Raw genomic sequence first — 60,948 nt, 5'->3', positions numbered from 1 at the left:
TTTAAACCAATGTTCAATTCTTAAACCCCTTGTGTGACTCTAATTCTTTGTTAGATTCAATCTGAAAATTTGTTTTCACAAATTATTATTTTTTTGCTATAGTTTGTGAAAGTTATTTCTTATTTGTTTTAGGTGGCTTGCGATCCTTGTATTCTATTATTGTAATGATTTTTTTTTTATGTTCGATTTATCATTTTTAAATGTTCTTAAACTATTCTAATGCCATATATTTTATCAATAAATCAATTTCAATTAATAACATACTATTTAGTGATGTTCATCTTTATTACCAATCTGATGAAAGTGACTGTATTAACTTTCTTGATAAATTAAATAAAAAATCATCTTGATAGTAGAAAAAATATTAAATCTAGAATCTAGCATTTAATTTATACCTTTTTCGTATGATAACATTGCATTTGTAAAGATTCAATTATTAAAACATGTGGTTTTATTTGGAATTGAAAAATAAAATAAAGTAACTAATAGAGAGCACGTTATCAGAAGCAGACACAGTAGGATACACGCACCTAGGTAGCCATAGCAAGCATCAGCGTAAACAAGATCGACAACAGTGAAAGCAAGCAACATCATCAATATCATCGAAAAATCGAAGTTTCAGAAATTCACTTGGCTATGACTGCAGCTGTTGTCGTCCCACTCGGCCTTCTCTTCTTCTCCTCTGGTCTCATCGTTAACCTCATTCAGGTCATACCTCATTTTTATTTATTTTTTATTTCTATATAAATCAGAATCCCTATTCTTTCACCAGGAACCGACCCCTTTGTCACTGTTTTTATTTATTTATTTAATTTTTTGCATTTTCGGTTATTCTTGGAGATTTCGATTCGCCCCTTATTGTTGGAACCCTCTTCATTTTGTTCAACTAGAGAGAAAGTGTTCTTCACTGACTATTGGTTGTTTATCGATTAATTGATGATAATTGGTACTGTGGAGTGTTGACAAGTGGTGGTGTGATGCTCTCAGGCAGTATGCTACGTGTTTGTGCGGCCGGTGTCGAAGAATTTGTACCGGCGGATGAATCGGGTGGTGGCGGAACTGCTGTGGTTGGAACTCGTGTGGATTATTGATTGGTGGGCTGGTGTTAAGGTGTAGTCTCTCTTGTCTTGTTCATTTGATTTAAAGTTCACTGGAGCAAAGTGTTTAGTGCTTTACTTGCTTGCCCTGCTAGATGATGTGATTTTGGAGTACTGAATGAGTTTAACTGGCATGCGATGCCGGTGTAAAAGTTTTTATACTGTCAATTAATCAGAGATTATCTTTGGTATGACTTTTGAAGTAGTTATTATAAATGATGGTTTGTGATTGGGCATGTATTGATATTTGAATTTTGGCCTGTTTCTTGAATTGATATTTGAATTTTTAAAGCTTGGTATTTGTAGGCGGGTTTACAAGTAGACCCTAGGATTCGTTTAAATAAAGGTTGTTTAATTGGGGAATGAACCTGGTCATGATGTGCGGGATACTAAAAAGTGAAGTAAATGAGATAGTTGATGCTTGGCTTGTATGATATGGACTTTCTACTGAAATGAAGCTGTTCTAGCTCGTGTTCATTTTTTTAATGGGGGAAATTTAATGGAGCAGACAGAACATAATTATTTGTTGTTTAATGCTTTTGATCATCCTGTCTCGTGTTCAAGTCTTATTTGTACTAACTTCTTTGTAGCATATTACAATTGTGTAAAATTGATGTTTCATCTATCAAGAAAAAATAGTATTTTAAAAGACATCATATATGAATTTGACTTAATTGTTCTTATTGTTGGATTTGGAATAATCAAATATTTCGTTTGGAACTTTCTGTCTTCAGGTCCAAGTATTCACAGATAGTGAAACTTTTCGTTTAATGGGTAAGTCTCCTGTACTGTGCATTTTGGTGCTCTAGGCTATCCTACATCTCACCTCTTCATTCTGTTTCTTCTTGTGTTGTGCATGTGTTTTGGAAAGAAAAAGGGAGTATATATGGTCTCTGCACTTTTCTTACTCTGAATAACTTGAATTCTGATTCATTCTAGAATTTATCAGGTAAAGAACATGCTCTTGTCATATCCAATCACAGAAGTGACATTGATTGGCTTGTTGGATGGGTTTTAGCTCAGGTGATTGTCTTATTTAGTATGACCTCTTTCACATATTCAACTCAATAAAATTAATATTGGAATTTGCATATGTATTACAATCAGTTGCATATTTTACTTGTCATTCTGAAATGTTTAATATTATCTTTACTATGACGAAATAACTCATAGTTGGGGTCTACTTATAGACTTATTTCACCATAAATGTGATATTCTTAGATTTGAAATGCGTTTCTTGACTCATCTGGATTTTGCTTCAACTACTGAATGATTATTGAACGTTATTATTCTTCAGCGTTCAGGTTGCCTTGGCAGCACTCTTGCTGTGATGAAGAAATCCTCTAAGTTTCTACCGGTATGTTATGTGAGAGCTTGTTGAATGGTACTTGTTTTCCAATCCTTATGTTTTAATGCTTTGACTAGGGTGATACAAATGATATGATTTGTAATGGAAGGAATTATGAAGGGGGCATTTATTGTTTGTATAGATTGATAATAATGGGATGGGATGTTCTGTTTGGTGGTTTTCTGAATATCATCATATCATCATTTATGTCAATGTTGATCTATCAGCTAAGTTCAATTGTGCAGGTTATTGGTTGGTCAATGTGGTTTTCTGAATATCTTTTCCTGGAGAGAAGTTGGGCAAAGGATGAAAGCACCCTAAAGGTATGGGATACTCTAATATAATTGATATTTGAACTTGTTTTTGTTTTAATTATAGAAATAAGAAACATATATTGTATAATCAGTAGTATATAGAGTATATATGTATTATTAAGAATGTTTTTGTTTATTCTTGTATCATATCTTTATTATTAAAGGATATCAAATCTTCTCTATATATTGTATTAATTCCTTTCTCTCAATACAAATGAAGCATCATTGTACCAGAAACACACTATATCAGTTCAATGTTAACTGTTTTGCTATTTTGAATCTCATTTGAGTCTTGCAATATTGTATATGCAGTCGGGCCTACAGCAACTGAGGGATTTCCCTCTTCCCTTTTGGTTGGCTCTATTTGTAGAAGGAACTCGCTTTACACAGGCCAAACTATTAGCTGCTCAGGAGTATGCAGTCTCAGTTGGATTGCCTGTTCCTAGAAATGTTTTGATTCCAAGAACTAAGGTTGAATGTTAAATTCCCTGATTTTTTTGTTCGTCTTTTTTCCTTCCCTTTTTTCTTTCCACTGTTTGAAAGTTCTGCATGATTCTTGTCTAGCCAATTATCAGGCTCAACTAATCCATGCTAGCATATTCTTGGTGGGATTTTCTGTTAAATAATTTCTATTCTACTGCTAATAATTAGTTGTTATCACTCTACCTGTCAAGGGTGGCTAATGTGGTTGTCTCAATTTTTATTTTTAAAGTGAAGGACTATACTAACTTAAACAAACAAGCAGAATAGAAGACAGTGTAATCAACCTACACCGTGGGGTTTTTATTGATGTATATATAGGATATTGGATACAAAGAAGAGTCATAGCACTTGCCTAAAACCCTAACCCTAAAGCTGGGAACACACAAAGGAAAAATGTAGAAATAACATTACATTTCAACACTTTTTAATGATTCAGAATGGTGATCCTTTGGATAGTACTTCTGCGAATTATATGCTAGGTTAATACAGACAATTGGCCGTTGATTTATCTGATGTTTTGAGGATTATGAAAATTGTGTTTCATGTGTAACATGAGCTATTTAGATTCCCCTGAATGTATAAGCCTCTTATTTTGTGGAATATTCTTATACAGCTTTTTCATCAAAGTTGATTTAATCCTATATCAATTTTATTGCTGTACTACAATATAAAACTATCTTTCAATAAGAAAACCTGAGCTCCTTTTTTAAATCTAAATAGGGTGTCCTCATTTCAGTCTTTGTTTAACCTTCTATTATTGTCATCATGCTTTCTTGACTCTTAATTTAAATTTGGTCTGTGCAGAAACATGTTTATTTGGGTTTTCTTGAAACGATGAGTCATATAAAAACAAGAAAATTGGAGGTTTTCAAAAGGTAGGGAAATTTGCAATGCTGTTGGATGGGGGTTAGGCTCAGTTGGTGGTGGGTGTTTATTTGTGTGGTTAGGATCCATTTCTTTGACAGAATTGGAATTATGGCTCACAATTTTATTTTTAATTGCACTCTACCAGTGCTGGTATCGGTTTACAATCATAGATTCTATGTTTGGTTTGTAGTCGCCCCCACTCAAAGAGTTTGGATGTAAACTTAGACTTCTAAGATTCATTCCAATTATGTTGCTTGGATGTTTGAGATAGAAATTAAAAAAGTAGAATTCTCAGATTAAAACTTATTTAATATAGTAGTAAACTAAACATTTTAAACATTATACAGTAATTGTTATAAATAACATTAAGAATGTAAAATATTCTGTAATACTAATGATGTATCATAGAGGCAGCTATATTTTGAATTGTGAACTGTTTCCTATTGTGAATCATAAGATTCACGGACTTTGAAAAAAATGTAACATATACTTGAATCACAAAACTTACATTTTACTTGTAGTCTATTTGTAGGAAGGCTTTCATAATAGTTCCAAGTAATATCAGGCTCCCTTTTTGATTTACCCATTATAAAGCAAAAGTCCAGCAGAAAACTCATTCAGCAGTAGTATGTGTAAAGCAAGGAAAGGGAGCAGCACTGCAGCAACACATTCGTCAATTATATATTTTTTAACCTTTACGTGCATAAGAAGAGTTTCAATTGGTCCACAAGTTGGGTTTAAGGCCGAATTCAAGCTCTCAAAATTGACTTTGAAGGTGTGGACTACCTAAGCTTTGTAGAGCTTATTAAGTTTTATCAATAATTAATGTGGTAGTAAACCACCACTCTTTATGCTACAATTCAAGGTAGTCCCCATTGAGGCCACAACTAAGGTGGGCTAGGGATGATTGCAATTAAAGTAATTTTCGAACACTCTTCCTCACACATAGGGCTACCGCCTGGAGTATGGGAAATGCAAGTGGCCCAGCAGTGATCTAAGATAGGTCTTGATACCATTTTAGGATTTGGATTTGAGATCCAATTCAACCCCACAAAACCAACTTCAAAGATGAGATCTGCTCTATCTTTATAAAATATTTGTAAATCACACCCTTGAGGCTGCAATTAAGATTCCCCCAAAGAGGCCATAACAAAGGTAGCTTTCCAACAGTGAGCTGAGGCAGTATTAGGCTAAACTGGTGAGGAGAATAATGAGAGTCCTCAAAGAAAGTGACATTTGCAACATTTAAAAGCAACATATTGGAAGGTAATACAACAATATCCTTCCTGTATCTGAGAATCTCAAGGAATGTTCACTTGTTGAACAGGCTGATAATTTATCAAAATCTGGAGAAAGATAATGAACAACATAGGTAGAAGTAAAAATGTGAAGGAAAATAATGCTCAGAGGATCTGTAGGAAACAGAATGGAATACAATATTTTATAATTAAAAAAATGAAAATTGATATATCAAGTAGCCAGTGTTGAGAACAACATTGCCCCAAAGTTTTAAAGGTATAGCATGTAATAAAAGAGCATGGGCTGTGTCAAAATTGTTACAATTTTTCTTTTCTTCTATCCTATTCATCGTGGAGTGTGTAGACAACTTGAATCATACCACGTGTGGCCATAAAAGAAATAACAAATGCAGAAAAACTATTCTTTTGCATTATCATAACACTATAATACGAATTTTTTTTGTCCAAATTGGGTTTAAATTTTGTTGCTTAAGTTATAAAAAGTAATGAAAAACTATACAAATTCTTCCATTAAAGGTACCCAGTTGTCTCTTAAAAAATATGTGTGCAAGTGACAAAGTACCTGTACTCTTCAATGCAACTGACTTTAAAATCTAGTTGTTGCTGCCCTGTGGTGTATTTTGTTTGAGAAACATGCAATCTTGCAATGTCACACTACCTTGCTATGGAGATAGTTGTGTTTTCCATTTTGGTGTTTTGTCTTTCTGATTTTGTGTTCTCTCATGTATTGGGTTTTTCTGTTTGGGAAGATATCACGTCTCCTCGTAGCTGTACTTTCATTCTTTAAATCTTCAAATTACTTGTAAAAATGTTGAAATGGTATAACCTACCTGTTACAGTAAGTTCACATGATTTTAATGTGATTTCAAAGTAGATATACCCCGTTTCATTCTGATTTTACTTTCATGATTTGGCTTCTTTGTTCTTCTTAATTTACTTGACACATTCAATGTCACGTATATGACCTACTAGTGCTAAGCATTGTATTAGGTTTTATTGTTCTTTTCTGTTTGCTCTGAAATATTTACTCAGCTATGTTGCTTTCAGGGTTTTGTTTCCGCAGTAAGCCATATGCGCTCATTTGTTCCTGCCATTTATGATGTAACAGTGGCAATTCCCAAGAGTTCACCTGCTCCTACAATGCTAAGACTCTTCAGAGGAAAATCATCAGTGGTGAGCCTATCAAAGTAGACATTTAGAAAGAACAAAATAAAAGCAGATACTATCAAACATCAGACTTCCACCAAGTTTCTCTTAATTTCATTGTCTTCACTGTTTTCCTACAAGTAATTAATGTACAGGGTATTTTAACTGCAGAAATTAATAATTTCACTATAAATAAGAATTAGTCAAGAGGCAGAAAGAGGAGAGCATTTCCTTCGATGCGGGTCTTGATTTATGAATGCCTTTCTGATCAATCTGTGTGCTTTGGTAATTTGGAAGCCATGAAGAAGGCACATTAAGATTAGGAATCCAATGCATGTGGATAGAATTGATTTCTTTTCTTCCCCAAATTGTATGCTATTTCCAGAACATATTTTTTGTAGCGTGTATGGAATAAGATTTCAGTTTCTTTCTTTGGTTTTTGGTTTGATGGTGTGTGAAGGCTAACAGTGACTATAGTAAGAAAAGTGAATCAAATGGAAGATCTTTGTGGTTGTCTTACCACCATTGTAGAACACCTGATAATCTTATTTAACAGAACTTTATCCTGGAGATTTGGAGTAGGCTTGTTTGTATTTATCGAAAACCTTGGCATTGCCGGGGAATTTGGAGGCACTATTGTTGGTTGTTAAAGGAATAAGAGTTTTGACTGGGCAATTTGGTACTTACGTTTTTACTTTAAAGAATAGCAGAGCTTTTTAAGGATCCATAGTTATCTATGTAGCCACCTAAGCTACTTGGTGCGTACGTTTTTAGCTTTTACTTTTAAGAATAAAGAAGCTTTTAAGGATTAAGAGTTTTCTGTATAGCTGCCTGACCGAACAATATACACTACTTCCTTATGCTGTTTTTCCTTAGTTTGCTTTTGTTCCTCAAGAGGATTTCTTATCTTTCCTGCATAATCTTATATATATATATATATATATATTCTTTTTTTTATATAGAATGTATAGTTTAATTAAACATTTACTCACTTTACCACCTTAGGTACATGTGCATATTAAGCGACATTTGATGAAGGATTTGCCGGAAGAAAGTGAAGCTGTTGCTCAATGGTGTCGAGATATATTTGTGGCTAAGGTGTGTTGATTGAATTTTTAGCTGTTAATTAGAGCATGTAAGTCACTCTGTAGTAGTAGTCCAAGTTTTTTTTTTTTTATTGATAACTGTGTAAACAATGTTACCATGTATTAGTTCCCATTGTCTATTTGCAAGAATGTTTTGGTATATTTTGTTGCGTCTAATTCTTGTTTTACACTTTTTGCACTTTCTTCTCCCTTATTCCTCTGGGACACCAGGATGCATTGTTGGACAAACATATAGCTGAGGACACATTTAGTAACCAAGAGCTGCAGGATGCCGGTCGTCCTGTAAAGTCTCTTGTGGTGAGATACTTCTTCTCATTATGTCTAATCTTGCACGTTCCTTATTTTTCAGCTTTGTTGTATTGCATAAATTTTACACTTTCTATCCTTTTCATAAGACCCAAATCAGAGTCTAGGTTGGTCTTTTATATAATTCAATCTAGAATGTCTCCTGCTTTAATATGTTTTTCACAAAAATACCCTCTCAACTTCAAGTAATTTTCTAAGTTCAATATATTATAAGTGGAATGCATTAAGATCTTTAAGTTCTTTGCAGTCTCGAACTCATGTATAAAGTACTTGAAAAAACTTTAACACTCACACATATAGCCAATAAAAATTAAAACAATAAATGTTTTAACGATGGACATCTAGCAGAATCAAAACTAAAAAATATTTAAAAAGCAATAAAAGTAGGTTTGATTACCATTAAGGGTAATTTTAGAAAATATACATAAATTATAGACAAATTTAGTACTACTTGTTAAAAGTTTCACATAGTCTAGAGATAAGGCCAATTTATTTAGAGTATATATGTGAGTACAAATCTCACCTTAGTTCTGTGGGATTGAATTAGACTTAAAGTCCACTTTTTAACACTGTTAACTACATTTACATTGTAAAAAATATCATTTTTTTCTGATAAACTATTTTACTGTGGGAACAGGTTGTCATATCTTGGGCTTGTGTGGTTGTAACGGGGGCCATAAAGTTCCTCCAATGGTCTTCACTACTGTCTTCTTGGAAGGGTGTTGCATTTTCTGGAATTGGTTTGGGAGTTGTGACTCTACTCATGCACATCTTGATTCAGTTTTCACAAGCTGAACGTTCAACCCCTTCCAAGGTTGCCCCAGCAAAGTCCAGGAATAGGGAAGAGCTAGAGGCTAGAGATAACAAACAAGACTAGTTCACACAAGTTATCTGAATATTCTATACATAGATAGGGAATTCTTCAGAGGTCATATCTTGAACTTGAAAATTGCACTTCAGTGGTTTATCAAAAAGGTTGCATTAACGTGTCTTTAGGTACTCACTATTTGTTTGTTTTGGAATTCCACCTCCTATGTGTTCATTACTACGCATATACTACTCATTATTTTCAAATTAATTAGGATGAATTTGTATAGACAAATATATAGGAAAGGTGTACTAAATCCTACCTAACATCGCACTATTTTGGACACTTGTACACTTTCTGTTATTGGACTATTTTTTTTGTGGTTTTGTTCAAATTTCTAAATGTCTTTCAACTTTTATCTGCTCTTTCATTTTTTAAATTAAAAATTGTTTTTGAAGCAATACATTGTTATACTTTTTATTAATTATTTATTTTAGTATAATGTAATGATTTTGTTGCTTTAATTATGCACGAGTTATTGTTTGCTCCTTAAGATATTATCAAATCTGTGTATAAAAGTGTACACATCTTTTCACTTTGGAGGTGCTTTGAACTCTTTGTAACTTTTTTTTACTACAATAATTTTAGTCTTTATGAGTGGTCTAGATAGAACTTGTTGGAACTAATCATACATAAGAGAAGTGACAACCTTCCTATATAAAGCTTTATCTCAATGCATCTCAAGACTTAACATGAGCCATACACATTAAACCAAGTATTGGATATAAAATGATATGATCGATTATACATATATCATAGTGTAAAAAATTGAAATAACTATACAACATGTTTCATTTTAGCATTTAAATTTGACTCATTCTTGCTTTAATATCAACTTCAAAATTCATTTGACACTTATATCTATTATTTTTAAAGTTTGACATTAAAATATATAAAATTTTTATATATTACTAAATTCAAATTTCGCGTTAAAATTTAGATATTAAAAATATATTTAACATTAATATTAATTTTAAATTAAAAATTACTATAACATAACTCTTGAAGATATTTAAAGATTCTCAAAATATATGAAAAATATAAGATAAATCTTATACATAGAAATTTATTATTTTACTTTATTCATATATGTTGTATATAAAATAAAATGTAATTAAATATCAATATTTTTAATATTTTAATTTTGATTTCTTAAATCGAAATAATTATTAAATATATTTTAATTTTTATATAAAAAAATTTCTAAAATATTTAAAAAAATAATAATTTAAATAAAAAATATTAAATAAATATTCTCAATAAATATCTAATATTCTCTCTGCATATAAGAGAGAAATTGTAATCACTTGTTAACATTTTTGTACACAATTTTGAATACGAAAAAAATCCTACATTTCTAAATAATAATAATTTTAAATAAAGATGCATGTATACTATTTCTTTTTTTTTCTTCTACATTTTGTTTTTTTATCCTGTTTTTATTAATTAGTTTACTATTTCTCCCTTTCTCGATTTCACTAATTTTTTAATCTAAAATAACTATTTTTAAGAATTTTTTTTACAAAATAAATAAAATTCATTTGCAATAAAAATCTAAATTTTATTTATATTTATTTTTTACAATAATAATAATATTTTTATTACTTCTTATAATCATTCAAAATGCATGTATTCTCACTATTTTCTTTAAAGATATTTAATTATTATCAATTTAAATATAAATACCCTCGTATTTTAGTTATTTCTTTGTCTTTAAAAAATAAGTGGTCTTTTTTTTTATTACAATTTCATGTTAGAATATTTCTGCAGAAAACAAATTTGAAAAAGACAAAAGATTATTATTAATTTTTTAAAAATAAAAAATCATTGCTGTGGGTCCAAAGTTATGTACGAATGAACATGCAGGGTGGAAATGGTTGAAGTTTATCACTATTTGAATCTTATTCACAACTTTTATTACACTGTTTAATTTTGAATAATCTCTATCTTATTTTTTTTATAAATAGTTTAGTGGTTTTGAAAGTTAGGAAAAAATTAGTAAAAAACCTATCATAATTATAATTTATAATTTCATAATCATGTAGCAATTTTTGAAAGAAATCCATTTTTTTATCAGTTCATATTTAAAAATGAAGTAATTTATCATTGATTATAATTATAATACAGGTCAAATAATTATAGAGGTTTTCATTTTTTTTTAGTGAAATCTCAAGTAAGTACTTTTATTTTTATTTGACTCAATTTAGTCCTAATTTTGAAAAATTCGTTGCAATCAGTTTCTGTCCGTTAGTTGTAGAGTAACGGTGTTAATTATGTGACACGTGTTAGCACGTGATATTTTTTATTTTTTTTTGATTTTTTTTAATTTGTAATTTTTTTATAATTTCTTTTAAAAATTAGAATTGTCACATGTCAATATGACATTGTGTCATGTGACAGAGATAATGTGATGTGACAATGACAGTGTCACGTGTCACTATTAAATGTAAAAAGTTTCAATGTAGTTCTTGTATTTGTTATTTTGTCTCAATTTCGTATCAATTTTTTTAAAACTGAATCAATCTCATCCATGTATCAAAATTAATTTTTATATAAATTTTACAGTGTATTTTTATTATAATTGATATTTTTTGACAAAATTAAGTTTATTTAAATGTATATTTTATATTGAACTTTATCTAAATATTGTTTCAAATATTTATATATCAATAATTTATAGACAAATGTTAGAATTGTTATATTTTTTTTTAGAAAAATTTATATTTGAATTTATAAAGTTTTTATTTTTAAAGCAACTCTAACATTTATTTATAAATTATAGATATATAAATATTTAAAACAAAATTTAAATAAATATTAGTGTAAAATATACATTTAAATAAACTTAATTTTGTTAAAAATATCAACTATAATAAAAATACCGTTGTAAAATTTATATAAAAATTAAATTTGATACATGGATGAAATTGATTCCGTTTTAAAAAATTTGAGACCAAATTGAGACAAAATAACAAATACATGGACTATATCGAGATTTTTCACATTTAATAGTGACACGTGACAGCCATATCATGTATGACACAATGTCATATTGACCCGTGACTTCTTTTTAAAATTTAAAAAGAAAAAAACGCATGCTTACACGTGACACATAATTAACATCATTACTGAACAACTAATGACAAAAAACTGATTGTAGCAAATTTTTCAAAATAGGAACTCAATTGAGTTAACTAAGAATGAGAGGATCTCCTTGAAATTTTGCTAAAAAAAATGAGATCCTCTACAATTATTTAACCTATAATATAATAAAAAAACTAGGAAACTAGGTTATTCCCTGTTATTTTTTAAAGATAAACTAAAAGTGAGAAAATAATTTTTCAAACTTTATATTCTTACAATACTATAAAAATGTTACTTTTATCAAACACTCCTTAAATGTAAAATAAAGAATGATCTTATTTAGAGATATTATTTTTGTACCGATTTAAAAATATGCACTAGATTGAATAAGATTATTATTATTGGGGTGTGCTCTGTTTCATATAATAAAACCCCTCATTCCTAAAACCTCTCAAATCAAAACCTATTTCTTGTTCTAACACTGAACCTTTGTTCTTCTTTTTGTTTCTCTCTCCGATAAACCCTTGACGGCGTTAGGACCTGCTTTGACGGCGCCACCATGGTGCTCTCCACCGAGGTAACAACCCTCTCTCAATGTTAACATGAATCTGGCTAACAGTGTAACTCTTTTTCTTCCAATAAAATTTTCTGACTCCGTGACCTCGCAGAGTGCGACGAATTCCGTTAAGGCGGTGGCGTTCAGTTTTTTAACTAGCGACGACTTGCGGCGGAGCAGTCTAGTGAAGATAACAAATCCCATTTTGCTCAATCCTTTGCTTCACCCTGTGCCTAGTGGACTATACGACCCAGCTTTGGGCCCGCTGGATGATAAGTCCCTGTATGTTCATTTTTCATCAATTTTCAATCTATTATTTTGATCACAGATATTAATTGTTATCTGTTCAGACCTTGTTAGTATAAACTTTTTCGGGAATACTCATAGGAGAGGAAAGTAAGAATGTAGAAGAAAGTAAATATTTTTAATTTGTAATATACTTATATAGTTTGTAGAAATTTTCTCATCTTATTTTAAGGAAAAATAAGGAGAATTAGTTAATTTTAATTTATAAGAGAAGATTAATTCATTTTCTTTTTTGGAGAAGTTTATTTAGACAGGGGTCTTACTCAAGTTTGTCTCTTAAAGACAGGGTATTGAGTTTATCACTGTTGTGCTAGAGGTTCATGAAAGGTGTTATTAGGTATTAACTATTTAATTTGGTTTGGATAAACTTATCAGTAGGTACTCACAGAGAACATAATGAAATGAATTAAGATGCAAAAATGGATTAAACTTGTTATTCAAGGTAAAAAACAAATTATGTAGCTTTACATTTTCAAGCACCGAGTTATAAGGAATTTTTTGGAAGTTAGTAATCAAATACTTGTCTTCCATTAATGATCTCTCAGACTGGAATCTAATCCATACAGACATGGCTTTATCTGTTTTTATTGTAGAGTTTGATTGAGCTTTTATGTTTTATTTTTCTCTGGTTCTAGAATTGTTTTTGAATTGGTTGGGGAGATAAGTTGTATGGAGTAGTAGTTGAGCATTTTTTGATGACTGAAGATGTTTGATTCAAGTTGTACCTATGTTTCATGGCTTGAATGAGGGTGGGTGGCTGAGACATGTTTTTTTGTTTGATGCAGTTGTAAGTCATGTGGTCAAGGTTCTAAACTTTGCCCAGGTCATTTTGGTCATATTGAACTTGTTTCCCCTGTCTACAATCCTTTGATGTTCAATATTCTTAGCAGTATTATACAGAGAACTTGTTTCTCTTGCCATCATTTTCAAGCTAGCAGAAAAGAGGTAAATTTATGTCAATATTTTGCAGAAAAGCGGTAGTTTTATGTGTTTGTCCTTATACTTCTGCTTTTTGAAAGATATATTGACTATTGTTTGGTTGGTTTTATGTTGATGGAAGGTGGATATGCGTACTACCCAATTGGAGCTCATAATGAAAGGGGATATTATTAGGGCCAAAAGTTTGGATTCTATTATTTCAGATGACTCAGGTGATGATGTTGAGAGCCATTGTCATAGTGCTGAGCAACTGGGAGAAAATTGGACCTCCCTTCAATTCAGTGAGGCAATGTCTGTTCTAAAGAAATTTCTGAAGCGACAATATAAGAAGTGTCAAAATTGTGGAGTTGTAAATCCTAGAATCAGTAAACCAACCTTTGGATGGTTTCATATGGTAAGATCATCTTTTCTTGTTACTTGGTCTATTTTTAGAAATTAGTTCATTGTAGAATTTAAATCATTCTAATAATAAAAAATAGTTTGTTGTCAGTTAGCTCCAAGTTACTTTCTTTTAGATCTTTATGCCACATTTTCTTTAGATGTAATAATACTTTTGTTATATTATTCTTTCAATATTATATATTACATATTACATATTACACATATATTCTTTTATGTATATCCACACCCACATTTATTGTAAAGCTGGTGGGTTGTCTATATGATTCCACAACTACCATGCTACCTTAGAGTTCAATAGATGACAATTTGTTTTGTTTTTTAGCATTATTATTAATAGAGCTACATACTTGCAATACTGTGCCTGCTCTATAGCTGGGTTTGATTAGCTGTGCTTTACCATACTCAATCATTATGTTTACAACTGCGAGTTTTTCCTCTCTTTTTTTTTTGGAATATGATGTCTTGGTAAAGTTAGAAATTTGAATATCATAAGGTGCATATCTCTACTGTGGATATTGCATTTTCTCATAGGCATGTTTTTTTCCACTTCTTGGTTTTGTTTCTTGCAATGATTTCCTTTTTCAAATATTAAAAGAACAATTTTGTACAGTTTAGATTTTTTTTTTGTATTTAAGATGAATGATGACTTGATAGCTTGAAATTTGAATACCACAAAGTCCATATCTCTCTACTGTAGATATTGCATTTTTTTTATATGAAGTATTTATGTTTATGCTCATGTCATAAGAAAAGGTTCATTCTTGTTGGTATTTCTAGCTGCATTGCCTAATTCTTACTTTCATTTCATTTCCTTTCTATTCTTCCTTTTTTTGTTTGTGGTTGATGACTCAAGAATGTCCTCTCTGCTGATGGGGCTAGAGCAAATACCTTCAGAGCTGTGGAAAGTGAAATAAACAATGATGACATGTCCTTAGGTGTTGGGGAGACTACAGATGAAGAAGATATATCGTTTGCTGGGGCTGCTAAAAGAGATAAAATAAAAAAGGGGAATTTGTCTCACAAGCTAGCTGCACAAAATAAACTTTCCGGGTCGTTGCTACCATCACAGGTTGGTTTCATGTACATATTGGTCTAAGACCGTCTTTTATAACGTATTCTGTTTTGTAGGACAATTGTCTGATTGCTAATGACATGTTTAATGTAATAATAGATGTTGCTTGAAAAAGTGTGTGGATCTTTTCATATAATTCTTTTTGAATTTCAGGTTAAAGGTATTTTAGAGCTTTTGTGGGAAAACGAGACCAAACTCTGCTCTTATATCACTGATATTCAAGATCAGGGGTTTGGAAAGAAAGCTGGTCACTCAATGTTCTTTCTAGAGAATATTTTTGTGCCACCAATAAAATTCCGACCCCCAGCTAGAGCAGGTGATGACGTAAGTATGCTTAAGATATACTGTTAACAAGAATTTATAGATTTCTTTTGTCTCTGATAACTATGTAACATTGGTTTGAGAATAAATTTCATTATGTTATATTTTATTCTGATTATTGTTTCATGAGAAAAAATACAACACATGTAGAGGAGATGAGTTTTATGGGTGTTTCTTTATTTTAGGATGTTTATGTTCTATTTTTTTGTTCTGTTCTTTTTTTCCTCAGCAGTTGGCATATGGTGACATGAATGGCTGGGAAAGTCCAGCTTTTGAAAATAGAGCATTTACATTTTGTTCATTCTGTTCCTTTACATCCTCAATAGTTTACTATAATTGCTATTCTTAAGTGTTTTTCTTCTCTTTCTAAATCATCTTCATACTGGTCTTTGGTGAAAAAACCACTTTGACATCTTACCCAACAGATTAACTAACTTTTAATTCTAATATATCCTAGAATTTGCTTGCGTTGCTTAATGGTATAGTTGAGTGTAATAGATAAGAGGACAAATAGAGTAGTAAAAATGATAATACAGATGGAAATTAGTGGGCATACGGGGAAGGATAAGAGTAGGGATGATAATGATTATGTGCAAGTGAAATTTAGATTAGCATTTGTTTAATTAAGGATGGAAGAAACTCACTTGGGGTGGTTTGTCTTGTCAAAAGAAGGTCTGTAAATGTTCCTATGTGTAAAGTGGATCAAATGCAGAGTAGTATGATTAAAGGGGATGGAACCCTACCAAATTTAGGGAATATCATTTTTAAAGACCTATTGTCCATGGGTTGTTGAAAATTTGGCTTTTTCGAATCGGCCAATTTATCATGGAGCTGAATCCACCTAGTGAGACTTGGTTGCAGAAATTAGGATTGTAGCTTTTGATTTTGATTTATTTTATTTTCTTATGTATCTCTATTTTATGTTATACTTGTTTTAATTGTGTAGTCAATGCTTATGTAGGTGATGGAACATCCTCAAACTGTTTTGCTGACTAAGGTTTTACAAGGCAACATATCCTTAGGAGATGCCCATATAAATAAGTTAGATCCCTCTAAAGTGCTAAGCCGGTGGATGGATCTTCAGCAATCTGTTAACTTGCTATTCGACAGTAAAACTGCTTCTGGTAAGAGTTTCTTATTGTTTCGTTTTCTTTACCTGTTAAAGATTTGAATGGTAATTCGGAACTGCCTGTGTTTGGGTTGGTTGTAATTTGTCAATAAAATCATTGACCAATAGTGTTATTAATAGATAATAAAGCAAATGCAGAAAATGAAAATAAAATTAATCTTATAAGTGTTAATTTGTGATAACAATGGTCAAAGAGAGCTTAATTTTCTCTTGCCTGATTTATTCATTTATATGGATTCTTACATGAATAAAATAATATAATGATCTAAAAATATGTCGAATAGGTAATACAAAGACGAGTTAACCTATTCTAACATATTAATCCCTTCACATATCTTAAGCAAATCTTCTTTGTGTTTTGATGAATAGTTTACAATAAAACAGAGGAAGGAATCATTACAAATATGGAATAATGTTGTTAATGGTTCATACGTAGAATTATGTTTTCTTCTTGCTTGGTCTAGGCCAGAGAGATGTGGCTGCTGGCATTTGTCAATTGCTAGAGAAGAAAGAAGGCATCTTTCGCCAGAAAATGATGGGAAAGAGGGTTAATTTTGCATGCCGTTCTGTCATATCTCCAGATCCTTATTTGGCAGTCAATGAAATTGGGATACCCCCATATTTTGCTTTAAGATTATCCTATCCTGAGGTAAGGGTTGGAACAAGGGGTATCATTCAATGTCTGTTTGTTATATTCTTTGTTTTTTAATACTGTTATACTGTTATTCATTTTAGCTATAAGCGTATAGTATCACATGTTTACTGTATACACCTGTGAAGTGTTTATGTTTAATTTGGAGGGAGACAGGATGGAATAGCTTGGGTGTGATGTGGTTAGCTTGAGTAGGTTATTACTAGCCATTACCTTCATATCTCATTTTGTTTCCTGCCAATGCCTTTATGTTAATACCTTTCAGAGAGTGACTCCTTGGAATGTCATGAAGTTAAGAAATGCTATTCTTAATGGCCCTGAATCCCATCCTGGTGCTACACACTATGCTGATAAACAAGCAACAGTCAAGCTTCCACGAAATGGGAAGGTGCTTTCTATGATATCAAGAAAGTTACCATCATCAAGAGGAGTTATTTTGGATCAAGGGAAGATTTCTGATCAGGAATTTGAAGGGAAAGTTGTGTATCGCCACTTGAGGGATGGTGATGTTGTGCTCGTCAATCGACAGGTAATGCATTTTCTCATCTGATGTTGTATAGAAATAATGCAATTTATATTTATTGTGGAACCCTTAATGAATTTTTTAGGTAAGGAAAAAACTGAAAATCTAGTATCACACCAGAATGCTGGATGTATGCTTTTGATTATTCTCATCCACTATTGGAAACTGTCAAGTTGATGTGATTCTTGAAAATGTGTGATTTTTTTGAGTTAAAATTCTGTTTTATCATAAGTTCGCATTGGTTGTATTACTTGTATATTCTGCAACATGGAAAAATTGTGAAGATAATATTAGGAAATGTGTGATATGAACAACACTCTGACGTTGATTGAACTTTATATTCCATTGCAGCCAACACTCCATAAACCTAGTATAATGGCTCATATAGTTCGTGTTCTGAAGGGGGAAAAAACTGTACGGATGCACTATGCAAACTGCAGGTAATATGTAGCTTATGTTTGAGATTTGTGTGATTGTGCTATAAATTATGTATCAATACATTTGACTATATCTGACAATCATATAGGGTAGCTAATGTCAATAACTTTTTGTTTCTTGTTTTTTCTCCTTTTTGATCTCAGTACTTATAATGCTGATTTTGATGGCGATGAGATTAATGTACATTTTCCACAAGATGAAATTTCTCGGGCTGAAGCTTACAATATTGTAAATGCTAACAATCAATATGTGAAACCTACAAGTGGGGATCCAATCAGAGCTTTAATTCAGGTATTTGCATAAATTTATTCACGGATTGCACCTTTAACTGCATCTCTTGCTCATCCTTTGTCCTTAAGCTTTTTTGTGATGCTGATTGGACATTGATGTTGATGATCAACGATCTACTACAGGAGCAGCCAGTTTTCTTAAACCTAATTTAATATCTTGGTGGTCTTGAAAGAAACAAGTTATTGCTTCTTTTAGTCTGATGCAGAGTACAAAAGTTTGGCTCAAATTTCTAGTGAACTATTATGGATTTCTGCATTGCTTACAGGACTGCAAATTCTTCACCTCCAATTCTTCTTTGCGACAATCAAAGTGCTGTGTCTATTGCAAACAATCTGGTCTTTCATAATCGCACTGAACACATGGAGATTGATATTTTCTTTGTTAGAGAGAAGGTTATGGCCAGTGGGAGGATGTATTGACCAAGCCTCTATCTTCGGCTTGTTTTACTTTTTTCAAAGCAAACTCAATGTGAAGAACTTGTTTTTCTAAAAAATCTTGTCCTCAAGTTTAAGGGGTGGGGGGTACAACTGTCAGACTTTATTAGTAGAAAAAGATAATTTGTACAGCTGTTAGCTATTTCTAAAAATAGCCTTTGTTGTAAGAGATGCCTATAAATACAATTATGTACTCCTATTATTGTGTGAGATGTGATAGTAAAATTCAGTTCATTCTAAAGTTTTGTTCACTTTTCTTAAGTGTCTCAATGTAACAACATTGTTTCAGAGCCTCATCACCTTCTGTTTGCTTATTTAATTATTCTTACATTATTTACAAAACTTTTCTTCTTTTGGTTCCTAATATTTTTTTCCTCCAATTTTGCACTATTTTTCCAGGACCATATTGTGAGTGCTTCTCTTCTTACCAAAAAGGATACTTTCATAACTTATGAAGTGTTCAATCAATTACTCTATAGTTCTGGTGTATCTATGGCTGGGGTGGGCTCATTCTCTGGCAAACACGGGCAGAAAGTTTTCATGACAAATTCTGAGTGTGACATGTTTTTGTTTCCTCCAGCAATATGGAAGCCTGAACCCTTATGGACAGGAAAACAGGTTGCTATCCGTTAATCTTATGCTTAACACTTTCACTCTTTTGATGTTTTAGCAAATTACTTTCTGGATAAACTGGGCAGAAAGTTTTTCACTTTCATTTAATGTTTTTTTCCCCGTGTATTATTTCATTATGATATATTAAACTAAGGAATCAGTATGATTGAATGATATAATGGTTTATAAATTTGGTCTCTTATGTTTTTTCTAGGTTATCAGTGCATTGCTATACTATATCACCAGAGATGCACCACCATTTACAGTTGAGAAGAATGCAAAAATCCCATCAAATTTTTTCAAAACTCAGGTCAGGGAGGGAGAAAGATATACACGTCGTGATAAGTCAAGAAACAAGGATTTGCCTGATGAGGATAAATTATTGATATATAAAAATAATTTGGTGCGAGGTGTGGTTGATAAGGCTCAATTTGGTGACTATGGTATAATACATACAGTGCAAGAATTTTATGGATCGAATGTTGCTGGTAACCTACTCTCAGCATTAAGTCGGTTGTTTACTTCCTTTTTACAGGTTCCCGATAAATTTATTCGTTTTTCTGTTATATTTTTGTCAGTAGTTATTTAGCATGCATCCTTGCATGGTTCTGATTTGTTTTTGTCTTTCAGATGCATGGGTTCACATGTGGAGTAGATGATCTTATGATAATAGAAGAAAAGGATGTTGAAAGAATGGATCAACTCAGCAGTTGTGAGGAAATTGGTGACATTGTTCATCGGGAATTCATTGGAGTATTGGATGAAAATAATATAGGTAATTGAAATAAAATAATTTTATAGAAAAAAGGATTCTAAAATAATATTCTATTTCAAGATATGATAATATTTTTTAGATAGTTTTAATTTGTGAATTGCTGGTTTGTATTTAATATGTTAACCCCCGAATTTAATACTATAGTATGTTGAGTGCCTTGACTTTATGATGTCTGCAACTTAAACTCTCATATAATTCTTTGCTTTCCAACTCCTGATATAGTGAAGTTCCTCAGGCAGAAGTAACTTCTGTCTTCTGAATTATTATTCTTTCCTTTAACATATTCCCTTGAGCTCGTCACGACTCTAGTTTCTTCAGTGCTGTAGAATACATATCTTTGAATTGAAACAGGTAAAATTATGACTGTTGTTATATTTGTACAACTTTCATAAAGCTGCATTTTTGGGTGTATGTACCTTGTCTAAAATTTGGGTGTTATAAGATATACTGTTTCCTTGTAATGCACTCTTCCTTTTTCCATATATATGAAATAGGTTTAATTAAGTTTCAAGTCCCTCGTAATTTTGAATATTTTCAATTAAGTTCCTATTATTTTTTTTTTGTCTATTTAGTACTCAATTTTTATATTTTTTAATTGAATCTCTACTGTTTAATATTTTTGTTAATTGTGTGATGTGATTATTATTTTATTCTGTCATCTTGCTTATTTCTCTCCAATTAAGAAATGTGATGTAGTTAATATAAAACAAGTGACTTTACTGCTTTAATTGAAAATTTGAAAATATGTTGGATAATGAGATGGTCATACTTCCTAATGGCTTACATGTCATCATCTGTACGTGAAGGCAAGTAAGCAAGATTACCAAGCAAGATAACAATCACGTCATTCAATTAACAAAAAAGTTAAATTGTAGATGGTCAATTGAAAATAAAAAGTTTGAGTACTCAATTATACATATTCAAATTTATGTGGAACTTAAAACTTAATCATGTCTATAAAATATACATAAGATGAGCTTAGTACTGACTGATTTTTTATCACATCTAATTCAAGTTGGTATCAAAGTCCCATCGTTTGACCATTAATGTCTTGTGTCTCCTACCACTGTTATGTCTGACAAAGTCAGGTATAGGTGTGCCTCGAGAAGTGCAGCACAAAGCATTTCACCAGGCACGAGTGTCTAACAAGCCGCCGCCTTGATGTCAAAATCACATCGGACCATCACTGTTCCTCTTGTCGACATCTTCAGGGTAAGTTTCGGCCGTTGTCCTCATGGTTAGTTGCACTTAGATAGCTGGTCAAGGCTCTCCCCTCATGACCTATTGTTTTCTCTCTCTCAAATCTGTGTCTTCTACCATTTCTGCACCCTTTTCTGCTGCTTCTACTACCAAGACAAAAGTATTGAGTTATGGTTCCTTCCTTGGTCATGGATACCATGATCATCTGTAAAAGGAAGTCAATATGGTTTCGAATGAAGATAAATGTCCATGGTAGAAACAAGACTTCCTGTTATGTGTTGTTTTATAATAGTTAGTTGAATAAGATGTCTTAGAAATATTCTGATCCTTTAAGACAGGCTCTTCTTTTTGGAAAAAAGGCCCAAAATATTTTGGCTAAAAACTTAGTGTCTCTTTGATACAGATCAAAGACTAACCTATCTCACACAAGCTAGTAATGATATGATCTCACATGTAGCAAAGGGTTTAGTTGCAATAGAAGAATTAAGGAGATTTCTTGTAGTTGATGCATTGGATGATATCAACAAAAAAATTGATAAGTTATACATGGTTTTAATTTTGAAAAGTCTACACTCAGATTTTGATCATGTATGAGACCAAATTTTAGCTGGTGATCAGATTCATTCAATAGATTACTTAGTCGCTAGACTTCTTCAGGTCACCTTGTTACAAGATGAAAATTCAGTTGAAGTTATTAAAACATAAGGAATGGTTGCACTAATAGGAAGAGGAGGTCGTAGTACTAATAATAAACACTTATAAAATATACATAAACTGAGCTTAGTTACTGATTTTTCATCACATCCAAATTCAAGTAAAACATACTGAATTGGACTAGTGTTAATAATACTGTAGACGGATGGGTTGTTGTTTTGCAGATGCCTGAGTTTTTAAAAAGCTGAGTCTTCTACAGAAGAGTATCTTCTAATGCATTTATTGGCAAACTACCATATATCTTCTAGCTGAATCTAATTCATCTTTGGCTTGTTTTGTGTGCCTATATATCTTAGTATATAAAAAATTCAGAGAATTTGACAGGAAGATAGTAAACTGAAAAGTTTGTTATTGAATTTATGAATCTCTAAACTAAGAGATCAGGATTTATTGTAGGTTGAGATCTGTTACAACTGTTAATAGAAGAGCAGCTGGCAGTAATAATTTTTCTGAGCTGACAAGTTGCCTAAAGTAGAAAGCATTTTTACATAATGAACTAAGACGAGCTGTATGCATACTATCACATTATCATTACCGTTTCTTTTTTCTTAAAAAAGGATGTATTTATACTATCAGTCTTAAGGGATCTTTTTGTGTTCCTTCAGGTGTATTCTCTCAAATTGACTTGCAATTTTTTTAATTGAATCATTATTTTCATATTCTTCAGTTACAAATGAAGATAACTTTTAACTGATCTAGAATAAGTTGACAAGAAATTTCTATTGCCATCCTTGAGGTGAGGTTCATTATTTTGGATTAAGTTTGAAGTTTGGAAGAATGTTCACTGTCTAAAATTGGCCTATTTTGTTTTACCTATTGTTTCACGAGCAAAAGTAACTGCTGGAATATGGAGATGGGTGCATGTGTTTGACTATCAATATAATTTGCAAGCATTGGTATTCGGTGACTACTCTGAATGAAGCATGTCTTCCAAATGTGCCCTGAATGACCATCATCGGTTGGGGCTGTTTTTTTTGCTCATGACATAATCAGCTGTGACAATACTCGTTTCATATAATAGGTTTTCAAGCATACATTCTTATGCAATACTAGAAAACTGAAGAAAAAGTGTGCCATTTGATTTTTTCTGTGCGAAATTGTAATGGCTTAGTATATTTTTCATTTCAGATACAATTACAATGCAGTTGAATATTGAGAAAAAGGTACGCAGCAATGGAGAAGCAGCCTTAACATACTTGGATAGGAAAATGATAAGCAGTCTTAACTCAAGAACAAGCTCAGGAATATTAAAGGAGCTACTATCTGAAGGAATATTGAAACCTTCAGGAAAAAATTGTATTTCTCTTATGACTACATCTGGAGCTAAGGGTAGTATGGTAAGTGCACTGTTGTCTAAATTTTTGTCTGCATAACTCTTTTTTGTTAGTTGTGGGTGTATTGTTGTATGATTCAGAGCACTGTAGATACTGCATATGATTTGTTAGAAAAACTATGACTTTTCTGTGAATATTATGAATGGAGCTTGGCACAAGTGTCTTAGATGCTACACACATTTAAAGTCCTAAAATTTTGGCCTTAAGATCGTATTGAAACTATTATTATGGGCTACACATTTTAATTATGTTTGTGCATTAGAAGATCCTATTGGAACCATTATTATGTGCTACATATTTTAATTATGACGAGAGTGCAACCATTATTATGTGTTTTACAGTTTTTGAAATACAAGATCCTATTGAAGAGTAAGTAGATTATTTTCAACATTCCAAATTATAGAAAGAATAGCTTGAAGTTTTATCTTTTTGTTTCTTCTATCTATTATTTCTTTATGTTTTCATTCATTTCCATTGGCAGTTTACAAGATTGTAAATTTAGTGTGGTAAATTGTTTATGCACCATGTTCATGGCTTTAGTGATTTGAATTTGATTTCATATTCTTTTGAACAGGTCAATTTCCAGCAGATATCTTCTCATCTAGGTCAGCAAGAGTTGGAAGGAAAACGTGTCCCACGCATGGTTTCTGGAAAGACCTTGCCCTGCTTTGCTCCCTGGGATTGTTCCCCTAGAGCAGGAGGGTTCATTATTGACCGGTTTCTTACAGGCCTTCATCCGCAGGAGTATTACTTTCATTGCATGGCTGGTCGTGAGGGGTATAAAATTACTTTTGGATTACATGATAGAAAAAAAGTTCATTCTATTGTCTATTTTTCATTTTTTAAATTCAAGACATAGTAGATATAATGGCCTCCTAATTTCAAGATGCATATATGTATGCTTCTTAAGAAATGATGATTAGATCATTTCTCGTCATTGTCATTTGCATTTTTAGAACAATAATTTACGTGAGTAATAATACTATGGCAACCTTGAAAGACTGTTCAGATCCTAGCGGATGATCTCTTTTTTGCTCCACAGGTTAGTTGATACTGCCGTCAAAACGTCTCGTAGTGGGTACCTGCAAAGATGCTTGATGAAGAACCTTGAGTGTCTTAAAGTTTGTTATGATCATACTGTCCGAGATGCTGATGGTTCAATTATTCAGTTTCACTATGGAGAAGATGGTGTTGACGTCCATCAGACTAGCTTTATCAACAAATTTGAAGCATTGTCAAGTGTACGAGTGTTTATTATTTTGAGAAAACCATAAATTACATCTACAACTTGTAGCTTGTTCATATGTTTAACTATTTTTATTTTCAGAATAAAGGATTGGTTTATAGCAATGGTCGCCGTGAGCTAGACAGATCAAGTCCATATGTTAACAAATTACCAGATGCGCTCAAAGGAAAAGCAAAGAATTTCTTTCGTGATTCCTTAAAACAGAGAAGAAATCTTGGTTTGGAAGAAGAACAATTCTTAGAGTTGATGGAGCATAAGTATGTCTCTTGTCTTGCTCAGCCAGGTGAATCAGTTGGTGTATTAGCTTCTCAGTCTGTTGGCGAACCTGCAACACAGATGACGTAAGATTCTTTTACATTGTCATGGACTTTGATCCTTACTATGTGAATATAATCCGTTGTCCCCTTGGGGTGCTCTTTATGGCCAAACTGTTTCAATATTAAAACACATGGAGGAGTATGAATTTGTTAGCAGAACGATACTTGAACCAGAGTTAGCAAACACACAATTAATTTTAATTGTAAGGTTGGAAGTGGGTGAACGAAATTCTTAGTTGAGCACTTGTGGAAGATGAATACTGGAATACCTTCTTACAACTTCACCTGCACTAAACATAGGATAACGGGATAACTATTCGACAAAGCAAGTCATTTGTGAAGTCTTTTCCTTTCTTTAATGGTTTGTGTTTGATATAAACTCTATAAAAGCTTTCAAAGGGTTTCAACGTGGGTGTAATGAGTTTATGGAATGACTTGGCCATGAGGTAAACTAATTATATCTTAATTAACAAGTATAAGTTTGACCTTTATGGTATTAGAGAAGCTGCTGTGCTTTCTGATGATCACATATTGAAATATTTGTAGCAAAATCTTGAGATTTGGACAACTTTTAGTATGTATTCCTGGTGAAAGTAAGCAAAACTAACATGAACAATGACGTTATTCGTGTCTGGTGTTTATATAGGTTTGTTTTTGTTATCTACAAAATTCGCGTTAATGGTAGAGTAAGATTAATTTGTTGACCGGTGTGTGACCGATTACTTGTATTTTTGGCTTTTCTTTTTTCAGTTTGAATACTTTCCACCTTGCTGGTCGAGGTGAAATGAACGTGACACTTGGAATTCCACGTTTGCAAGAAATTGTTATGGCTGCTTCACGTGATATCAAAACGCCGTTTATGACATGCCCCTTGAGAACGGAAAAATCTATGTGAGATACATTGCCTATTGTTTTTGTGTATATTATTTTTGTTCCTGAAAACTTATTGCTTTTTGTACACAGACATGTATAGGTTTTTGACGCGATTGTTATTTGCAGGGAAGATGCTATTTGTCTTGCCGACAAATTGAAGAAAATCACTGTAGCTGACATAATTAAGAGTATGAAGGTTTCTGTTGTGCAAGTAGCCGTTCATGGTGGTCAGGTTTGCAGTATATATAAACTTGTGATGAAGCTATATAAACCTAAACAGTATCCAAAATACACTGATATTACCTATGAAGATTGGGAGGACACTTTAAGAGTTTTCTTTGTGAGAGAGTTGGAGGATGCTATTGAAAGTCACATGGCATTGCTTTCTAAAATTAGTGGCATAAAAAAATTCAAGACAGATCCACAATCAAATTATTCAAACAGCTCAGAAGATGCTCACGACAATGGATCAGAATCAGAGACAAAAGGTAAAAATAATGACGATGATGATGAAGATGGTGTTGTTGAAGACACTGAAGGGTACGAAGATCTTGGATCAGATGCACAAAAAAGAAAAAGGCAAGGTACTGATGAGGTTGATTATGAGGATGGTCTGGAAGAGGAAGTACATGATGGTGAGCTGTCAGAGGAAATTGAAAATGATGAGGATGGCAGTGATGTGGATGTTAATGAGAATGATAATGCCATGACACTTGATGCTAATAATTCTGAAGGACTTGAAAAATCCTCCAAGTCCATTGCTGAAAAAAATAGTTTGAAACGGGAAAAGAAAAAATCTAGAGCAATAATAAAAAAATATGACAGGGCAGTTTTTGTGAAAGCTGAAAAGAAGCATTTCGAGATCCACTTTAAATTTACCGGTGAACCTCATATTTTGTTAGCTCAGGTACTTTTAGCTCATTTCTCTTTACTATGCTATATAAATTTTAGGGTTGATGCCTTTCTATACTGCTATCAAAGTTTAGGTTGTTATTTTCTTAAAACTAAAAATAGTTTATTTTTATACTCTTGGGTAATATAAATGCTAAAAGCAAAGTACCTTCAACGCTGGTCAGGTACCTTGGGCATTATAAATGCCTAGAAAAACAGCACCTTCTTCTACCAACACTATATTCTTGCCATTTTGTAAATTATGGTTTTTCGAAGCTAGTGTCGGTTACTTTTTCATTTCAAAATCTTGGCGATGTTAAAAATGTGCTAGCATGATTTCAAGAAACGGATGAGACGTGGCCATTCCTCCATCTTTTTCTTATCCTATGTATATGTTCTAAGGAAATTGTGAAGTGAACTATGGTCTAGAAGCAAATAGGGCTGCTGTTGCCTGTTGAGTATATATATGTCACTCCCTATTTTGCTTATAAAACTTAACTGTTTTCAACTTAACTCTATGCAGATTGCTCAGAGAACAGCCAAGAAGGTTTGCATTCAAAATTTTGGAAGGGTTGGTGAATGTAAAGCTGTTACATGCAAAGAAAGTGGAGTAATCTACTATGGTGAAAAACGAAGGAGTAGGGATGATATTCCAGCCTCTGTAAAAGAAAAAATACCAGCACTGCAGACATCAGGGATACATTTTAAAACATTCTGGGAGTTGCAAGATGATCTTGATGTTAGGTATATTTATTCGAACAGCGTGCATGCTATGCTAAGTGCTTATGGGGTGGAAGCAGCCAGGGAGACCATCATTAGGGAAGTACAAAATGTTTTCAAATCTTATGGGATATCAGTAAATATCCGGCACTTGACACTCATTGCTGACTTTATGACTCACTCTGGTGGCTATCGTCCTATGAACAGAACGGGGAGCATAGCAGACTGCACATCCCCTTTCATCAAGATGTGCTTTGAGACAGCTTCCAAATTTATTGTTGAGGCAGCTTATCATGGACAGGTGGACAACTTAGAGACACCATCTTCCAGAATTTGTCTTGGTTTGCCAGTGAAGGTGGGAACTGGGTGCCATGATTTGATACAGAAGCTTGAGATATGATGTAGCTGGCATGTTCTTCAGCACCAGACCTTGGCCCCCACATGCCTGCAGGTCATGCCAAATTTTGATACCATATCTGTACTACTAAGACAATTTCTGAGTCCATTTTTGTCTGGTTCGAAATTAAATTGTTTGAGGTAAAATTAGCATAGTTTGAAATGCCATTCATTGTCCCATATGTACACTTAGCTGCTATAATGACTAGTGTTTCTGTGGCCTCGATTTTCCGCTTGGTCTAATATAATTTGATTGTTTTTCTTCAACATGTCTTACCAAGTGAAATAGGTTACAACTTACGACAAATACATGATGCCATGGTTTTAGTATTTACTCCGTTGTTCAATGGTAATATATACATCAGTGAGGGTATAATTGTTCTTTTGGTACTTCCGGTACCTTTTAATATATATTGCTTTGGCTGATAAAAAAATCATTGAGGGGATAATTAATTTGGTAATGTGAACTGATTTTAGAGAATCATTACCTCCTGTGGTAAACATTTACCAAAATAGTGATATTCTTATAGGAAAATTATGTTAACTCACTATACAAAATGTTTGTGTATATATTTTTTTCCTGTAAATAAGAAAGGAAGATATTTCCTCAAGGCACTGGATTTAATAAATATTGATTTCATTAAAATGAGTCAAATCAAATTTAATGAACAAAAAACCGAGGTACCTTCTAATCATAATCCATTGTTCTAAATGATATCAAATAGAGCATCAGTTTTTTTCACTGCTTGGAAATTGTTGGAATGCGGTTTTAGCTGGAGAATGAGAAAGAATAGAACTTTAGAGGAAGGAAGTATTTATACAATTGATAATTGTGTTTGCTGTCTGATCCAAATTTTAGGACAATCATCACGATTTTATTTATATTAGTGGCTCCTCACAAAACAATGGTTAGGAGTTTACTAACACATTTAATTTTATGATTAAAAATAACTCCTTAGAATTTCGTAAATATTAACCTACTTAAGTATTTTAAATGTTTCTACATGGTTATAAAATTATCTCCATAATAAATTTTTCTAGAACATGCTTCCAAAATGTTTCTCTAGAACAAGCTAACATGTTTATAGAAATTAGGCTTTTTGTTAATGGCAAGCAAAATCGATTTTATATTCAAAATACCTGGTTCTTGATTTTTTTTCTTGTGTAAGATATAGTCTTTTTCCAGAGTTTCGTTTAATAAGCTCGTTCGTAATAATTAACATAGGTCATGGCTAGGGCATATCAGATTATGATCTCTCTGTTTCTGATGAAAAAGAAAAAAGAGATTATGATCTCTCTAATGGTTATGATTAGAAACTATCTGATACTTAGAACAGTTTGGCTAGTTCTATGGTATGCATGATATTTAATAATTTATCTCTCCTTGCAATTTTTAAGAACATAAAATAAACGAGTCTTATGATTGTCTCACTATTCATTAAAAACGGTTAAACATCATTACTTATATAATCAACAAAAGTTGAGAACTGTCAAGTCAATTCGTCTAGTGTTGAAACATGATAAGAATTGATTAAAGTTTAAAAATCCCATCATGAACCAAAATATATATATATATATATATATATATATATATATATACGCAGAGACACGTTTATTGAAAAAAGTGTGTAATAAAAAGTGTGCATGTGTATTACAGGTCCCAAAAAAACATTTGGAAGATTGAACACAAAGTGACAAGTTAGCAATTATGGTCTCAAAACAGGTAAACTGTGGTCTGTCCAAAGCCACCGAATGAAAATGACACTATTTTTGGACTGTTGAGAGAGAGCAGTAATGACACTCGAAACTGTTGTCCCTTAATTTATGATTTTCCCTTCTTTCTCATCATCATATCAGAAACTCAGATGGAGAAAATGCATCAAACTCTCTCTCTTTTCTATTTATAATTTATCACTAACTCAGTAGGGTCCTTCCTTCTACATCTCTTCACTCTTGATGCTCATTCTCTATCGATCTAACCTTCTCTACACCCTTTTTCTTCTTCGTCATCTTCTATCTTTCGTTTCTAAACATCACAAAACAATTAATGTTGCTATTTTAAATATGTCAAATCAAAACAACAAACTTATGTGAAACATTCTGATAATAGTTTTTTTCTTTGACAGAAACTGTTCAATATTTAATGTTTTTTTTTTGTCTTTGAAAAGGATTAAAGCAGCTAATTTGTAGAATGGACAATAACCTTAACACAAAGAAAAAATGCATGAGGATTGTTTGTGTTGGTTATCAAATGAGTATTTATCAAAGTTTCATATGAAGTAATGTGAAGAAGAGAGCAGCAGAAAAAGTATTATAAAAATAAAGAGTTGCTTTTAGAGTTGTCATCACAACTCAATAAATCTCTTAGGTGTATAAGGGGTTTGAGTAGTTGTGTGTTATTAGAAGATTTGTAATTTTTGTCAAAATGATTGCATTTTGAAGGGTTTGCAATCTTGGTCTACAAAAAGAATTACATTATAAAGGATTTGCAGTTTTGACTTATACAAAAATTGTAAAAAAGTTTGTAATTTTTGCATGAAAAATTGCACTTGAGTGATAAGTACTTAGATGATAATATTTCTTGTTGAGTTTGTAAACGTAGAACTTAAAATAAAAGTGTAGAACCATATAAAATTTTCTGTATGTTTTTATTTTTTTTTCTGCTCTTTTGAGAATAGATTTACAGGAATGTAATGTGCAACGGTGTGTGATAAAGTAGATATATAATAATAATAGATGAAGTAGGTGTGTATTTTGGTTGATGCATGCATGCGTGGTGGAGTGAATGTCTCTCTCAAGAACAGTGATTTACAGAGAGAGAGAGAAAGAGAAAGGTGATGTCAGAAGTATGTGTCTACAGTGACTCTCAATCATCTATGGCCATTCAAACTTCCCAAGATTAAGTGCCACCAACACTCCTAATCTATGCCTACCACACAATCTAATTAGGATCTGTTCCATTCCATTCTCTCTTTACTTATTCTTTTGCTCAACATAATAAACCTTTTTTTTTATTTAACACCAATCATATATCTAGACAACAAAAGTTATACCTTTTAATTTTGGAGAGTGCATTTTCAGATACTTATGTGTATTAGAAAGAAAGATAGAACATATGTGATTCACAAAAAATATTAATTATAAGCAATAATATTAGATATGGTGTCTACTTTTCTATATTCAATGAATGAATATTGTCTCCATATATAGTAATAATTCATAGCTGAGAGCTAGTGGCACATGGAGAGTGATATTTTGATTACTAAATTTTAACAATTTTTTCTTACCATCTGATATATCATCTTTTAAGTGGTTTTGAAATATAAAAAAAATGAGAAAATGAGAAAATGTATAACCACTTAAAAGATGATATCTCATTTTGTAAGTGAAAGTTGTCAAAATTTAAGTGTCAAAAAATTATTTTCCATAGTCTATAGCAAGATTTGGAAGAGTATAGATGAAAGGAAGAGAAGATTTGGAAGAGTATAGATGAAAGGAAGAGAAGAGAGAATAAAGAGAGGAATGAAGATGAGATCTTTAATTTCAAATTCGGTGATATTTAATTTCAAAAAATTTCAGGTAATAATGAAGGGATTTAGATTATATTCGATTTAACTATGATTTCTATTTTTTTTATTAATTAAAAGTTTGATTTACCTTATTAATAATGTTTGTTTTTTTTTTTAAATTCTTAACTTTTAAAAAAGAATCAATTTTTTTAAAATATATTCTCTCTTTTTAAAAATATCTATTGTTTTTTATTCTTTTGTAGTTAAGACTTTATTTCGTTATATACATTTTTCTCTTTGTTCACTCATAAAATATGAATTTAATATTTCTTATTATTTTAAATTTACAAATTTATTTTCTAATGAAAAGTTAGAGTTTTCACACACTTGTTTTGATATTGATTATAAATTAAGCTTTTGTAAGCTAAAATGTTCATTCAGAGGAGAAGTTGTAGTTCAGGATGAGTTTTACTATTGTTGTATGTATGAGAATGAAATTGAAATATGAGAAAAAAATGCAATGGTACAACATTGCATTATTCTATTCACTACGTACACGAACAGTGTATAAATGAATAACAATTATGATTCAACAGTCAAATGTATTTTTCAGCCTAAAACAAATTTTCATATATTTTAAAAATAATCATAGCTACTTTTCTTTTTAACGAAAAACTAGTAATTTTTTAAATGATTATACTCTGTCTTTCGATTTTTTTGGATGTAAATAATTTATTAATAGATGACGAGGATAATTTTAATGTTTTAGGTTTTAAGTGGCATGCTAAAATCAGATTTCAAATTAACCTGGTAAATTAAATCAAACAGTTAAGACATTTTTCTCCTTTTCTCTTAATCTATATGTAACATCTATTAAATAGTGAAAATTTCAAAATAAAGACATTTTATAACTAAAATACATAGTAAATAATTGTATATATGACATTGTTTTACTGAGGCACCACACACAATATTAATCCATGTCACAGTCATAAGAACACTCAAATCATCTTTATGATAGGACTCCGTGCCACTCTCACCATCTAACAATTATCCTCTACATAAGTATAAATGATTAGTAGAATTCATGATAACTTCAAAATGAAAAAGTCCTTACCTCAATGCACACCCTAATGAATTATAAATCAAATAATATTTGTGCACAAATGGTACAAATTGATATTTTCCACTCTTTTCTTAGTTCAAACAACACTCAAAAACAATTTCTAATTGGTATCAATTTGTCAATTGCTCAATTCCCAACTTCCTCGTTTAATCATACATTGAAATCCACAATTCAACATCGAGGAATCACATGATCACAACACATCAAAATTAAACATATAAAACAATACATTATTTCAACACATGATACTAATTGATCACAAATTTAACAGTACCATACCAATTCAAATCTCAACCACCAACATGCATTATTCAACTCAAGTCAAGAAAACCAAAACTTAAGAACATAGACTAGCTTCCATTCCTTCTTAGACAACTCTAATTGCTATAAGAACCAATACACCTTCAACTCTACAAGATACTCTATCTACACATAAAAACATCACAAAAATGATCAGGCTATACCATTATGAACATTGATTTTCACATTAAAGACTCAGATGACATATGCAAGTAGAGAAAACTCGCATGCAAGGAGAAAATAAATTTGTCCTACATAAGGGTAGTAAAAAAGACTTACTCAAATAAAGAAACTAAACGATTGGATGGAAAGAACTCGCCGAGAAAATCACTCCAACAGTCTCACATCTTCAAAAAAATGAACAAAAAATGATATAGAGAAAAGAGGATGTAGAGAATTTTAGAAAAGTGGTATATAAAAAGATAATGTGTTTTAAAATAATGAAACTCATTTATAACCAAATTACTTATACTAAAATATTTATTATTAAAATAATTGAGTGTTCGTATTTTTAAAACACCATCAATCCTAAAATATCATTTTTCTATATCCTGACATTATAATTTTCTATTACAACTTTATTAGGTGAAGTATACCACATTATTGTCTTTCATATAAAAAACGTTGAAAAAAATTAGAAATATCCAAATCCAAAGAAAAGATCCACTCTAAAAAGTAAAACAAAAATCGAAGTCTTCAATTTAAAAATTAAATATTAAACTATACTTCCACAATGTATTATGCAAGTACATGCACCTTTTTTTTTATGCAAGTACATGCATTTTTTTTATTATGCGTGCACTATATGCTGTTGATTTAACCAATAGGAATATGTGTTATTTTTTTTTTCACTATTGGTTGAAAGATAGCAACTAAAATTATCTGAGATTCACTTATGAGAATGGTCTCTTTCAACATACATTTTTTTCCTCCACAAGTACAAACAAACCATTGATCAAAACTTGTAACTACGTATATTTAAGATACATCATTTTGTGAATCACATTGGAATATTTTTCAATTTACACCATATCTTTTCAAAATCTACCATCACATGCTTCATTTAGATTCAAACCACTAATAATTAAGTACGTATAAGTTCCAACGGGACCACACGAAATTCCAAAGAATATTATCAAGGAATTAAGGACAACTAAATTAAATTAAATCATGGACACTATTATTAATTTATGCTTTGCAATGATCATAGGGATTATACATTTCAGAACATATAAATAAATAAATATATATATATATATATATATATATATATATATATATATATATATATATATATATATATATATATATATATATATATATATATATATATATATATATATATGCATATATTAATAGTTTTGGAGGTTTTGAGGAGAAGACAGGGACATACAATTAAATTGATTATCGATATTCACTCTCTACAATGAAACTTCTATAAATTAAGGGAGAAAATTCTCTTTCAGAAGACAAGGAACATAAGCATAACCTAGAAATGATGTTTGATTAATTAATTGGTTACTAACTATTATTGTAATGTTATTGCAATAATATTATAAAGTCACTCGTGGTGTCTTGGAAATACAAAGGACGAAAGAAAGCATGCATGGGATCTTGGTCAACACAAATTCCCCTTTTCCTATAAAATGTTTCATTGTGTTCCCTTCATCGTACACAAAAATTTAACTTTTATCTATGTTAAAGGTTCCCTAAACTATGCTATAACTCTACATTGTTACATTTTTTTTTTTCATGAGTGACAAACCTATGTATAGTGCTTCCCCCACTCGTGTTATCCAAGTATAAAATTCAACTTACATGTTTTCTCTTCTCAAAAATATTTTTATGTGTTCTCAAATTTCGACAAGAAAAAAAAAGAAGAAGAAAAACCAAACTTGAATTGGAGAACTTAACTTTCTAAGAGTTTTGAGCATCGTGGTGCTATCTTCACCTCTCAAAGAGAGAGACAGAAATAATATGCATTGTTTTAAATAATGTTGGGAAAGGGAAAGAGTGTACTAGGTGAAGGTGACATTTGAGTTATTAATTTAAATATTATTAAATTTTCTTCACTAGAATAAACCAAAAAAAAAAAAAAACTTAACACTTGTGATATATAAAACTTTATATACCACTTGACTTTTTCGTTTTTTTATTTGATGTAAGACTTTTGAATCATATTGTCTTATAGGAATGTTTTGTTCATTAATGTTTAGAAAAAAAAAGTCATTTTTTACACTGAATATAATTAATATGAGATTAATACTGCTCAGTGACAATTTTTGTTACCTTAACCATAATTAGTGTAAAATGAAGAACTTCCACTATAATAAGTAGTCACTAGGGTTTGTAGAAATTGGTAGAAAATGATGAAAAACTCTTTCATATGCATCAATTATTTTGGAGACTCTGCATATCAAACCATGCGTGTGAAATTGAAAGTGCACATCATAATTCAAAATATTGAATGTTCATAAGAGAACAGTGGTATATTTACCAAATCATTAATGGTGATAGCCACTTTTCAACTTTCACTTGCTTCTCTTCCTACGCCATCTATTGTACCTTCACCAATGAGTGAATTTTTTTATTTCACATCATTTTTTTTATAATAAAAAGAGTTCTAAACATTGGCACTATATTTTTATAAGCGTGAAGAAATAAACGTTGTATTATTTTTCTAAACAAATGTGAAAGATCACTTTAATTATATAAGTTTTATATCTACAATTATGATTAAGATTTTCAAGCTTCTATAAATTAATAGGTGTTGATTTTTTTGATTGAGATAATACCACCTTCAAGAGGTTTATACCATAATGATGTTTTCGGTTGAATCGGATACTAAGAATCACCGTCTATAACACTTGAGATTTTTTTTTTCTTTTTTACTGAATAGACCGAAGAGATTTATTACTTTTGAATTATAAATTATCTATATAAGAAATTTAATGTTTGTAAAATTTTTGTTTTTCGATTCATACTTAAATTCTTAACAAAATACATGATTTGAAACAATGTACTACTATAATTAAAGAGAAAGAGTGCTTGAAGACAAAATTTGATAATTTCACACTATTTTTTATAAGCAAAGAATAAATATAATCAAAGAAAAATACTTTTGGAGTATTCTAATCTTTTTAAAAAAAACAACATCTATTCACATAGATGTAAAAGTTTGACATCATAGACCCATTAAAACAATAACCAACATATACTTACAAACACAATTATGTACACATATTATGGCTTTGTGTGTGTTAATAATATTAAACATATTAATCTCTACTTAACATAGTTATTAAACAATAAAGAACATTGAAATAAGGTTTTGTTCCTTGATTTATTGGGTACAAATGTTGTACACATATATTAATCACTTGGAGAATTTGCACGTGGACACACATTGTACTCTTATTAGGTCTGAATGGGAATAGTAATAATGTCATTTCCTATAAGGATAAGATTGTGTTGCAGTGTAACACAAGAGAATCATAGGGTCATAGCATGCATGTGTTGATCTCAAAGAGAATGTAACAGGAAAATTGAGTATAAATTTGTGAGTTGGAACTCTGATAAACATGAGAAGAAAAGAAGAAAAAAAGAATGAGAAAGAAGAAAGTGGTCCTGAATGTTACAGCCATGCACGCTATCGAGTGAATAGAGAGATGAATAAATAAAGCCTAGATTTATGGTCTCACTGACACACATATCTCATGCCATGTCATCACTACTCCACACCAAATTCTGTAGAATATATATGTATGCTACAAGAATGATGTTGTTTATACATTTATCATAGTATAGGAAGAGAAGTGTGTAATTATATTGTGTCATCTATTTGAGAAAAACATAAAACATCGGAAATGTGTATTAAGTAAATTTTAAACATAACTCATTGTCATCACAAAAATCAATATGTTAGATAAGTACATCTCAAATGTGAAATCGATACTTGTAACAGTGTCACAGTGGATTGTCAAATGAAGCAAACAGACTCTGACTGGAGTTCTCACGGTACTTATATGTGATTTGACAATGGTTTAATAGGTCTAATAAATCTCTGTAGGATAAACTTTGATATTATATTAATAGGTGAACTTTAAACTTAACGCAACGTTATAATCAACACATAAAATATGATTTACATCTATTTATATATTGTCATTTGACATTGGTTCAATTGATAGAAATATCCGATATACTCTCACATTGATGATTAAACATCTTGAGAGTAGAATTAGATATTTGTAGATGATCCAACAACCAGCCAATATAAAATAATACGATAGATCTAACAAATCTTAATAAAATAGACTTTCATACCTTGACAGATCTCGATCAATAATTTTAAAAGGTCATAATAATATATTAAATTAAGTGTAATTTTAATGTAAAACTACTAAAGTTCATTTTTCACACATTGTAAGTAGCCTGAGAGGTTTTCTTCCTTTTCCACACTTACTACATCACCTTTAACTTGTATTTGAATAAATATATGGAATAAGTGCACCCACCTTATTCACCAATAATACCGATCTTAATTTTGGAAAAAAATGATAGATTTTGGTGACAGGGTGAGAGGTTGAGGCCACTTCCTGCTCTATTTGTTTTTTAACAACAATAACAAATAAGTTAAAAGAGAACAGTATAATTGTTCCAACCCTTATATAAAATATTAGAAAAAAAAGGAAGAGAAAAAAAGAGAATAGAAAATAGAGATATCTACCTCATGGATACTTCCCCCAACAAAACCAATCGGAAACAAAAACCTTCCGCGTAAAAAAGACTCACAAAGATTTTCTAACAACCACAGTACTAACCAAAAATATATATAAGTAAAACTTTAAACTCAATTTCATAAAAATAAAGGTAAAAGTTGAAGTTTTCTGTACTATTATTTGACTTTATTTTAAATGATAATGAAGCTAAGATAATATGTAAAAGTTATGTTAAAAAATTATTATAAGATCCATAAGAGAAAGGTTAATTAGTAATATTCAATTTTTTCTCTGGATATATATGATGAATTAGATGTAAATTTTTTGTTTCAATCATTGACTAGATGGGCATGTCTTTGCCTTGGTTTGAATCAATATTTGTCCCTCAGTTGTGGTTGAACCAGTGAATCATCTACTTGAAACAATGTTATTATAATAATCTTGTACTACAAGATTTAATGAAAATACAAGAAAAATAAATCCAACATAATTAATTTTGGATCAACTTATTACAATATGAAGCACTCAGTATATTCCACCTGAATCTTTGAATCATGTGGTCTTTAAAACACAACTTTTCATTCGACCAAAATTTATTAAAATTTACAGTCTCACATCTTTTATATAACAAGTGGTATAATTTAGTAAAATTTAATAAGTTTTAATTAATAAAGAACAACATATCATTAGAAAGAATTTGTTAATATACTGTTGTAAGTGACGTCGATTGTTCTATGGTAGAATTCAAGGGGATCGAGAATCGAACCACGACACTTAGACTATTATATATATTCTTAAGTAAAAAGAGTTGTATCTTGAGTAATGTCTATAATTTATTGACTTAATGGTAAGCGCTTGATTTTAGTCAGAGTCGAACAAAATTTGGACTGTTATATTTTTAAGTAAAAAGACTTGTGTCCTAACTTAGACTCAAAATTTGGACTGTTATAAAGTCAAGATCACAAACTCGATATCTGCCTAGTAGGATAATTACTAAAAATAACTTAGACTGTTACATTTTTAAGTAAAAAAGGTTACATTCTAACTGATAACTGCCGTGAGATCCGAAATAATAGCATTCATTAAAAGACATGTATAATAATACACTAATTGTACATAGCTAGGTCATAGATTATGATCCATAGCCAATTTCACAGTGAGACACAGCATGTGTCCCTAGCTATAGCTACAACCGAACATTTGTACTCTTTCCCACGGTGGCAAAGCTGGTAATCTCTGCAACACAGTTATTGAATTCTCAGTATATAGAAATAATGTGATGATAATTAATTAATTAATTAATATAGGTTGGTAGCCTTTTCTGTTTGGCTATTGTTCTCATTCCTCTGTCATGGATTTGAATTTAGAGAAGTTGCACTGTTCTCACACTGGCCTAGGTCACACCTTTCTCAATTCATCAACACAATGCATCTCATTATAACATTTCACTGTTTCTCTTCTCTCACGAATAATAACAACTACTGTTTATCAACCCTCCAAAAATAAATGCTCAAAACCACTATTAAACTAACACACCATGCAAACTACTTATGTACTGTGTATACATAAAAACATTCAAAAACTAAATAAATTCTCTTTGTTTTTTTGGACTTTTTTAGGTTATTGATTATAAAGTTAAAAGAGAAAGTTTGGATGAGTACAATTTATTTTTCTTTGGGTATATTTAATTTAATTCATTCAACAACTATATATATATATATATATATATATATATAAAATAAGAATTAAATATGTTTTAATCCCTTAATTTTAAGTAAAAATTAAAATTAATTTATCTTTAAAATTTTGAATCAATTTAATTTGTATATTTAGAAATACGTAGATTTAGTTCTTTTGACCAAATTCTTTTAAATTTATTTGATGTTTCAAATACATCTCTTAATTAATATTAAAGTAAAAATGTATCAAAGAGTGTAAACAATTCAAATACTATCATAAAACATGTTTAAAATGTCAAATACACCTAACAAAATTTGGTTAAAAAAGATTAAATTTACAAATTTATAAAATTGAAAGATTAAATTGGATTAAAATTTCAAAAATGGACTAATTTTAATTTTCATTTAAAATTAAAGGACTAAAAAAATATTTAACCCTATATCAAATAAACTTCATTCCTTTGAGTGTCAGCAAGTATATATAACGTGTTGTTCTTCCTTCTTTTTTAATAGTTTTCTTTTTTTTAAATCAGCTAGTACATTTAATAGTAATTTTAGTCTTGTAAACATAGTATGTGATTTTAAGATTCGAGTTTTAATTGTGCCAGTTGAATCATTTAGGTGTTATAAACATACATGTGATAAACGAGATTCTTTTTAGATATCATAATATTATGCAGTTTTAATCCTTTCTTTTTCAAAACCATTGTTTTAATATTTTTATTATTTGGAATTTTGACTTTTGTGAAACATGAGAAACACAACCAGAATTTCACATTTATGATAGCTAAAAATTAAATTCGTATAATTAAAACCCAAATACTAATAACATGATACAGTTAGGATAACAATCGTGAACCTGAGAAACACAAATATATATACGAGACTGAAATCACAAATGATTAACTAGTAATTAGTATTATGAGCAGTGTTAATTAAATAAGTGATTCCATAGACATGGGTTTGGTGAAGAACAAAATTCCAGAGTGAGCATTGAATAAAGAAAAATGATGAATTAGTAATGTGCATAATAAGGTGACAGTAGGTTTAGCCGACCAGAGTGCACACACCAATAAAAGTGTTGGGGGCATATTGGGACTGTGCTTGCTTCTTGTCTCTGCAGGTATCCTATAAATTCACAATATATATATTATATTATATTATATTAATTATTGTATTATTATTATTATTATACAAATTTTTATCATATGGTGGCTGTGACAAACAGATTCTATCTTTTATGCCTCTTGTCTATCATGGGATGCGTGCACTACTGTCTCCAAATATTTAATTAATTACTTCTTTAAATCCAAACTTAATTAATGTGTGTCGTGAGAGTCAAATCTTTTATTCTTTCGAATGTTTATGTAACATCTCATGTCATGCAAAACACGGAAAAAGAATATAATACACACAAAAGTTAAGTCTCAGATTTTTTTAAATTTTTTTTATCAGAAAACGCGCAATTAATTCAAAAGGGCTTCCAAAATTTTATTTATTTTTGAATTAATAATATAGCTTTTGGGTACACCAACTCTCGCCTCTTATAATCGGGTATTTGTAATTTTGTAATCTGATTTTAGAAAGATGATATTGTGAAAAAAAAAAGTGCTACAAAAATCATCATATAACAGTAGAAAATGGGGTTGCTAAACGATTTAGGGATCGCAATATTGGTTATTGCAATCCTCTCACTTATCTGTTCAGTGACTGGTTTACAAACAGACATTAATTAACAGGAGCCATATTTTTGTTCCTAATTAATGATTAATTAGTCTGCACTAATATTTGATGTTTTTCTAAACCACATCGGTAAATGATGTGAAATAACTCTTTGCCCTGAGAGAATTATATCATAAATAAAATTTTATGACATCAAAAAGAAATTATTAATTTTATAAAAGTTAATGAAAGATACTTTAATTTGATTCATACAATCAATTTAACCGATTAATTGATAGGTTAATTGTTCAAATTTAATTCTAAATCTTTAGAAAATTGTGATAAGGAATTGTTTGGTTCTTAAATCTACGGATTAATCTATTTTTTTTTCTTGATTTTTTACTTCTTATTTTTTTCAATATCTATTTGACATTTTCGAAGAGTTATATACTTTGTAAACCTTAAACATGTCCAAATAACCCAACAAAAATTCCTTATTCCTTTTGGAATCAAATTTTCTCAAATTAACAAAACGAAACATGGAAATCCAAAACTATAAAAATAAGATAAGTTGTGTTTTTTGTTTTTTCATAATTCATAAGTCTAGAAATTTTTAATTTTGAAACTCACCTGTGGTCACTTCTAATAACAACATTGACAAACATTTTCCATTTGAATAGCTTTCTTAAATTTACAAAAGAATTTGAAAGACTCATCTTGTGGTTCAAGAACTTAAACCATGTTTATATTCCTCTACAATTACAACATTGTATCTGGTCCCCAAAACTCTATAAATGTATTAACAGAAGAGGTCTTTGGGTTTAAATGTCATTTTTCCTTTTACAATAACTCTTTACTTGCTTGTGTTTTACAAATGTATAATAAATATATTTTTTTTTATTTAGATATACTAAAACTATATATTTATAGAAAATTTTCCATATTTATTCTTCCATTCTTCGTTATTTTCTAAAGGTATAATTTTTGTCAATATATACCAATTTCAAAAAATGTAAACAAGAAATGGGAATTATTTATACAACTTTAGCGAAAAATAAGTGTTTTTTTTTTTGAACGGCAACAACAGTACATAGAGTATTATACTTTTTTCTCTGAGGTTAGAGAAACTCAAAATCACAAAACTCAAATGTGATAAATGTAGTCCATCTAATGGTAGTGATAGCTGACGTGGAGTGTTTTTTTTTTTATTGTATGTCAGATAATATAATGGTGATTTCATAAGATTTAATAATGAACTTGTTTTACTCAAAAGGTCTTTCAGAAAAAGAAAAAAAAAACATATGAACATTCAAAAAAGTATTTATATGTTAATCAAATAGATGTTAGGAATTATGATTAAGAATGATTTCTGAAAAAAACATTTCCTTAGCGATTTGTCTCCTATTTAACAGACAAGATAACTTTATCATTGCATTAGTTATAAAAATCATACGTAAAAGTAATTTATAAATATTCGTTGTCTTTAACCCATGGCTTTTAAAGATTGAATTATTACGAGTTCTATGAAATCAACATGACATGACCTAAATTATACAGATAAATTTGACTACACATCTCTAATACAAAATTTTGGTATATATTATTCTTATCAGACTTTTACTTTTATTAAATTATGATATGATCCTGCAGATTAGAACTTATTATAAATTTAGCTAAGGTCACTACAAACCCTTGATCACAGTTTGCACGTGAACCAGTAAACCAATAACTTGAACTTAATTGAATAATTTTCTATAACTATAAACTGACACTAACGGTATTCTCTCTCAAAAGAAGATTAGAATATAAAATAAAATAAAAATAAAAATTAAGAATAAATATGAAGATGTGATTAAGTTGCTGTACTCTGGTAATGATTAAAATCCTAATCATCAATTTATTTTACTGATAAAAATAATTTGCTGTGTTTGGTGACTTTATTTTCTCCTCCACTTGACTTTACTTCTTTTCTTTTCCCCATATCTCATCTCTCTCTCCACCATCCACTTCCTTCAGCCATCTTGTACTTTCTGTATCTGTATATAAAAGCAAACCTACATAGCCTTCTACTGTTCCCACTCTCTCCTCAAACACAAACCTTTTTCCATTCCATGGCAGACCCTTACTCCAACTTCTTTTCACCACCTTTCTTCCACTACCCTTCTCCAAACCCTTCCCCCCACCACCACCACCATCCATATGCTCACAACGCCATCAACCAAACCACCACCACCACCGCCACCGCCACCAACACCACCTTTTTCCACTTCCAACACCACCACCACCACCACCACTTTCAAACCACCACCACTTGTTCTTCTTCTTCTTCACCCCCTTCCCCTCCCTTGAGAGAGGCCCTTCCTCTTCTCAGTCTCAGCCCAAAGAATGATGAGGAACAGGAGGAGGAGGAGTACCAGGATCAGGATCAGGATCAGCTTTGCACTGCCATGGATGTGGAAGACAACTTTAACAGGACCCTCCATAACCCCAAAGAAGAGGACCAAGAAGAGGATGCTGATGACAGTGTCACTGTTGCACTGCACATAGGGTTGCCATGCCCTAGTGCTGCTGAGATAGCTTCTGTGCTCTCTTCAGCTTGTGCCTCAGACAAAGACCAACAACAAGGAGGAGGAGGAGATTGTGATAATAATGGGATTCATGATGATTCTTCTTCAGGGTTCTTGTCCAACAGACTCAACAAGGGACAGTACTGGATCCCTACCCCTTCTCAGATTCTCATTGGTCCTACACAGTTCTCTTGTCCTGTTTGTTGCAAAACCTTCAACAGATACAACAACATGCAGGTCAGTACTAACATAAACAAATCATTTTATCATAACAGACACTCATGTTCAAGAATGAACTCACCATTTTTTTTTCTTCCAATTCGTATGAGAAAAACCAGACACACACAACAACACAACGAATTTGTTAGTTTGGATATATAGTACTAGGAGGAAAACACTGTCCTTTTCTTTCTTTTTTTCCTTTATATTTTTCTTCTCCTTCCATTTTTCATCTCCCTTTTTCCTCGAGGTTCATTTTTTTTTTTTTCAATTGTACTTGTGTCATCATTATGATAAAAATTATTTTCAGCTTTTTTGTTTTCTTGCACGGAGGAACGGGTACTGATGTATGAACTTATTAATATTTTCCTGGTTCAAACTGTGACTGAGATCAGATATGCTATATCCTTTTCGTTGATTAAACTACTCAGCCAATGTTCTTTATGTCTTGGTGCATTGAAGTGTGTGCTTCGTATGTGTTTGTCATGCAGCTGCGAATAGAACTGAAAATTTGCAGTGTTTTCTTCCAGATCTCTCAGATAATGATATCAATTCAACTCTTAAATTTGTTTCTCTTTGCAGTCCTTTTCTGTCTGAATTCAAACACCTTCCATACCTTAAAGTCTCACACACAGACATAGCTATTAACTAGTCTTCCTTCTCTCTCTCTCTCTCTCACCTGAATGAGACTTCCTTTTGCTTTTTTATAATTTGATTTAAGTGTTTGCTACACAGAAGTAGCTACCGAAACTTTTGTTTTCTAAGTCAGCTTAATCCAAAATTCAAACTAGTAAAGTTTAACCAGCTTTTGTTTTTCATTTTTCATTTAATGTTTAGATTCTCACGAAATGTAATTAACAAATGCAGCTTTTGATCATGTTTGCCTAGTTTTCTCTATCCTAGTTATCTTCTTTTTGCGGTATCCATAATTTTTGTTTTGTTTTCTTTGTTTTGTCAGATGCATATGTGGGGGCATGGATCGCAGTACAGAAAAGGGCCTGAATCTCTGAGGGGTACCCAACCAACAGGTATGCTTAGGCTTCCATGCTATTGTTGTTCCCCAGGATGCCGGAACAACATTGATCACCCAAGAGCAAAGCCCCTTAAAGATTTCAGAACTCTTCAAACACACTACAAGAGGAAGCATGGGATTAAGCCCTTCATGTGTAGAAAATGTGGTAAGGCTTTTGCAGTGAGAGGTGATTGGAGAACCCATGAAAAGAACTGTGGGAAGCTTTGGTATTGCATCTGTGGCTCTGATTTCAAGCACAAGAGGTCTCTTAAAGATCACATCAAAGCTTTTGGAAGTGGCCATGCAGCTTATGGGATCGATGGCTTTGAAGAAGAAGAAGAGCCTGCATCTGAAGTAGAACAAGACAATGACTAATGTCATGCAGTAAACACATAATTAAGGAAAATGGAACTGGTTCTACTTTATATATATGTCTCCATGTGAATTATCTTATTCTTAGTCTTAGTTAATTTGTGAACTATTAATTTGGTATGAGTACATATCCTTGACTTCCCAGTTGAGAACCATATATAAGCACCGAGTTTTCTTCCCTTTCTGATGGAATTGACTCGCTGGTTACAAAGGTTTAAAGCCAGGTGTAAACCCAATTTCATTTACTTTGTTTTCATGTGTAAGATTTCTCTCTTTTTGCACATTAACGTTGATCAAGGCATTGTAGACAATGATTACCACATTGTATATGCTTTTTGCAAAAGCATATAAAACTCAAGCGAATTGCTTAGTAGCTAGTAACCTATGCAGGCTCAGTTGTATTTTGAATTGCACCTTTTGAAAAATTTCAATGGTTTTATGCACTTTTGGATGTATATGCAAAGTTCACTGTTGCTTTCTACGTTTGTATCATAACGTTATATGTGCTTATATGCTCGAGAAAGGAGCTATATATGTTGCATTCTTGCTTGTCAAAATCAACAGGAAGAAGGGTGAAAATGAAGAAAAGCCTCTTTTTCTCAAATCCAGAGGCTGTAGGCCTCATCAAAGTTCAAACTTTGATGAACAATGATGAATGTGCATGGACAAATACCTGTGGGGCATTTCATGGTTTTCTCTCCTTTGACAACTGGCTCTCTCATCAAGATCCTCTTGGTACGTGTTCTCCAATTATTCCACGATTTCACACATAAATGATGAAGTTTATATCATGTGATAACAAGGGTGATGAGAGCTGAAGCTCTACCTGCTACAAATTCAGCAACTGAGAGCATGTTTTGTAAACTGTTCATTAATTTTTTCATTAAACACACTAACATGTGAACGTGATTTTTGAAATTGAACAACGCAAGTTTAATGAAAGAGATTTAATGACATAACAAAGTACGTACGTGTCATTACATGATTGAAGAGTGTGTGATGACAAAAATATAAAAGATATCAAGTTGCTACATACAAGTTTGTGGTGCATATATATTGTTATGATTGTAGCTGTAGGTCATTGGATAGCCTTTTCAACCCGTGAAGCTAAAAACCTACGTCAGCTTTTTGTTGGGGGGTGCATGATGCCCTTTTGCTTTGCGTAGTGGAAGAGGAGACGATGTGTTTGTTGATAGATAGAACATATACCAATTCGAGATTCACCCTTGCTCGGAAAACTCAAACCAAATGATTAGCTTTTTCAGGAAAATTAAACAGATACAAATTTTATAAAAAGGAGAATATCGAAAGATTTAAGGGTAGGGTTGAAAAATAAAAAAACATAATGGTCCCAGCTTCAACTCACATAAGGGTATCTTTGGATTAAATTACGTAAACTTAAGTTTCTAAACTGAGTTTGCAAAAACACCATAAGTATTGCTTCTGCTAAATAGTTTTCAGACAAAATTTTAACATATAAACGTGTGTTTTTGAAGAAAAAAGAAAAAAATAAAGTTTAAGGTGAGCTTTTGAACATTTTTAATGATGTTCGATATCAGGTTTGATATGAGGTTTACTGAATCAAACATAGATCCATAATCTGGTAAATGCTTTTTCAGAACCAAATCTGAAAACCGAAAACTTCAAAAGAGAAATGATGCATCTTGATTGAAAAAGAAACAAAAAAAATGTGATTTGCAGCTTTAGGTATATGTTCATAGAGAGAGAGAGGGAATGGGAAAAGGTGAGAGAGATAGAGCTGAAAACTGTGAGGGTGTGGAGCCCAAGTTGTGCTGGTTGGGCTGATTGGCAACATGTACAGATGCCTCCTACAGTACATGCATCTCTTCCCCTCTCTTCCTTCTAAGGATAAACTGTACATTGAATCGACCTTTCAGCCAATTTTTTCTTTAATTTTGACCACACCCTCCTTCCTTTTTCACTTCTTAACCTCATCTCTTCAATCACAACGAAAACTGGTTACAATTTTTCTTATACACACGTATTCAATTTACTGATAAAAAACAAGTTACAGTACGCATAATGCATGCATACTGTGTACAATTATCGACACAGGAACACGACAACATCAGAGTTTCAAAGTTTCAGCTTCCCAAGTGAGATAACAAGACACTGTTAAGCTTAATTAAAAATTAAAGCTTTATGAAGAAAATGTTCTTTGCACCAACAGTGTAATTTTGTCATGTATATATAGTAAGTTTGAATGAAGAGTAACCTTACTGTATTCATAATGTAAAATTGCAGATTTTGTCTTTACTACAGTGAGCTGTTATGAATGTTGTTGATTGAAAGAGAAAAAAAGAAGAAGGGACTAAACTAGGATTAAAAGACTTTACCTTAATAAACACAATCTATTTGCATGTGGGTTACTGATTCCTTGCTGAGTGTGAAGAATGCTACTAATAATAGATGAAGTGAAACAGTACACAATGAAAAAAAAGCATTTATTGACCATCAATATCCTACCCGTTTGTTCAGGAGATGAACCCCACCACTATGTTCTTTCTTTCTCTCTCTCTCTCTCTCTCTCTCTCTCTCTCTCTTCTCTCTGTTCTCAGCATCATCTTTTTTGATTTCCATGGCATTTATGCCTTTATGGGAAGTCCCTATCTCAAAACCACCCATACCCACAATATGTCCTTCAATGTCAATACATGCCATCCTCAATCATTATGGCCTGAATTTCATTTATTTTTGGGGAAGTATGTTCAAAAATATCAACACTATCCCAAAAAGGGGTCACAATAAAGATACCTAACACACTTTCAAATAAAAATATACGTAACACAGGTATAAATCCATGCATGTACATGCACCATCTTTACAATTAGACCTATCTATATATGTATAATCCAAAATAAAACAGATATCAGGTATTTTTACTGGCAGATTACAAAATAATTACGATCAATGGATAAATCGTGCATGGTTGTAACAACTTCACTTGAAGAAGTTGTGTATCTTCAAGACAACTTCATGGTTTTGATTGTTTTTTGTTGAAATAAAAATCGTCATGGTGGACTACTTTTAAGTAAAAGTCGTATGTGGGTTAACGACTTCATATTGTCTAGCCAAATTAAAAGTCATTAACCCCATATGACTTCATTGAAGTCGTCAAATACCGTAACAACTTCTATTTCGAAAAAATAAATCCAAACATCACAGTAAACCTTGAACTTGTCTTAAGGGTGTATGACTTCTTCAGATGAAGTCGTTACATTCCTATACGACTTATCCTTTTGCAATCTGTCCATTTGTGTAATATTTTCGATAATTTTCGAAAGTCAAACATAAATAGATATATATATATATATATATATATATATATATATATATATATATATACACTTTAATAGGTAATTAATCGGAATAGTTAATTTGAAATTAAATTAAGTTGTTTTACTTACTTTTAATATAAGTTTTTTTACTTAATTTTAAATTAACACATAAGACCAATTAACAATAATAAAGTGTATTTAGTTTTTCTCTCATGAAAGAAATAGCATTTTGGAGAAATGTGTGTATGATCAATAACATGTATTCCAATTTAGTTTTGTCTTTTCTTTTCTCCTCGTTAATAAATACATATATAAAGTATTAATGCCTTTTTCTATCTGTATGTATAAACAATCCAACATGAATTTGAGACGAAGTTTAAAAAGGTTATTTATAGCACATTGAAGGTAGAAAGAAAATAAGATTATGAATTTAGACAGGAATCTCTCATATTTTGAGTATTGGAATTAAACTTTTCTTTTTTTATCATGAAGAACGAATACATTAATAGGAGCAATAAGATTGCTTCAACCAAAATACCAAAAACAAAGAAGGAAAAAAAAAAGAAAAAAAAATATCAAGAACAATTTTAAATCATACATTTTTCTCTTTTATAATTGTTGTCCATCAAATTATAAGAATATATCAAAATCCGAAAAAGGAATCTTGGGACATAAATTTGATCTATACTTTTGTTGACAATTTAAATCCTGTATAGAATCATAAACAAAAGACTACACATTATATAGATTCCACAACCAAAAAATAAAACAAGTCATCTTATATGAGGAGTGTTTATGGAAAATTGAAATATGTGCTTGGGAAGATCAACTAGTTTACTAAGAAAATGATAAAGAGAAATAATTCTTTTTATGTACACCAAATGTCTAATTTTTAGGACATTTCAAGAAAAAAGAATAGCTGAAATTCCTAATCATTTTGTTTTGCACTGATGGACTAATTAAGGATACTATCAAAGGTCTTGAAAACACTCCTAGATCTTTAAGAAGAATGCATGTACAACAAAAAGCTAAAAAATAGAGAAAAAGTGATTTAAAAATAGTAGATTGAAAACTACATTTGAAATCTCACACTTGATAAGTTATTAATAAAAAGCAAAACACGTAATGAATGTGGAGAACATAATCAATTATAAGATTGGCAAGAATTTATGGATAACTTATGTGATTTGCGTATATAATAAGCACAAAAGTTATTTTTCTTAGTTTATGAAATATATGGGATTAACATATGTAATTTGAGTTATTATTCAATATTAGAGTAAATTAAATTATTTATTATATAAAAAATATATTAAAAATATTTATTAGACGTGAATGAAAAAAAAATACAAAAAAAAAACAAATCAAAGGTTAAACAATAATTTATTAATCTATAAAAGGTAATTTGTTTTATAATAAAAAATATAAAATTAACTTTCTGTCTGAATATTTATCTCCCATTTTTTTATAATAAAATTGTTTATTTTCAAATTATTATAAAAAAATTATACCAAATTTACTTTTTAATAGATTAATAAATCCTTGAGTTATTATTTATATTAATACAGTTAATAAGTTAAATCTAACATATTTAGTCCACTTAAAATTACCTAAATTCCATATACAATAGGTCAATAAAGTACCTTCATATTGTTTTGATATATGATGATAGTATATTTACTTGGAAAGTATTTTTAATTCATGTAAAAGTTATTTTTTACATTGTTTAGTATATCCTTACACTACAAATTAGCTTTCAAATATTTATATTTATTCAAACTGATAATAATTTTTATGTTATGAATTTGTGCACTTTGTAACAATAAATAGGAATTGTAGATTATTTTTAATCTAAATAAGTCCTAAACATATTTTGATGATAACAAAAATGTTAACATTTTGTCAAGATTGAACAAAATATGTTGTTTCGTAGGTGACTATACTGAAAAGTAGGTATATCATATAATTGATTCCATATCTAGGAAACGAGAGAATGGGAAAAAAGAGTTGGTGCTTGCTCATCATAATGATTTAATTTCTTTTGTTTGACGTGCATAATTGATTAAAATTGCATCTTCATGTTTTCTGCTTTATAAGTTAGTTTTTAATAAAATAATTGTCTTGTCTTCACTTTCAAAGAAAATTATGATCCTTTAACTATAAAAGGACTACACTATAAGTAGGACTATTTTCGGGCACTTTCAATCATTCTGATGATACAACTTTGTTAATGAGACCCCAATCAAGGAGAACGAGAAAAAAAAACGAATAATTCCGACCCATAATCACCATAACTTTGAAAGAAAAAAAGTTATTCAAGATATACACAAATAAATGATTAAGAAAGTTTTCAGTTTCTATCAAGACGACTGACATATGAAAACATTTCATGGAAGCAACATTATTCTTCTCAAAGTTATTAAGAAAGTTATCGTAGGAAGCGAAGGATCTCCAGAAATTATTTTGGGGGTGTCAAAATAGATACACATTTTTTTGAAGGTGTAAAACATACTAAATGGGGTTAAAAAATATTTTTGGTCTCTTAACTTATACAAAATTTGAATTATTTTTTGTCTCAAACTTCAATACAATTTGATCATTAAACTTAAAAATAAAAAAGATATAATATTTTTAATCCAACTGTGTTGAATTTTTTTGGCGTGTCAATGATGTTTTATATTGGTATTTAAACTATTTATATCATTTAACATTTTTTTCAGCTCAAATGTTTACCAAGAATGTCGTTTAACACGATAAATAAATTTAATGTCATTAGATTAAAAGAATATGTCCATTCGTTTTTAAAGGTTAAAAATAAAAATGTATCAAAGTTTGGAACATAAATAAATTACAATTTCACTTTAGGGGTTCAAAGTATATTTAAACATATTAAATATATTAAAACTATAAAAATTTGGGGGGCCATGGCCTCGTTCACACTATACTCAGGTTTGTCTTGATTGTAGGTGTTTAAATAGGACGAAGAGTTCTCCACAAGCATATGAAGACAAATTTTATGACGTGAGCTTATATTAGAGAATTTGTGTTCTGTTCTAAGTATTTTAATAGATCAATGTGTTGTATACTCCTCTTGGTATGTTATTTAGTTATATATTGTAGCCTATTGTAGCCTGTGATAATTTTGTTATGTAGGAATACAATCTTCGTAGATTTTTTGTTTAAAATATAAACTTTAAGGCATACTACCATATATGTATATTATGTATTTGAAAATTTTTGTATACATGTGTATATAAGAATATAAGAGTTAGAGTACTCAAAATATTCTATTATATATTTATACATATTTTTTCCGACAAAATAAAACCACAAATAAATAATTACATTATAATATATATGTTTCTAAAAATTATATGTAACATAAATTCAAAGAAGAAAAGGGAAAGAAAGTGAAAAAACTTCTCTAAAGTAATTTTAAAAAGAAGAAAATAAAGATAAAATAAAATATTTTTTTATTAACTAAATTTAACTTATATATAAATTTTTTTATACATATTACATGATATCAACTTTCTTTGAAATCTAATTAAGTTTAATTTATTAATAAAATTTTCATTTTACGCTATATAGGTTTTAATAATGTCAAAAATAAACTTAAAAGAAAAGAAAATGAAAGTCCTTATTCCTCTGTTCGTGTGACATGGTTGAAATTTTGTTTTGGTGAAGAGAGAGAAAAAGCTTGAAGCTGAAGAGACCCAACATCCAGAAATGATAAGTGAGATAACTAGAGTGATTAAAGGTTACCTTTATCAAATCAAATGCATGTAATTAGGTGCGTATTATATGCAATTAATTGTCCATAAAAGTTGATCATGGTTTATTTGCTAACATCCTATTTATTTCATATATTTAATCAAAGAAAAAGCTAAAGAAACGCGATTTATAAGTGAGTGAGCGTGCAAACGCAATTGGACAACCTTTGAAAAGTGCTTCTAAACATGGAAAGCTTCGTAGCCACATTTCTTGATTCATGGAATCTTATTCTTTTTTTACGGTTCATCTAAATAATAAACAAACAATCTAATTAAACTAACTTATAAAATAAGTGTCTCACTAACCCGTGACTAGGGATGTCAACGGGACGGGTAGGATACGGGTAGTAGCTCTCTCGTACCCTACCCGTTGGATAAATATCTGTCCCGTACCCGTACCCATATCTGTCAGGTATCCGTTATGCGGGTACCCGCCTAATTTTTTCATATTCGCGGGTATCCACGGGTACCCGCGAGTGTTTGCAAAATTATTCAAAAAATAAATATTTAATTATAAATTCAAATAAAATAAAATAAAATACATCACTGTCATGAACTTTAAATAAAGTTCAAATAGACTCAAGTTGATACAAGTTCAAATAATTATAAAAGTAAATATAAAATGACGTTTAACACAATTAAAATTCTTTAATTAGTATTTTGATCAACAAAACTACTTTCTCTGGTTGATTCCTGAAAAATAAACAAAATAAACAAATAATAAACCTCAATTGTCACGTGCTAAGTATTCTTATTTTGATTCCATCATTTGAAAACAAGCATACCATAAACGTTATTGTCTATATAAGGTTTGATGTATATGTCTAATCTCAAAGAAAGGAGAGAGAAGAATGTTAAGGGGGTAAGTTTAGCGGGTACGGGTATCCACGGGTACGGATACTATGATACCCGTACCCGTCCCGTTAACATGCGGGTATCAAAAATACCCGTATTCGCGGGTAGCGGGTATCCATTTCTAATATCCATTTTTTACCCGTTGCGGGTTTTATCCGCGGATACATGCAGATACGGATATTTTTGACATCCCTACCTGTGACTAAGGCACTGGTTAAGATAATTATTATGTATTAAATTCTATAAGAAATACATAGGTAAGTATAATATTAAATTAAATATGATCTAATCACAATTAATCTTATTTTATTTTATTTTATTTAAAAGACAAAAATGTCCATAATTGTTATACATTTGTGTTTCATATTTTATTTAACGTCCATCAATAAAAATTAAAAAATAATTAAATAATAAAATTACTGTTTTAATGTTGTTAAAATTTAAATATAATTAAATATAAAGAAGTTTAAATTAACCGTACAACCATAAAAACAATAGTGTTAAATATCTACAAAATTTATAAAAAAGAAATAAAAGTAAAATGTTTTAGTAGAGACTTTAAAAATTTCACTATATTAGTAGGTTATTATTTAAAACTTTAAAAGAGTATTTTTGTCTTTATAAATTTTTTTATATGCATTTATACTATCTTAATTAATGTATTTAATTATTTCAACTTTTAATATAAAAATGAAGAAATTGATGCAAATTAACTATCCCTAATCAGTGATACTGGTTAGCATTCTCCATAAAATAATAGTCTTTTTATCCGAAAAGAACGTGATTTTTTCAGAGGAGAAAATGACATTCTTAAGTGGTTGAGTGATAGTTCCAAGAATTAGTCACTTAATTATTAATGAAGATTTAAAAAGATTTATTTGTATAAGATTATGGGAACCTCAACTCAGTCAAAATATAAAGAAACTATAAAATGTGATAATATAATGAATAAGAGAATTAAATGAATATTCCTTCAAGATTAATATGTACTTTTGGATCTTGGATAAAAGTTACAAAAATAAGATTGGGATTTTTATTCTCAACCCAATCTGGAACCCTTGCCAGGAAGACTTTCGATACTAGGACCATATTGCACTCGTCTGAGCCGGTTTTAACCATCGACTTTGATACTACTTGTTAGGTTTATATAGGGGTTTCACTGGGGAGATACAACATCAATGAGACTTGAGCCCAAGGTCCCAAGTAAAGCGTATCTCGTTAAGAAGAACGACGATACAGAAAATGGCAGAAAAGGAGTACTCGTGGTTGGGAATGTTTCCGCTGGAGGGAGAGTGTACCAATGTGGTTGAAGGGACTCACCCTTGAGGGGGAGATTGTTAAGAATAAGTGTGAGTCTAAGTTCCACATTGACTAAAAATGAGAAAGTAGAGCACTATATAAAAATAAAGACCTATAGACTCATTGCCTTAAGGTTTTGAGTTGAGAGTGGTGTCAATTCTTTTTATGGTTAGGCTCAGGTCTCATTAGTGTTGTATTTAGAGCTGTCAAAATGGGTTGGAACCCGTGAGCTAACCCGGCTCACCATGGGATTGGGTTTAAATTTTTTTACAAATTTCAATACGGGTCATGTTAGGTTGGTTTTTTAGCCAACACATAAATAATTTGTATTTTTTTGATTTTGGTTTGTATTTGGATTGTATTAAAGTTTATTTATATTTTAATTAATTATAATTTAGTTTTGACTAAAAAATAAATAAATAAATTGTATTTTTTTTAATTAAGTGAACCCGTGAGCCAACCCGTTTAACCCGCCAATCCGTAGTGGGTCGGGCCGGGTTCGAAATTTTTTGGCTCGCTAAAAAGTGAGTCGGGTTGGGTTGGCTCACCAAATCATCAACTCGTGGTGGGTTGAACCGGGTCGGATTATCCGTTTTGACAGCTCTAGTTGTATCTCTCCAGTGAAACCCCCTCTATAAAACCTAACATTTTCATGGGTGATAATTAGGGTTGAACTATTAATATTTCCCATACAAGAGCAAAGTTATAATATCTAAAATTATTTATGAAAAAAATTGAAAATATATATAGTTTAAGCCTTGACATAGTAAAATTAAGTTGGTGATAATTAATTATTTTGATGGAGACTTGGACATGATCGTCTTTTGACTGATGCCTAATGAATCACATTATTTTGTTGGAGGAATGTTTTGCTTTGGTGGGACTAGTGTTGTTTTCTTTAAGAGCAAAATTTAGAAAAAAGGGAAAGAAGAAAACATCACTTTCTCTACAATGTGTGAAAATAATAATTTCAACGATCATAATGTATATCTTTCTCAAATACAAGAAAATAAAAAGAAGAAACTTTTCCTTTGGTACAAAAAAGCTTTTAAAAAAGATTACTTTCACCATTTTTATTACAAGAACAAGGGGTCCTCATGTTTACCTTAAACGAATTTAATTTTTGAATGGGAAAAGAAAGGTGGAAAGCAAAAACAAACAAATATGTTGCATAGTGATATAAAACAAAAGTCTCTTTTTTATGTATGGAATTTACTTGGATTGTATTCGAAGTTACTACTCCTACTTATGATGCCTCGGGTCGTTATCGCCAACCAAAGTTGAGGTTAAAACGACAAGGAAAAATGTTATTTTTACATTCATTCATACAAAAAGAGAACAAAAGGTATAAGGTGGAGGTTTCTATCATCAACGTGCAATGGTAAATAGTGAGAATCACTTTTCAAAGGAAATACAGTGTTCTATTCACACTGAATCTTTCAAATTGGTGATGGTTGGAATTGAAAGTGGACTTTTTTTTTTCAATACTTTATTTGGTGCATGCATGTGTACATGACAAATGGAGTTCGTAAAACATTCTAATTTAATTTGTTAGTAAAACTTTATTTTCATACTCTCATTTTCTAAAATTTGCTATTCATATTAATGTTAGAGGAAGAGAAACATCATTTAATTAATGAGAAGTGTGTGGATCAAGAATATGAATATGAAAAAAAAAAAGAAATGAGGAAAGTGTGAATGGAAGAGATGAATTTGAAAATTTATATACAAAAGTGAAAGAGAATAAGATTTTACATCCTTAAATTAGATCTTTAGATTAAAAAACTAAATTACACTTCCTTAAAACATTTTACTGGAGTTCATGTTGCTGACTTTTGTCAAGGGATTCATGAGAATTTTATCCTTATAAGTTTACAAGAACGGTGTATAATGAGATTAGAGGTCCTTACATTGTGCTAGGAAGTTTTTTTTTTATTTTGAATAGTGAAGCAATAATTCCATGAATTCACTCAGCTATATTCATATAACACTAAGTTGAGTTTTTTTTTGTGAATATTGATTTGAAAATTAACAATGTTTAGATATGTATTAGGGTTGAAACACCCAAAGTGTTATATTTCTTTGCTGATAAAAAAGAACTAAATAACACTTCCTATTTGTGGTCATGAAGATACAAAAATTCATAACATAAATAAATTAGTATTAGTTTATTTAATATTAATTTAAATAAATATAAATATTAAAAATGAATAAGATTAACATCACCTTTATTTATCTTATTTGACAATATCGTGTTTTTTTTTCTGTAATTTTATATAGATGAAAGTTAATTAATATTAAAACAGTAAAAAAAATAAGTTGAAATATACTCATCGATGGGACACGAGAATGTGAAAAAAGTTTCATACCCTTTAAATATAGGATGTGAATGGAAATAAAATTTTATTTTCAAAAAGGAATAGGATAATAAAATTTGTCCCCTGGGTTACTTTGTCATCCCTGGATACCAGAAGGTTAAGAGTGGTTAATTTTGCGATCAAATTATACCAAAATCATTTTGTCTACACTTTAGGTGTGATCATGTTACCTAGCTATGAAGAAAAGTAGAACAAGAATTACACTGCACATTTTTAACCCTAAACAAAGTAAAAGGATAAGATAAGCATACCAGAAAAAGCTATATATCAACTACATCTAAAGTAGGGACAATTCAAATAAAGACCACACTTTTTGTCTTCTAATTCAAGTTTTAGTGTAGTCACTTGCAATACTCCTTGATATAAGGAATACCTTTCTTCACACATTGAGTTATAAGTACTTCTGTTTTTGCCAAAATTTCTGCCTCAAGGTTGTCTGAATTTATTCTCCAAAATATCACCTCCACTGGTTCTTTGTTTTTTTTTTTTTCAGTTTCTGTGGTTAGATTGTGCAGGAAAGATGTATATGGTCATAATAACATTTCTTACCAATGATTGTTATGACGTTCAAGCATGTGATGGTGATTATTATTGTTACGGGTTGTACAATTTTTTCATGACGAAAGTCAAATGGGTTGAGTCACAAATAGAAAGAGTTGTGTCTTAACTAATAATTATAATTTTTGATCTAGTGATAAGCGCTCCATCCTAACAATTAGTATTAAAATCAAAATCACAAATTTGATTCCTGGTTATTTCATTAAGATTCTAATTGATTACAAATAAATTTGTCTGAGAGGTAGCTGCAAATTGCAGTTGCTTAGTGTCTAAAACCTTTGATAATAATACTAATATTATAGTCCAGGAATGATGCATAAAACCCATTTATCATTACACACTTATCAAGCTAAGTGTAAACATGATAAGTATTATGATATGGTAAAAAGAGTCAGAAATAAATTAAAAAGTATTATTCTTAACATTTTCATGATTTTAAAGCTTGTAACTACAATAGGTAACAGAAAGTTTGTAAAAAGAAAACTAAATAAATAAGCTTCTTACCATCTTTATATAAAAAAGTTTAAATATTCATGATATTTTTATTCGGAATTCTAAATCCCATTTATATTTGAATTTTAGGTAATGTGATATTAAGCCAAAAGTTTATATTTTTGACACCGGTTTGAGTGATATGCATGAGAAAAATTATAATTTGATTATCATTTTTTTTATTTTTATCTTTTATTTTATGATATGATTTAGTTTATATTATCAGTTACTTATATTAAATCACGTTAAAAAGTAAAAAATAAAATAAAGGATGAAAGTAAAAAAAAGAATTATAATATTATTATTCTGATATTAAATTGATGCTTATCGGCATGGATTTTTGTCCGACACCGATCAAGATGTTAATTTAATGGCAATTGTTTGTTGTATGTACATACTTTGTTAATTTTTTTTAATATGTTTGCTTTACCTATAATAAAATGGTATACATGTAACATTTAAAATAGTATGTTTTATCCTTTTCAACAAAACACATGATAAAAAAGAAATGGAAATCAAATCTTAAAATGTATGCTTAAGAAATATAATTATTTGGCAACAGGTTGAGCAGAATTTCGCACACAACATGATATGCCACTATGATTCACAATGGTGGTTTATATTCGTAATATTTCTATATTAAAATATTACATATTTTTTCTAACTGTTATAAGATTTAAAGTAATGCAATGAGAAAATGCCAAGATTCGTTTATGACTGTATGAAAGAGGTTTACAAGAAAAAGGCATACCCAAAAAGTAAAGTACTGCTCCTAGCTGGGGTGGGGTCCATTTATGCATAACACCAAGTGAATAATATTATATATATGAATTAGGTTTTTAGTTTGAATAAGAATCAAGTCACACTATCTTTAAAATAAAATTTTAAATTTCATTAGATAATTTTAGAAGAATACATAAATGAGATTTATAGCAGTTGTATGACTCTTATGATATATGAATAATAATAAAGTATCTGATATAAGAAAAGAAATAATCAAAATGATACTATATATGTTGTACATTATTTCTTGCATAATTTTTTGTTATATAAAATTAAAAAAAGTGACAAAAAGTTTCTCACACTGGCTTATATCTTTTTGTTGATAAAGATAATTGAGGTGATGTTCCCTGTTTTCATTTCATGTTACAACCAAACCTCAATCTTCATCTTATTCCTCACTTCCTCACTGTACTTTGTCGGATCATGTTTTTTTTTCATTGCCCAATCTACCACTTTACTTAGCTTAATCCAAATCTTAATCTTTTTATATTTCATTTCTTTCATCCATATTCTGAGTTTATTCCTCAATACTTGAAACAGTGTCTATTCGTGAAATTTGTTTCTGTAAACTATTATGAATTCATAACTATGTAAAAATATTATTTTTATTCATTAAAAAGGTCCTAATAATTTGACACTTTATTAGACATATTGACATATAAGGAAACTTTTGTTCTATATATATGAACCAGTTTTAAAATTGAGTTAGACTCAAATATAAATCTTATAAGTCACCCACAATTTTACTACATGAAAAATTTTCGGTAATACAAATTTTATGTTCAGAAGTCCAACCTTTAACATAAAGTGTTAGAAATCAAACGTAGCATATAAATAAAGGGTTAAAAATTGTTTTTAGTCCATTAACTTTCAGTGAATTTTGGAATTAGTCATTAGTACAGATATGATATTTTACCTCGTCTTATAGGTTTCGGTTATGGCGAAACTGAAGCCTATAAGAAGGCGGTGGCAATTTTGCAATTTCATCAACCTATATTGCTTTGGTTCTACAAGCAACCGGTGTCGTAAGCAGTTTTAGGCCTCGGTTCATTAAGAACTGAAGCCTATTAGGCAGCCCAGAAATGAAAATTTTAAAATTGTCACCAGCAAGAACACATTTGGCCTCAGGTGCTTTTGGACCGAGGCAATATTGGGCTGTTTTAGGCCTCGGTTGAAATAGAACCGAAGCCTATAACCCTGCCCAGAAACCCTAATTTAATAATTTCATCAGCGCCGCCCCCTTTGGCTTCGGGTCCCCTTTCACCGAGGTCATTGAGCCACTTTAGGCCTCAGTTCTTTGAATAACCGAGGCCATAAAGCCTGTTAAAATCCCCAATTCGCGAACCCCGATCATTATTCATCTTCTTCCCCAATTCTCTCTGCACGAACGTCGCGCCGCCCTCTGCCACCACCAGTTCTGACACTGTCGCCGACCAGCTGCCGTTGTCGTTCGTCGATTTTCGTCCCCTCCATCTCCTTATCCATTTCTCTCTGCCGCTCCATTTCTCTCTAAGCCACTTGCACCTCCATCAGACCAGCCACCATTCACGAAGCCATTGCAGCACCTCATCCACGAAAAACGCAGTAGGTCCACCATGCCTCGAAGGAGAAGAACGAAACCTCCACTGCAGCGCCTGGAGTCGAACGAAACACAGCCCACCACCGCGCCTGAAGTCGAACACCTTTGACGAAGCACTCTTCCACGTTCACACGAAGCCTCTCCGGAGAGTCTACCTCCTGCAACTACATCATCAACACAGATATGCATAAACGATGTTCACGTAGCCAACTAAAACGCGCATCTGGCAGATCTGGAACGCTGGGAAGCAGATCTGGAATGTTGGGAAACAGATCTGGAATGCCGGGAAGCAGATCTGGAAAGCAGATCTGTGGCTTCGGTTCAAGCGTGATCGGAGCAGAAAAACGCCTTTATGGCTTCGGTTGACTACTTCTAAAATTTAATTAAAATTTTGAAATTGACTTATTTTAAAATTCAATCAAAGTTAAGGGATAAAAACATATTTCACCCATACATAAAAGTACTAATAGTTTACATTTATTAAGCTTGAATTAAGCTTAAAATCTCTTGTTTATTTTCATGAATAGCTTTGAAAGTAATTAAGTTGATTTATTTATGTTGTGGAAGGTGATTCGAAAAGTGTGTAAAGAAGAGAGAGTGGAGGGGTCCCTCCTCTTCCCAATAAAGTGAAAATATAGCAGTGGGATATCTTTCTTTTAACAGATTTTAGCTTTGGAACCTTACAATACAAATGCGAAGGACAAGGCAACAAAATCTCTCTCTCCCTCTTAATACGTACCCTTCAT

The 60,948-nt window shown here is 30.9% G+C and overlaps 3 protein-coding genes across 3 annotated transcripts; all 3 read left to right on the top strand.

Annotated features, from left to right (window-relative positions):
* Nucleotides 1–467: 467 nt before the first annotated feature.
* On the top strand, nucleotides 468–9,128 carry LOC114191689 (1-acyl-sn-glycerol-3-phosphate acyltransferase 2-like). The gene is made up of 11 exons (XM_028081035.1): nucleotides 468–708; nucleotides 988–1,110; nucleotides 1,832–1,871; nucleotides 2,047–2,120; nucleotides 2,395–2,454; nucleotides 2,691–2,768; nucleotides 3,072–3,230; nucleotides 6,416–6,541; nucleotides 7,520–7,612; nucleotides 7,831–7,917; nucleotides 8,564–9,128. The coding sequence occupies exons 1-11, from the start codon at nucleotides 637–639 to the stop codon at nucleotides 8,801–8,803; spliced, it is 1,152 nt and encodes a 383-aa protein (XP_027936836.1). The 5' UTR covers nucleotides 468–636; the 3' UTR covers nucleotides 8,804–9,128.
* Nucleotides 9,129–12,255: 3,127 nt separating this feature from the next.
* Nucleotides 12,256–28,286, top strand: LOC114190054 (DNA-directed RNA polymerase I subunit 1). The gene is made up of 21 exons (XM_028078809.1): nucleotides 12,256–12,455; nucleotides 12,547–12,716; nucleotides 13,526–13,685; nucleotides 13,801–14,073; nucleotides 14,935–15,150; nucleotides 15,307–15,477; nucleotides 16,436–16,598; nucleotides 17,068–17,252; nucleotides 17,521–17,784; nucleotides 18,130–18,218; nucleotides 18,360–18,507; nucleotides 19,341–19,559; nucleotides 19,768–20,088; nucleotides 20,184–20,328; nucleotides 23,371–23,579; nucleotides 24,151–24,353; nucleotides 24,619–24,817; nucleotides 24,904–25,163; nucleotides 25,890–26,030; nucleotides 26,139–26,919; nucleotides 27,427–28,286. The coding sequence occupies exons 1-21, from the start codon at nucleotides 12,438–12,440 to the stop codon at nucleotides 28,021–28,023; spliced, it is 4,932 nt and encodes a 1,643-aa protein (XP_027934610.1). The 5' UTR covers nucleotides 12,256–12,437; the 3' UTR covers nucleotides 28,024–28,286.
* Nucleotides 28,287–42,998: 14,712 nt separating this feature from the next.
* Nucleotides 42,999–45,405, top strand: LOC114190760 (zinc finger protein WIP2-like). The gene is made up of 2 exons (XM_028079766.1): nucleotides 42,999–43,820; nucleotides 44,761–45,405. Exons 1-2 carry the CDS (start codon nucleotides 43,128–43,130, stop codon nucleotides 45,187–45,189), a joined length of 1,122 nt encoding a protein of 373 aa, XP_027935567.1. The 5' UTR covers nucleotides 42,999–43,127; the 3' UTR covers nucleotides 45,190–45,405.
* Nucleotides 45,406–60,948: the final 15,543 nt, after the last annotated feature.

Source organism: Vigna unguiculata, chromosome 7, assembly GCF_004118075.2.
Source record: "Vigna unguiculata cultivar IT97K-499-35 chromosome 7, ASM411807v1, whole genome shotgun sequence".
Lineage (NCBI taxonomy): Eukaryota > Viridiplantae > Streptophyta > Magnoliopsida > Fabales > Fabaceae > Vigna > Vigna unguiculata.
The sequence above is the reverse complement of the archived record's forward strand: the minus strand, read 5'-3'. Positions and strand labels throughout refer to the sequence as shown.

What these genes read in the sequence shown, in the direction of transcription:
- LOC114191689 (XM_028081035.1), top strand. Translation starts at nt 637, where the DNA reads ATGACTGCAGCTGTTGTCGTCCCACTCGGCCTTCTCTTCTTCTCCTCT. An exon ending in AATCCTCTAAGTTTCTACCG is followed by an intron (nt 2,455 to 2,690) that starts GTATGTTATGTG and finishes TCAATTGTGCAG; the next exon opens with GTTATTGGTTGGTCAATGTG. An exon ending in GAGATATATTTGTGGCTAAG is followed by an intron (nt 7,613 to 7,830) that starts GTGTGTTGATTG and finishes CTGGGACACCAG; the next exon opens with GATGCATTGTTGGACAAACA.
- LOC114190054 (XM_028078809.1), top strand. An exon ending in CAGCTAGAGCAGGTGATGAC is followed by an intron (nt 15,478 to 16,435) that starts GTAAGTATGCTT and finishes ATGCTTATGTAG; the next exon opens with GTGATGGAACATCCTCAAAC. An exon ending in AATTTGAAGCATTGTCAAGT is followed by an intron (nt 24,818 to 24,903) that starts GTACGAGTGTTT and finishes TTTTATTTTCAG; the next exon opens with AATAAAGGATTGGTTTATAG.
- LOC114190760 (XM_028079766.1), top strand. Translation starts at nt 43,128, where the DNA reads ATGGCAGACCCTTACTCCAACTTCTTTTCACCACCTTTCTTCCACTAC. An exon ending in ACAGATACAACAACATGCAG is followed by an intron (nt 43,821 to 44,760) that starts GTCAGTACTAAC and finishes TTGTTTTGTCAG; the next exon opens with ATGCATATGTGGGGGCATGG.